Source organism: Macaca fascicularis, chromosome 1 (genome assembly GCF_037993035.2).
Source record: "Macaca fascicularis isolate 582-1 chromosome 1, T2T-MFA8v1.1".
Classification (NCBI taxonomy): Eukaryota; Metazoa; Chordata; class Mammalia; order Primates; family Cercopithecidae; genus Macaca; species Macaca fascicularis.
Window position 1 is genome coordinate 216,235,426 of NC_088375.1, and position 70,930 is coordinate 216,306,355.

Genomic DNA, 70,930 nt, shown 5'->3' on the forward strand with positions numbered 1-70,930 from the left:
CTGTCTCTAAAAAACAGAAACAATAAATCACACTCTGGGAAAGGCGCTATTCGTTGTTATGACCCACTCATAAACCCCTAGGTATTTGGCAGGGCAGGCATCTGTGGCCTTGGAGGCCCCTAGAATGCTATCCCAGGAAGATACTCCAAGGACCCAGACCCAAGGAGGCCAGTGTGGCTGTGGTTTGTGGCACGTGGTGCAGGAGAGACCAGGCTGGAGAGACCGGGAAAGGGAGGATGAGTGAGCTGGGGCCAGGCTGGAGAGGCCTCAAATGCCAGAACAAGGAGCTCAGACTTGATCCAGCTGGTGACGGGGAGCCCCCGGCGGGTATTAGAGCAGAGGAGTGATGAACTGAGAGCTGTGGTATGGGGTTTTCAACAGTCAGTGTGGGGCAGATGGAGAGGTGCAGAAAGGGGGTGATGAGGGTCTGCGGGGGGTGTGGTGTGGAAAGTGGGAGGGTGTAGAGAGAATCCATGAGGCAGCGGCGGGTCAGCGCTGGGGTTTGGGCCAGCAGACATGGAGGCAGACACGGGCAGTGCAAAAAAGGGCTCCCCACTATACAGATGAGGAAACTGAGATCCAGAGAGAGGAGAGTCAGGCCCAGAACCCGCACCTCCAAACACCCCTTGCAGGGTGCTTCCTTTTATTGTATGAGTCCCCACCTCCCATCCACTGGTTTACACAGGCCCAGAGAGGGGCAGGGACAGGCCCCGATCACACAGCCAATTCTGTCTCTTCCTGTAGCACCAGGAGACCTCCCCCTGTCTGCTTACAGGCCCACGGGATGAGCCTGCCCCAGGAGAGGTCAGGGGCAGGGGAGTAGGTGCCACTTCGGCTCTGCAGTGGCTAAAGACATCCAACATCCTTCAGGGTAACTTCAAGACGCTTTGGGACACAAAGGGGCACTTTCAGCTGGTCACGGAGCCCACGGTGCCCCCTGCGGCTGCTGATTTCGTTGTAAAAAGAAACAACCTCGCACTTTGGCAAACTCCCCTTTCTCCAAGCCTGCTCCGCACCCCCCAGTTTTATTTAACTTAATTGCTACACCAAATCCATGAGGCTGGAATTGTTATCCTTGTTTCACTGGGGAAGAAACAGAGCCTCAGAGAGGTTAAGGAACTTGCACGTGCTCATCCAGCAAATAGCCCATGTCAAATCCAGGTGGGTCCAAGTCACGTGGTTTCAAGGTTCCCCAAGTAGAGTGGACACTCACAGCAGGATCCGGTTAACAATGTAAGGCTGGTAGCCAGTGCCCAGTGACGATGCAGACAGGAGGCTTGTTGCTGCTCAGAGCAGGGGAGTTTCCCTTGAACTGGTGGGCACGAATGGTTCCTAGGAGGAGGAGAAGCTCAGACTGGGCCCTGAAGGAGGAGCAGGGCTTAGCTGGGGTGGGGCAGGGAAGAGCATGTTTTTATTTTTATTTTTTGAGATGGAGTCTCACTCTGTAGCCCAAGCTGGAGTGCAGTGGCACGATCTCGGCTCACTGCAACCTCTGCTTCCTAGGCTCAAACGATTCTCACGCCTCAGCCTCTCAAGTAGCTGGGATTACAGGCGCGTTTGCCACCACACCCAGGTAATTTTTTTGTATTTTTAGTAGAGACGGGGTTTCACCACATTGCCCAGGGTGGTCTCGAACTCTTGAGCTCAGGCGATCTGCCTGTCTCGGCCTCCCAAAGTGCTGGGAGTACAGGCGTAACACACCGCGCCCAGCCGAACACGGGGTTTTCAATCACCTTTTTGTACCTTGAAGCCTCTGCCCATCAGAACCCCGGAGCCAAGCAGCCGGGTATGTGCCTGTGACAGACCCATTCTAGGCGCATGGTGTGTGGCAGGTTCCCTAAGCCTCGGCCACATGTTGTTAGGACTGGAAAGGAACAAAATAGCACTAATTGGACAAAGGGTCTCTGATTCCAGTGGGTCCCTAATTCACTGGAGCCACCTCCCTGCCTCTGACTCCTTGAGAGTATTCACCTATGAATTTAGGAATTTTCAACTTTCTGTTCTGCCCACAACCCTGCCCTTTGGTGTGGGGCCCAAGGGATGGGGGACCCAGAGCGGGTGTTGCTAGGCTGACTGATGGCAGCCTTCAGAGGGAGTGAGACCACCCCTCCCTCACTCCTTCCCCGAACCTCTTCGCCACTGTTATGTTTTTTTTTTTTTTTTTCCAGACAATGTCTTGCTCCATTGTCCAGGTTGGAGTGCAGTGGAGCAATCTCGGCTCATTGCAAGCTCATCCTCCGGGGTACACGCCATTCTCCCGCCTCAGCCTCCCGAGTAGCTGGGACGACAGGCACCTGTCATCACTCCCGGCTAATTTTGTTTGTATTTTTAGTAGAGACAGGGTTTCACCGTGTTAGTCAGGATGGTCTCGGTCTCCTGACCTTGTGATCTGCCTGCCTTAGCCTCCCAAAGTGCTGGGATTACAGATGTGAGCCACTGCACCTGGCCACCATTACTGTTTTTTTTCTATCAAAAGCATTAACTTTGTGATGTCATGTGGTGTGGCGATGAAGGACCAGCCCCGGAGTCAGGCCATGTGGTTTGAATCTCAGCTCTGCTAGTCAGGTAGCCCGGGCTGGATTTCTTAATTTCTCAGTGCCTCCATTTCTTCATCTTTGAAATGGGGTTAGTAATAGTCCCCTTATATGAGATGCAACCATTATATGAGATGATGAACCACAAACACCGGCATGATGCCTGATTCTTACTGACAATGGCGACCACTTGCTGAACACCTATACATCACTACACGCCTGGCCTGACTTGGCTGGGCTCTAGAGCTTGGGCTCTTTTGGCCACAGTACTCTGTCTCCTGAGAGCACCTATGTCCTTTACTCCTGAAATATTTGAAATGTCAGGAAGACGAGACTTGTCCTTGGACAAGTGACAGAAGGCCAGGGCATGGCCAAGTTATCAGGATGCTCTCTCTCCTTCCAAATAGGGTTCCCCTAGACCACCTAGCCCCACTATGCTCTAAGAAAGAATCATTGTAATTCCAGCCTCCTTTCCTCCCCCTGGGCCCCTAAACATCTCCACCTGCTCCAGGTGCCCCACAGTCCGTGGCACGACCATCGCTATGTAAATGTCTGTGCAAATACCCTGGTGTCAAGCCACCAATTCTCCAGTGAGGCAGGACTACCTCCTGAGACCATCACTTCCCAGCCATGCGGCCCAGGGCAACGACCATCTGCTCCCTGTTCTTCCTGCTACGGGTCCTGGCTGAGCCGGCTAAAAATTCGGACTTCTACCTGCCTGGGGATTACCTCCTGGGTGGCCTCTTCACCCTCCATGCCAACATGAAGGGCATTGTTCACCTTGACTACCTGCAGGTGCCCATGTGCAAGGAGTGAGTCTCCAGTGTGGGGCTGGAAATGGCAATGGGGATGGGGTGGGAGGCCAGGTCTGGTCCTGTGGGTCCTTGGGAGCTAGGCCAGGACCAAGGGCTTAGAGCACTCCTCCCCATTCACTGCCAACCCCCTTATTCTATATCCATGCTCCTAGCCCTCAGGGAGGCCTCATACAACACGGGTTACCAAAATCTTTGACAATTGTGCTCTGAAACACTGAGACTTGGGTCATCTCAGTGTCATTTATTTTTTTTTAAATAGAGTTACAGAATGTTCAAATCTAGAGGGCTCTTAGAGGCGATCAAGACTGTTCTCACCCACTTTGGCAACTGGGGGACTCCCAATGGGTCCATGTAAAAGCCCATTTGAAATCCTTTGGGAGGCAGAATGTGATTTTTCTGTATCAAGTTCTCAGACTGCATCTTCCAAGGGCTGTGGCTGGGTGGGCAGGGGTGCTTTGGGGCCTAGAGGGGAGTTCCTCTTCCCCTACCTTCTCCATGAGCCCCTTGGGATGATGGCATCACTTGGAGATTGTGGCAGCTGGGTGCATCTGCATGTAAGCACAAAGGCTGGGACATAGAACCAGCCTGGGACTATAAAACAGTGACCTCTTGCAGAGAGGGTGAAGGTATTGTGGGAGACAAGGAGAAAGGTAGGACAGTGCAAAAGATGATTAAGGGTTGACTATAAGAAATGCATTATTGGCCGGGCGCGGTGGCTCACGCCTGTAATCCCAGCACTTTGGGAGGCCGAGGCGGGCGGATCACAAGGTCAGGAGATCGAGACCACAGTGAAACCTCGTCTCTACTAAAAATACAAAAAATTAGCCGGGCGCGGTTGTGGGCGCCTGTAGTCCCAGCTACTCGGGAGGCTGAGGCAGGAGAATGGCGTGAACCCGGGAGGCGGAGCTTGCAGTGAGCCGAGATCGCGCCACTGCACTCCAGCCTGGGCTGGGCGACAGAGCGAGACTCCGTCTCAAAAAAAAAAAAAAAAAAAAAAAAAAAAAAAAAAAAAAAAAAAAGAAATGCATTATTTATGAAATTGGGAAAGATTATATGCTGACTTGAGAATGGTGAAGGTGATGGCACCAGGCACAATGCTGGATTTTCTAATGCTTGTGACCATGGTGGGGAGTATAATGAAGGTGATGGTGATGAAAGTAATGGTGATGATGCTGACAATGTTGATAACAGTAATACTGGTGATGATGACAATGAGAAAAAGTATGATGGTGATGGTGATGATGATGGTGGTAACGGTGGTGATGATGGTGACAGTAGTGATGATGGCAGTGGTGGTAATAGTGTTGGTAATGATGGTACTGGCAGTGATAATGGTGATGATGATGATGGTTTTAATGATAGTGTTGGTGATGATGGTGATGGTAGTGATGATGGCGTTGGTGGTGTTGATAATAGTGATGCTGATGATGGTGCTGATGGTGGTGATGGTGTTAGTGATGGTGTTGGTGATTATGGCAGTGGTAGTGATGATGGTGATGGTGGTGTTGATGATAGTTTTGCTGATGATGGTGCTGATGGTGGTGATGGTGTTAGTGATGGTGTTGGTGATTATGGCAGTGGTAGTGATGATGGTGATGGTGGTGTTGATGATAGTGTTGGTGATGATGGTGCTGATGGTGTTAGTGATGGTGTTGGTGATGATGGTGATGGTAGTGATACTGGTGATGGTGTTAGTGATGGTATTGGTGATGATGGTGATGGTAGTGATGATGGTGATGGTGGTGATCGTAGTGATGCTGAAGATGGTGCTGATGGTGATGATGGTGTTAGTGATGGTGTTAGTGATGGTAGTGCTGATGGTGATAGGGTGGTAATAATGGTGATGCTGATAATGATGGTGCTGATGATGATGATGGTGATGATGGTGTTACTGATGGTGTTGGTGGTGGTAGTGATGGTGGTGGTGATGTTGGTGGTGATGGTGGAAATGGTGGTGGTGATGGCGATGATGATGTTGACAGTGGTGATAGTGGTGGTGATGGTGGTGGTGCTGATAGTGATGGTGATGGTGTTGATGGTGATGATGGTGGTGATGATTGTCACAAGGTTGTGGTGACAGTGATGGCCCTGGTGGTGATATTGGTAATACGGATAGTGGGTGATGATGGTGATAGTGGTCATGGTGTTAGTGATGGTGCTGGTGATGATGGCGATGATAGTGATGCTGGTGATGGTGTTAGTGATGGTGTTGGTCGATGATGGTGATGGTGGTGATCGTAGTGATGCTGATGATGGTGCTGATGGTGGTGATGGTGTTAGTGATGGTGTTGGTGATGGTAGTGATGATAGTGATGAGGGTGGTGGTGATGGTGATGCTGATAATGATGGTGCTGTGATGGTGACGGTGGTGAGGGTGTTACTGATGGCGCTGGTGATGGTAGTGGTGATGGTGATGGTGATGTGAAAATGGTGGTGGTGATGGTGGTGATGATGATGATGGTGGTGATAGTGATGGTGCTGATAGTGATGGTGGTCGTGGTGATGGTGATGATGGTGGTGATGATGGTCACAAGGTTGTGGTGACAGTGATGGCCCTGGTAATGATATTGGTAATACGGGTAGTGGGTGATGATGGTGATGGTGGTGATGGTGATGATGGAAGTTTTAGTGGATAATGGTGGTCACATTAGTGGACGTCAGTAGAGTGGCAATGGAGGTTATAGGGATGGTATTCATTATGGCCACATGGATAATAGTGTCAGTGGTGGCCATATGGGCAATGGTGATCCTAGAGATGTGGTATGGTGACAATGACATGGTGAAAATGCCGGAGTCTTCTGGAGTGGTTCCTTCTCAGTCAATGCCTTGGCTTTCCTGTGGCAGGGAGGAGGAGCAGACTGGTTCTCTTATCCCTCCCTTCTTCACTCTGGATCTGCTTCCATCTCATACTGCTGTGGCCCCTCCAGGTATGAAACGAAGGTGATAGGCTACAACCTCATGCAGGCCATGCGCTTTGCGGTGGAGGAGATCAACAATGACAGCAGCCTGCTGCCTGATGTGCTGCTAGGCTACGAGATGGTGGATGTGTGCTACGTCTCCAACAACGTCCAGCCGGTGCTCTACTTCCTGGCACAGGAAGATGACCTCCTTCCCATCCAAGAGAACTACAGTAACTACGTGCCCCGTGTGGTGGCTGTCATTGGCCCTGACAACTCCGACGCTGTCATGACTGTGGCCAACTTCCTCTCCCTCTTTCTCCTTCCACAGGTGAGGCTCCTGGGCCCTGGGGAGTGGGGCAGAGGAGTGGCTGTCTATAGGCCTCAGAGGCCACTTCTTCCAACAATCATGGGAGGTGATGATAGGACCAGAAGCAGGGTCAGGGCATTAGCCCAAATCTTGAGAAGACAGCCCAGCTTATGGAGTAAGGGCTCAGGCTTTGGAAGTGGGCAGATCTGGTTGTGCAACTTGGCACCGAGTCTTGGCCACAGTGAAGCCTTTGGCAAATCTCTTAACTCTTCTAGGCCTCAATTTCCTCACCTGTAAAGTGGGATGATAAGCGTTCCATCCCAGGACTATCTGAAGATTAGTGGTTCAACCTGTGTAAATTTCTAGCACACAGTAGGTGGTAAATAATGTTGTTTTATAAAGCATCTTACACAGGAATAAAAACTTGGAGTGCTTAGTGTTATTCTGTACAGCTGCCTAGCACAAGGTCTGCCTCACAGTAGGTACTCACGAAAGAGTGATTTGTATTACGACTATTATTATAACTATTATCATAATCATGATTGAAAGTGCCAAGTGCAGTACTGGTACAGGCTACATGTTCATTAAAGATCAGCTAGCAAAAAGCGTGGCACACAGTTAGGTAGTCACGAATATTGTGATTGTTACTGTTTAATGTTAGTACTTTTACATGAAGCATCTAGCTGAGGACTGAATTCATTCTTTCATTCATGTAACAGATATTTATTGAGCACCTACTATGTGCCAGGTACTGTTGTAGGTGCTGGGGTACAGCTGGCAACAACATAGAAATCATTGCCTTCATGGAGCTTCTCTTCTAGTGGGGAGAGACAGAAAATAAGTGCAAACAATAGGTGATGCAGGATGTTAGAGGTGAGAAGTGCAATGAATAAAATAAAAATGTGGGGGCTCTGGCACATCAGTGGAAAGGAGGGGTTGGTAGAGGGAGATTGCAATTTTCAACAGGGTGGTCAGGTGGGTCTCACTGACAATTGGGCAAAGACTTGAGGGAGGTGAAGGAATGAGGGAGCCATGAGGGACCTAGGATAAGAACATTCCAGGACGAGGGGTTAGCAAGTGCCAAGGCTAGGAGGTGCCTGGTGTGTTCGTGGAGCTAGATGAGCACAACTGGAGCCAGGGGGAGAGGAGAAGGAGATGAAATCAGACAGGTGTGCAGATAAATGATTGAGCACTTAGGGGCTCTTCAAGGACTCTGGCTTTTCCTGGGTGACGTTAGGAGCTATTGAGTTCTGAGAAGAGGAGTAAAGTGACCGGACGTGTGTGTGAGCAGGGTCACCGGGCTGCCATGTTAAGCTTAGGCTGCAGGGGAAAGGTGGGTGGGTAATGTTGCAGTGCAGGCCGGGGATGATGGTGGCTGGACAGGAGGGAGCGGGGAGCTGGTAGGCACTGGATGGATATATTTTAAAGGTAGAGCCAAGAGGATTTGCTGATGGATCCAGTGTGACCTGTGTGCGAAAGAAGAGTCAAGGACAACTCCAGAGTTTTTGGCCTGAGTCACTGGAACGATGGATTCATCATCAATCAAGATGGGGGAGGGTGTGGATGGAACAGGCTCAGAGGAGAACAAAGGTTCAGTTTCGATTTGTGAAGTTTGAGATGTCAGACAGGCAGTTGTGGTATGCATCTGAAGTTCAGGAGAGAAGTCCAGGCCAGGGCTATCTGCTGGGAGTTGTTGGTGTGGAAATGGGATATAAAGCCGTGAGGCTGGATGGGACCACCAAGGGAGGGGGAGAGCAGCTGGAGAAGAGGCAGGGACTGAAGCCTGAGCCCAGGGTCCTTTAAGATTAAGATGTCATAGAGAAGAGAAGGAACCAGGAAAGGAGATGGAACACTCTGTGACTTGGGAGGAAAACCATGGAGCCCTGGAGGCAGAAGGAAGAAACGTGGTTAGTTGCTGAGCCTGATGGTGATAAGGGGGAGGAGGAAAGTGCTGTGCCCAGTAAGAGTTTCTAGGTGATGGGGATGATGGCTATGTCATTTACCTAGCCCAGGATGTGGTTCTCACTAAAAGCCAGTGTGCTGATGACTATGAGGATGATGGTGTATGTGGCTTGGCCCAGAGCATGGTACATAGTAGGTGCTCAATAATCATGATGAGGCTGAGGTAAGGCACCTGGCCCTAGGGCCCGGCAAACAGTAGGTACTTATTGCATGGGGCTACCTGGGGACCACGATGCTTGACGATGGTGTAAACCACCTACCCTTGGGGTGGCTTGCACTAGGTGCTTCCCAAATGATGATGGTGGATACAGCCCTGGGGTGGGGGCAGAGCACCCAGTGGGGCACTCGCTCATGCCACGGCCCCTCCCCTCGCAGATCACCTATAGTGCCATCAGCGATGAGCTGCGAGACAAGGTGCGCTTCCCGGCCTTGCTGCGCACCGCACCCAGCGCCGACCACCACATCGAGGCCATGGTGCAGCTGATGCTGCACTTCCGCTGGAACTGGATCATCGTGCTGGTGAGTGGCGACACCTATGGCCGTGACAATGGCCAGCTGCTTGGCGATCGCCTGGCCCGGGGCGACATCTGCATCGCCTTCCAGGAGACACTGCCCACAGTGCAGCCCAACCAGAACATGACGTCAGAGGAGCGCCAGCGCCTGGTGACCATTGTGGACAAGCTGCAGCAGAGCACGGCACGCGTCGTGGTCGTGTTCTCACCCGACCTGACCCTGTACAACTTCTTCAATGAGGTGCTGCGCCAGAACTTCACGGGTGCCGTGTGGATCGCCTCCGAGTCCTGGGCCATTGACCCGGTCCTGCACAACCTCACGGAGCTGCGCCACATGGGCACCTTCCTGGGCATCACCATCCAGAGCGTGCCCATCCCTGGCTTCAGTGAGTTCCGCGTGCGAGACCCACAGGCTGGGCCGCCACCCCTCAGCAGGACCAGCCAGAGGTCTACCTGCAACCAGGAGTGTGACAGCTGCCTGAATGGCACCTTGTCCTTCAACAACGTTCTCAGGCTCTCTGGGGAGCGTGTCGTCTACAGCGTGTACTCTGCGGTCTACGCTGTGGCCCACGCCCTGCACAGCCTCCTCGGCTGTGACCACGGCACCTGCACCAAGAGGGAGGTCTATCCCTGGCAGGTGAGGGGGTGGCTGCCATAGAGACTGCAGGGCACCTCCATCCTCCTCTCTTGGGGTTCTGGGCAAATGGGTGTGAAAGGGCACGGGTATCCCATTCTTCCAGACACATAGCACTAGTCCTTCCTGATGCCAAAACAAAATTGCTTTTTAAATTAATTTAATGCTCACCATTCAAGATAGTAGTCTGTTCTTGGAGATTCAGGTGGAATTCACCAGAAGGAAATCCCACAGGCAGTGGGAACCACAGCCCCGCCGCCCTACCTCCCCCCGACCCAGTCTCTCCAGGGTTGAGAGCCTGGGACGAGCTTGTGTTTTCCTGTGGACCCTCTAAGGCCTTGCATTGCTTTTATGGATCTTCTTATTACCCTAGTTCTCTATCACCCTGGTTCAGACATAGACTTTAAATCTGTTCTTCTGGCTTAACACACACATCCACATCCACAGGCACACACAGAAACCCCCCCACCACGAAGCCTTCTGGGATATAGAAGGTTTCACTGAGGATCAGAGGAGCAGAGGGGATTTACATTAGAGATGCACACTTTATACTTTGCTATTGGAGATCTCTGTTCTTAAACGGTTCCTTGGCTTTTTCATAGTTTGGGGCCAGCCTCCCAGCCTGTTGCTTAGTCACTTCCCTAAACCCTGCCCATCTTCCCTCTTCGTTCTCCCCTTTCGCCACTTGCTAGATCCCTCTCCCATCTTCAAATAAGTGTTCACTTCTTTAACAGAACAAATTAGTTTGCTCTGAAGAAATGAGAAAGTTGCTCTTTCTCATTCTATTTAATTGTACCTCTCTATCCCATAATCTCAGATCCTAACCTTGCAACCATAAACACTTTTCTTTTAAAAGATTACACTTATTCTTTAAAAGGAATTCTGGTGCCAGCTGGTAAAAATACTGCCTATTGCTATATGTCCTGTTACATTAATAATATACATAATTATCATGGGTGCTTTACTGCTCTTTGAGTGCCTACTAGGCGCTGAATGCCTAGTATACATCACATCTAACTCATGACCCTCCTGTGAGGATAATCTACAGGTAGAAAAACTGAGGGACAGGAAGTCAAAGTGACTAGCCCGTGATCGCTCAGTGGTAAGTGGTGGACCCTGGTTTTGAACCCAGGTCTGGCCTATTCTGCTGTGGTTTTCCCACTTCACCTTCCAGGCATCCTCCCAGCTGCAACTGGCAGGAGCTATGATGAAAGACAGGTGACAGCAGAGACCAAAGGGCACCAATCATAGCAACCAGGATGTCCCATCCCTTTTGTTGAGCACCTACTATGTGCCAGGCCTGGGGGACCACCAACCCAGGAGGAGATGAGGACCGTTAAGAAGATCTGTCTGCCAAGCGCAGCAGGAAGTCAAAATTGCAGCTGTGCACGGGGCAGGGGCATCATCATGGTGGGAGAGGATCAGGGAAGGCAGGGCTGAAGTAGGGAGTGAACAGACACTGGACCTTCCAGGAGGAGACTGGGAGAGTGGTGGCCTGGCCACGTGGTCAGGCTCGAGTGGCAAAGACTGAGAGGTGACCCAAACTGCAGGTGATACTGGAGGACATCCAGTGCCAGGTGAAGGAGAGGGGGGTTTTGTCCAGAGGCAGCAGGAGTTCATAGAGCATTCCAAGCCCTGAGATGACGTTCTTGAGACAGCCCAACAAGCCAATTTAGAGCTGGGGTGGGGGATGATGCAGTCAAGTAGCAGGGAGCCCAGCCCACCCTATGTAGGCTTCACCCAGGGTCTCCACTGGCATAAACAGAGTCCTTGTGTGAATTAGAAAATGATACCCTTTTGTGCAGACACGTTAGACCACGATGCTCTTTGGCTTCGGATGGACGCAGATCTGTGGCAAGCGCATGACTTGGTGACCTGAGTCGGCTGGACTCCAGCTGTTCCTCCCAGTTGTCCTAACTGGACCCATTCTTGCAGGGCACAACCTGCAAAATGGTATGTGGTGTCCTTACTACCTCCCACCCTCCTTGCCAGGTCACACCACGACACTCTGTTTATTTTTGTTGTAACAGGTATCCCAAGTTGTGATTGTGTTGATATCCTTTGTTTGTTTATTGGCTATTCCCCACACCTCCCAAACAGAGGCCAGTGAGAGCAGGGACCCTGTCAATCCTTTCCAACGCCATATCCCAAGTTGCTGGCACTGGTCTGGCTTGGCGTTGCTTCTCAGTGAATATTGAATGGATGAATGAATGAATGAATGAATGGGTACTTATGTGCTGGACACTGTGTTCACCTCTTTACGTGAATTCTCAGTCATGCCCAGACAGACACTGTTGAGCAGATACTGTGACTACGTGGGTGCTCTCCCATACACAGGTGAAACTGAGGTTTAAAGAGGTGACAGGCACCCAGCTAGGGAGTGGCCAGGGGTGGTGATGAAATAGTGCTGGAGTAGTGGGGATGGGCACCACTGTGAGAGGTGAGGCAGAGAGAGAGGCCTCAGGGGCGATGAGAAGAGTTGGAGATGACACTGGGTGGATATGCTGCCCGTGGTGATGGTGGTGGTGGGGTCAGATCAGTGGGAGTCTGGGTAAATCCAGGCTGGCAAATTTGTGGCCATCCAGCAAAAATGCTCAGTAGACTAGCAGGGTGTGGTGGCTCACACCTGTAATCCCAGCACTTTGGGAGGCCAAGGCAAATGAATCATGAGGTCAGGAGTTCGAGACCAGCCTGGCCAACTTGGTGAAACCCCGTCTCTACTAAAAATACAAAAAATTAGCTGGGCATAGTGGAGGGCACCTATAATCCCAACTGCTCAGGAGGCTGAGGCAGGAGAATTGCTTGAACCCAGAAGACGGACATTGTAGTGAGCTGAGATAGCACCTGTGCACTCTAGCCTGGGCGAGAGAGTGAGACTCCGTCTTAAAAAAAAAAAAAAAAAATTCAGCCAGTCATTGAATCATAGAGGGTCAGGGTTGCGAGGTCTTCTCAGGTTCTGGTCCAATCCTTTTATTTCACAAATGGGGCCCTTGACAGTGGTCTGGCTCTTCCCCACACACCTCTCTCCACCCCTCTCCACCCCTCGGGCATCTCGGATATGGCCCACCTGTTCGTACGTTGTGAGGCAGGTGGCGGTGAGCTGGGCAGAGCTTAGCAATCAAACCTGGAATGGAATCCCAGCGCTGCCACTACTAGCTGTGCAAACCTGGGCACATTTAATATCTCTGAGCCTTGGTTTTCTCATCTGTTAAATGGAAGGAATCATATGTACCCTGTTGAGTTATTGAGGGCATTTGCAATCATGATGCAAATTACCTGGGGCAGCTAAGAGGCTGAATGTACTCCTCTTCTTCTTCTCTGACACCAAGTGCTGGCCTCAGGAGAGAGTGCGGGGCTGGAGAGGTGGACTTGAGTCTGCCTTAAATGTACAGCTTATGCTGGGGTAGGGGTGGGGCTAGATGGGGAAGGGAAGACAGGGTTCAGCCTGATGAGGGAACCCCAAGGTGCCCAAGCCCCTGCCAATAATAGTCTAGGCTCCCACCCACTCAGGACAATTACAAGGCCAGTGCTTTCTGACCCCTTGGGGGTGATATCTTGGATCCCTCCAGTCCCAGGTGCTCAACCCTGCTTGGGCAGGTCACTACAGAGGTGCAACATGGACACCCAGGACCTGACTCCCAGGGGCCTCCGCCATCCTGATCCTCATCCTCAGGCGGACCACCTAGTTGGAGCCTCCTTCTTCTTGGTGCGAAGGACCATTGCCCTTGGGCCTAGCAACCTGTGCACATTCCAAAGAGTCCTTCTGAATCAGGACCTCTCCCGCCGGGCAGGGAAGAGCGAAGGCCAGGACCGGACTCCCTTGGCTACCTGTCTGTGTGTCTGTCAGTCCCTGAGGCCAGGTCAGCCCTAAAGGTGTAGCCGAATGGACACTCCCATTTATGGAAGGAAAATCTAGGAGCGAGGTCCATGGGATATTTGAGCTGAAGTCCTTTCAGCGTTAGCCCAGCAAGGTTCAGAAACTTGCTCAGAGTCACACAGCAAATTGCGGACAGAGCTGGGACTGGACTTTAGGTTGGAGGATGCCCACCTCAAAGTGTGCTCTAGTTTGTCCCAGATGCTGCCTACTGAGAGCGATGGGGGGCTGGGGAGAGACTGAAATGAGAGCTGATGCTAAGGTCTGGGGAGACAGGAAGGACCCAGGGATCAGGGGAGATCCCAACTGACCTTTGCAGGTGACAGAGACAGTGGACTCTGTGCCTCATCTCATGTATTGGGTTCCAGAGGGATGACTGAGGTAACTTCCAGGGAAAAGGAATTCTATTAGCACCTTGGTAGAAGTGATTCCTGTCTCAGGCTCTGCTCTAAGTCCCTAACATAGATGAACCTATTTTTTTTTTATAGTTTTTATTGCTCCTACTTTGCAGAAGAAGAAACAGGTTCAGAGAGGTTAAGCAACAGGCCCAAGGTCTCACAGCAAGAGGCAGAGCTGAGGCCTGAACCCAGATATATCTGATTCCAGAGCAGAGCTCTCAGCCACTGACTCCTAAACTGCCACCTTTTTGGAGATTTATTGCCTCCATATTACCGAGTTGGAAATCAAGGCTAGTGGAATGGTAGAATCTTTCCCAGGCCCAGGAAAAATTCTGGCTCGGTTCTGATGCTAGCTCCACTTCCCTTCCCTCTGACCCTGCCAGCTGCTTAAGGAGATCTGGAAGGTCAACTTCACTCTCCTGGACCACGAAATCTCCTTCGACCCTCAAGGGGACATGGCTCTGCACTTGGAGATTGTCCAGTGGCAATGGGGCCTGAGCCAGAATCCCTTCCAGAGCGTCGCCTCCTACTACCCCCTACAGCGACAGCTGAAGAAAATCCAAGACATCTCCTGGCACACCATCAACAACACGGTCAGCCAGGGGGCCTCGTGGGTGGGCAGGCCGGGGGTGGGGCCTGGTGGGTGGGCGGGGCCGGGGGCGGGGCCTGGTGGGTGGGCAGGCCTGGGGCGGGGCCTGGGGCTCATGCTGGAGTTGCTAGGGCTGTTTTCATTATGGACAGAGACTAGAGATTCTTTATCAATTGCTGGGAGATTCTTTATCGATTGCTGTGGGGGATGTCTGTTTGTGGGTGTATAGTCTGGGGTCCTTTCATTCCCCCATTCATTGGGAACTGTGTCTGTTTAGGGCTTTCTAATTTCCCAGGAAGAGGGGCTCAGGGGCCTCTACAAAGTAAACATTCACTGAACATGTGTGTGCCTGGCTTGGTGCTAAGGATTTCAATTCTCACATCAAGCCTGGGGCAGTGGTCCCCAACCTTTTTGGCATCAGGGACCGGTTTTGTGGAAGACAATTTTTCCATAGACTGGGAGGAGGATAGTTTCTGGATGATTCAAATGCATTACGCCTGTGTGCTTTGTCTCTATTATTATTGTTATATATAATTGTGATATATAATGAAATAATTGTACAACTCACCATAATGTAGTATTAATGGGAGCCCTGAGCTTCTTTTCCTGCAACTAGACAATCCCATCTAGGGGTGATGGGAGACAGTGACAGATCATCAGGCATTAGATTTTCATAAGGAGCACACAACCTGGATCCCTCACATGCACAGTTCACAATAGGATTTGTGCTCCTGTGAGAATCTAATGCAGAGGTTGATCTGACAGGAGGTGGAGCTCAGGCAGTAATGTGAGCGATGGGGAGCAGTTGTAAATACAGATGAAGCTCTGCTCTTGCTCACCTACTGCTCACCTCCTACTGCATGGCCAGGTTCCTAACAGGCCACGGACTGGTACTGGCCTGTGTCCCAGGGATTAGGGACCTCTGCTTTATCAATAACTGCTAGGATCTCTATTCGTGGGTATACAATCTGGGGTCCTGTCCTTCCCCCATTGATTGGGAACTATGCATGTTCAGGGCCTTCCAGCTCCCCAGGAAGAGGGGTTCAGAGACCTCTGCAAATTAAGCACTCACTGGACATGTGTGTGCCAGGCCTGGTGCTAAGGACTTCAATTCTCATATCAACCCTAGGGCATAAATGCTACCATTCTCTCCATTTTATAGGTTAGGAAACTGAAGGCACCGAGAGGTTGTGTGACCTGTCTGAGACCACACAGTTAGTCCGTGGTGGAGGTTCTCTGTATACAGCATACAGCTAGTCTGTGGTGGCGGTTCTCTATATACAGCATTCAGGCTAAAGCCTGTGATATGGCTTGGCTCTGTGTCCCCACCCAAATCTCATCTTGTAGCTCCCATAATCCCCACATGTTGTGAGAGGGACCCAGTGGGAGATAATTGAATCATGGGGGTGAGTCTTTCCTGTGCTGTTCTCCTGATAGCAGATAAGTCTTACAAGATCTGATGGTTTTAAAAATGGGAGTTTCCCTGCACAAGCTCTCTCTGACTGCTGCCATCCATGTAAGACATGACTTGCTTCTCCTTGCTTTCTGCCATGATTGTGAGGCCTCCCCAGCCCTATGGAACTGTAAGTCCATTAAACCTCTTTCTTTTGTAAATTGTCAGGTCTTGGGTATGTCCTTATAAGCAGCTTGAAAGTGGATTAATACAGCCTATCATTGGATACTCTTGTTTTAGTATGGTAGCTGTGCCTTCAACTGAGTCTGACATCTGTCAATCTAAAGATCCATTATTTTACCCTCTTTAGAGAATAGACCATCAGAATTCTGCTGGAGTAGGAAGGGATAGAGACCTACCTTGTGGAGTTGGGGAGGGGATCTAGGGATCGAAAAGCTTCTGGAAGAGCCTTCATCACTATCCTTTGCTAATACCCTGCACCCTCTTCCCCCCAATCCCCGACAGCACACTCTATCCCCAGTTGCAGAGGTACCTGAGGCTGTGCATTTCTGAGTGCCTTGAGGATTTTTGTGGAGTATATTAGGGTGGTGTCTGTGTTAGTTTCCTGGGGCTGCCATAACAAAGTATCACAGACTGGGGTGGGTGGGGAGCTTAAACAGATGAAATTTATTGTCTCACAGTTCTGGAGGCTGGAAGTCCAAGATCAAGGTGTCAGCAGGGTTGGCTCCTTCTGAGAGCTGTGTGGTAGAATATGTTCTAGGCCTCTCCCCCAGCTCCTGGTGGTTTGCTGGCACTTATTGATGTTCCTTGACTGTAGATGCACCACCTGTATTAGTCCGCTCTTGAATTGTTACAAAGAAATGCTAGAAACTGGGTAATTAGAAAAGAGGTTGAATGGGCATACGGTTCTGCAGGCTGTACAGGAAGCATGATGCTGGCATCTGCTCAGCTTGTGGGGAGGCCTTAGGAAACTTACAGTCATGGTGGGAGGCAAAGGGGGAGCCAGCTTTTCACATGGCTGGAGCAGCAAGAGAGAGTGAAGGAGGAGGTATCACACACATTTAAACGACCACATCTCACAAGAACTTACTCACAGTCAGGAGGAGAGTGCCAAGAGGATAGTACTAAACAATTCTTGAGAACTCTATCCCCATGATCCAATCACCTCCCAATCACCTCCCACCAGGACTCACCTCCAACATTGGGGATTACAACTGGACATGATATTTGGGTGCAGACACAGATCCAAACCATATCACCACCCCATCTCTGCTTTCACCTTCAGGTAGTGTTCTCCATGTGTCTGTCTCATAAAAGGGTGTTTCTCATTAGTTAGTCATTAGTTAGTCATTAGTTAGTCATTAGTTATGACTTCATCTTAACTAATTATATGACTATGTTCCTGCAATGACCCTATTTTTGAATAAGGTCACATTCTGGGGTCCTGGGGACTAGGTCTTCAAGCAGGATATAGTTTAGCCCATAACACTGTCTTAACTTGGGTTTCTCCCAGAAAGCAGAGCCTGAGATAAGGGCTTATGTGCAAAATATTTATTCCAGGACATGATACATGGACAGGAACAGGAGTGGGAGACTGGGAAGAGTTCCACAGGGAAGAGGGAAAGTTGGTGCAAGAGAACAACCTCAAGCCAGACACTACTCTGAGCAACTGGAGGTCAATCTTACTGGGACCTCCCGAAGAGCTACCTTAGCATTGTCTCCCAGAGATGGGTGGTAGTAATCCACTAGCTCCCATTGCCTGGTGGTCGGGGGTTGCTCTGTGGGGTGTTAGCTCCAGAGGTCTCCCATGGGCATTTCATACGGCAGCCTTAGGGCAGAACACAAGACAGAGCTGTGTAGCCAAGGCCAGGTGCTGACAAATGGCATTTGCTTGAAATTGGTGACTGCAGCAATGGCTGGAGTAAACAGTGGGTAGAGAAAATATGAGGCAGGCCACAGAGAGGTCCATTTCTTGTTCCACTCAGTGGCTTTCCATGAGCCTGGGGAGTCACAGACTTTTTAGACTTTTTAGAGCAGCAGCCAGCTCAGTCTCTAACAGAGAGCTGTTTGGTAGACTTAGCCACAGCCCAAGGTTGTCACTGATATTCATCTCTCTCTTCCACCGACCATTCTGGATTTCTTCACTCCCAGCCAGCATTTGGCTGCTCTCAGTCACTTGCCTGGGTGGTGATCCAGACCTACCTCCCCAAGGTTTCTGGGCCCTTAGTTGCCTTGCCTTTCTGCGCTGTGCCTGCTGCAGATCCCCACCAGCAGGTGCACTGGGATTGAAGCACCCAGGGTTGCCAGACCTACTCCTTGGGTGCCGGACCTACTCCTTCCTACTCCACTCGTGTAGCAACCACCTCAGCTTTACCCACAAATCCAGGTCAGTTACCTCTTCCTTTCTTGACCTTCTCATTCACTGGCATGAGGACCCCAAAATGACCACATGGTAATCATAGAGCCCTATAGTGTCTGCTGGTGGAAGTATTCCCCCTTTGGGGACCAGAATCTCTATTCCAGCAAAGTCTAAGATTGTAGAGAGGAGAAGCACCAATGCTGCAATGGGCCCATGAGAATAATGGTGCATGTAACCAAACTTTCTGGTTGCTGGATACACATATTCTAGCTGTTGGGGCCACAACATATACACAAGCCATTCATTCAAAACTTCATCTTAAAGGGCAGTGTCCCCACCTTGCAGGGCATTCTGAAGATGGTACCTTAGCTGAGCTTTTAGTATGCCATCTCATCCCCTGGTTAGATAGGATACTTCTGGGTAATGTGGTATATGTTAGGATCAGTGGAGCCTCTGATCACGTGCCCATGTCACACCCCTTTACCATGAAGTTGACTCCTGATCTGAGGTGATATGGTATCCTGCATCAGTAAATCATTTGCTCTGGAAGCCCTCAGAAGGTGATGCTGCACTGAAATCAGGGAAGGAAAATTCTTATGAGGTTGAAACACTGCTTCTTCCAGAGAGAAAAGGATCTGATGTAATAGATCTTTCAGCAGTTGGTTGGCTGGTCTCTTTGAAGAATTGTGCCAAGTCAAGGGCTCAACATGGGTCTCTGATGCTGGAATGTTAGGTGTTCTGCAATGGCAGTAACTAGGTCAGCCATGATGAGAGGAAGCTCAAGTGAGAGGAAGCTCAAACTGTTGGGTTCATACCTGTAGCCTCCATCCCTGACATCATGGCTACTCTGTGCAGGCCCTGGGGTGGCTGAGGACAGAAGCCAGCTGACCTCTGTTGGACAAGTCCTCCTCTTCCTCCTCCTCTTCCTCCTCCTCCTTCTCCTTCTCCCTCTCCTTCTCCCCCTCCTCTTCCTCCTCCTCCTTCTCCTTCTGCTGCTGCTTCTTTTTTTTTTTTTTCTGAGACAATCTTGTTCTGTTGCCCAGGCTGGAGTGCAGTGGTGCAATCTTGGCTCACTGCAACCTCCGCCCCCAGGGATCAAGTGATTCTCCTGCCTCAGCCTCTCAAGTAGCTGGGATTATAGAAGTGCACCACCACACCTGACTAATTTTTGTGTTTTTAGTTGAGACATGGTTTCGCCATGTTGGCCAGGTTGGTCTGGAACTCCTGACCTCAATTGATCTTCTGATCTCGGCCTCCCAAATTGCTGAGATTACAAACATGAGCCACGGTGCCTGGCTGGGACAAGTCAACCTTTCAATCTGGTTTCTATTACTCTGTGTTTGCTCTCTGGTTTGCATTAACATGAGACACAGAGATCTTCATGCTTTGTGCTCACTCTCATGGATCCATTCATATACCTTTCCCCAAGCAACCTTGTCTCCATTCTTCCACTCTTGCTCCTTCCAGGCCCCTGAACAACCAGCCAAGCTATTCCATAAGTCCAGGATCTCAGGAATATCCATCCTTCCGGACATCTCTCCATCCACACAAAGCAAACAACCAAGTGTTCTGCTTGCACATCTCTACAAACAGGCAGTATCTCCCATCATTACTGTCCTTCAGGATTCACCCTGAAGAAAGCTTTGTATCCCTGAAAAAAGCTTAGTATGGCAGCAGTCCACTGTCAGCTCACATTAACATATCAAACCAACCTACTTGTGAATCATTCCTGAATGTTCTCCTCTATTTATTTGTCATAAAGAATCTCTCCATAAGGTCTTATGTGTGATTTGAGGGAGAGGCATTTGTTATAAGAGAAATAGATACAGGAGTCACGATAATTGATTTAAGAAATTTACTTGGACCCACTGGCGCTTCTTGGATACCATTTCCCTTATATGAAGACTTGCTTTTATTCCTGCCTCTCTACAAGACTCTGTGAATCTGATAGTCACTTGATGTCCTGGGGTCAGGTACTCAGTTTCCATAATGGCCCAGCAGGACTCCAAGAGTTGATTTTCAAGTAGTGAGTAGCATGTTGTGTAGAAGGCATGGCATTGTTGCATCTCTCTCTTAGGGCTTACCAATTCTTATAAGCATAGATAACTCAAACATCATCACATCTCCTCGATCGTGTGGCCCCAGTGGCAGGATCTTTTACACAGAAGCCAGGGCCTTCTTCAGAGTCATTCTCTGGACCTGTTACCTTCTGCCTTGAAACTGAAACCCTTCTGAATCACCCGATAAATGGGTTGGAGCAGTATTTTCAGGAGCAATTTATGTTGTCCCCCAAATCTAAAGAGGTTCACAAAGTGCCATACTTTCATGGTAGCAGGAGTAGGGTGGATGACTTGTCTATATCTTAGAATGGATGTCCTGGCATTCTCTGTACCGTTAGCCTCCTAAAAACATCACCAATGTGACAGCACCCCCAACCCCAAGTTTTGAATCTTTGTAAGGTTTATCTCCAACCCTCTGGCATTCATAGGTCTTACTTGGATATAAAAGTCCTTGCTACTTTCTACTAACCAGGTCCAATTACCATGGTGTCATGAATATCATAGACCGGCATGATATTCTGCAGAATGTCAAGATGAACAACTTTCCTGTGGACTACGTTGAGATCGAGAGTGAAAGAGTAAACTCTGTGATAAGATAGTGAATGCTAGTGATTTGATAAGATAGTGAGTGTTAATGATGTAACATCTTTCTTCTTTTTAAACACAGATGTTTATAATAATAAATTTCCCTCTTAAGTATTGTTTTCACTGTACCCCATTAATTTTGGTACATTTTTAAAATTTTTTATTTTTATGATAAAAGACATATAACATTTACCAATTTATTTTTAAGCATACATTTCAGTGATGTTAAGTATATTAACGTTTTTGTGCAACAGATCTCTAGAACTTTTTCATTGTGCAAATTTCTAACTATTCCCATTGAGCAACTCCGCATTTCTCCCTTCCTCCAGCCTCTGGCAACCATCCTTCTACTTTCTATTACTATGAGTTTGACTACCTTAGATACCTCCTATAAGTAGAATCATATAGTATTTGTCTTTTTGTGGGGTTATGTTGCGTTTTTATTTTCATTAATTTCAAGGCATTTTCTAATTTCCCTTGTGAATACTACTTTGATCTATTGTTATTTAAGGGTATGTTGTTTCATTTCCACGTATCTATGAATTCCCCAAATTTCCTTCTGTTATTGATTTCTATTTCATTAGATTGTTGTTGGAGAACATACCTGTTATTATTGTAGTCCTTTCAAGTTTATTAAAACTATGTTTACTATTTGCTATAAATAAATAGCAATCGTGTCAGAGGCCAAAATTTTCTCCAATGTCTCCCATTTTATCTTTGGTTTTCCCTAGATATTCCTTCTTTTTTTTTTTTTTTTTTCTTTTTTTTTTTTTTGAGACGGAGTCTCGCTGTGTCTCCCAGGCTGGAGTACAGTGGCGCGATCTCGGCTCACTGCAAGCTCCGCCTCCCGGGTTTACGCCATTCTCCCGCCTCAGCCTCCCGAGTAGCTGGGACTACAGGCGCCCGCCACCTCGCCCAGCTAGTTTTTTTTTTTTTTTTTTTTGTATTTTTTAGTAGAGATGGGGTGTCACCGTGTTAGCCAGGATGGTCTCGATCTCCTGACCTTGTCATCCGCCCGTCTCGGCCTCCCAAAGTGCTGGGATTACAGGCTTGAGCCACCACGCCCGGCTGATATTCCTTCTTAAATGCAGTCTCAGCCTTGCAGTTATTTCGGCTGTATCCCTTGATTGACGTGGTGGTGAGATAGAGGGGAAGTGTTCTGTAATCCTGTGATTAGGTCTCAATCTTTCAATAAGCCTGTGCCCCAGAACTGTGACCTTCATAAGTGCTTCTCACCCCACCCCCTTAGGTAAGACAAGAAGGCTAGAGAGGGCTGGAGTTGGGATTTTCTCTTTTCCCATGTCAGTTAAGTTCTGGTAAAATTCACATCAGTTGGGTTCTGGTAAAATAGTTTCCCTTGAGGAAAGGCATTTGTTAAGCAGAACAGAATGCTCTGAGCATATTTCAAAATGGCTCCTTTCCTGCTAGAAGCATGAGGGTTTTTTTTTTTCCCTACAGTTTCTACCCCAAAAACATAGGGGGCTCCTAGACTTCCTCCCCTGAACATCCTGCTGGTTGGAGAGGGGAGGAGGCCCCCAGAATGTGGGAAAAGAGGACTCAGGGTCTCTTGCCCTCCCCCCTCCAGATCCCTGTGTCCATGTGTTCCAAGAGGTGCCAGTCGGGGCAAAAGAAGAAGCCCGTGGGCATCCACATCTGCTGCTTCGAGTGCATCGACTGCCTTCCCGGCACCTTCCTCAACCAGACTGAAGGTATGATTCGCGGGCCGAGCACTCCTGCCCTGCCCCTGCCCCGCCCGTGGAGTCTCTAGGGCTTGTCTCCTTTGGCAGGGTCTCTGGAGTCTCCCCCAGGGGGTGTGAATGTCCAAAGCCCAGGGACCTGATCTGATTCCTCTTGTATCCCCCCAATACCTGGTGTAGAGCAAAATCCTCCGTACAGGCTGCTTCAGAGAGGGAGGGAGAAGGGAAGCGCCAACACTCCCCCAAGCCGGACTGCAGCTCATCCTACTCCACACACACATAGCCCGGGGCCCAGGGAGCCAGGCTGGGGAACACCCACTGGATGAATGAATGAATGAATGAATGAATGAATAGTGTTTGCAATAGGAGGAAAGTTTCTGGAAGACAGGGAAGACACTCTCTCATTTATCCCTCTGGCTTCCCAAGTGCCTAGCATAGCTCAAAGCATAGCCTGGTTGCTCAGTGGGTGCTTGTGGAATGACTTCCTTGATGAGAAGAATGATCATTTCTCCCCGTAGAACATAAAATCTAGGAATGTGCAGACAACGTCACCTCGGTCCACATTAGTGTTTAGCACAGTTCAGAGTTGGAGCTCAATTTTTTTTCATGGCTTCATGTAAATTACATGGATGAAGACATTTACCAATACAAGTATTTTATATGTACCTAGCAGACCACAGGACACAGAGGAGGTGGTGAACGAGTTTGTGGAATGATTTCATTGGCCTTCCTCCCACAGTCAGTCAAAAGCAGGGAGGTGAGGGCTGGGTTTTATCCATCTCTCTGTGGCCTTCCACCCCAGGTCCCTATCACAATGGATGCTGCTCAAAAACACATGTATTGAATGCATTCTTTGAGTAAATAGTTGAATGCCTCTCACACCAGAGGGTGAGGTCTTGGAAGGGAGGAACTATAGTTGGTAGGCTCTGGGTCAAGGAGACCTGGGTTCAAATCCTGCCTCTCTAACTTGCTGACTTCGGGCAAGTTACTTAACCTGGCTGAGCCTTGGTTTCCTCATCTGTGAAATGCAGTTGCTGTGAGGATTTGATGAGCCAATGCACATAAGAGACTTGAGGAGTATTGGCTGTGAATGCAAGGGTTGCCCTTGCTGCTCTCTCTCCATCCCTGGGGCCTGGCCCTGTGCAGGGCTGGGAGGATGCAGGTGCTTGGGAGACGGGCTTGGCTAATGGGAGTCGCTGTGGGCTTTTGCAGATGAATATGAATGCCAGGCCTGCCCGAGTAACGAGTGGTCCCACCAGAGTGAGGCTTCCTGCTTCAAGCGGCGGCTGGCCTTCCTGGAATGGCATGAGGCACCCACCATCGTTGTGGCCATGCTGGCCGCCCTGGGCTTCCTCAGCACCCTGGCCATCCTGGTGATATTCTGGAGGCACTTCCAGACGCCCATGGTTCGCTCAGCTGGGGGCCCCATGTGCTTCCTGATGCTGACGCTGCTGCTGGTGGCATACATGGTGGTCCCGGTGTACGTGGGGCCGCCCAAGGTCTCCACCTGCTTCTGCCGCCAGGCCCTCTTTCCCCTCTGCTTCACCATCTGCATCTCTTGTATCGCCGTGCGCTCTTTCCAGATCGTCTGTGTCTTCAAGATGGCCAGCCGCTTCCCGCGCGCCTACAGCTACTGGGTCCGCTACCAGGGGCCCTACGTCTCCATGGCGTTTATCACGGTACTCAAAATGGTCACTGTGGTGATTGGCATGCTGGCCACAGGCCTCAATCCCACCACCCGTATTGACCCCGATGACCCCAAGATCATGATCGTCTCCTGCAACCCCAACTACCGCAACAGCCTGTTCTTCAACACCGGCCTGGACCTGCTGCTCTCAGTGGTGGGTTTCAGTTTCGCCTACATGGGCAAGGAACTGCCCACCAACTACAACGAGGCCAAGTTCATCACCCTCAGCATGACCTTCTATTTCACCTCATCTGTCTCCCTCTGCACCTTCATGTCTGCCTACAACGGGGTGCTGGTCACCATCATGGACCTCTTGGTCACTGTGCTCAACCTCCTGGCCATCAGCCTGGGCTACTTTGGCCCCAAGTGCTACATGATCCTCTTCTACCCGGAGCGCAACACGCCCGCCTACTTCAACAGCATGATCCAGGGCTACACCATGAGGAGGGACTAGTGCCACCCGGTGGTGTCTGGGAGGGAGGGAGGGCCACGGCGTTGGGAGGTGGAGGCCAGAGGTCTTCCCTGGCTGGTTCAACTCCAGAAAGAAGCAGGGAAGGCATCCCCGACTATTCCCACCTTGCCCTGGTTAATAATTTAGCATTCCTTGGAGGTCCTTTGCATCTGGGCCATTTTTACCCACTTAGTGATGGGTGTCTTAAAACATCCACACTTCATTGCTTTCCCTTGACCTATTTTACACGCCAGGCACTGCCATCTTCTAGGAAAAAAAACCACCCAAGGTGACCTATTGGTCTCCAAGGACAAAGTCTCATTTAGTAGCCTATAGCTGCCATCTGGCGGTCGCAGTGGGCACCTGCGGGTTGCAGCTCATTCCCTCACTCATGTTCAAGGCAAAGGGAGGCCTTGGGTGCGCTGGGCTGGGTGCCCTGGGCTGGGTGGGCTGGGCTGGTCCAGGGTTGGTGTGGGCGGGTGGGGCCTGCGGGTCAGCACGTGAGCTCGGATAGTGCAGCCATGGCTCCATTTGGTAGCTGTCTCACATGTCCATTTCCTTTCCTTATTCCCGAAGCGCTTGGGCCCAGGTCCCTGGGTTATCTCTAAGGGATGGCCAGGCATAGCGTGCTTCCCAAATGCTTGTGAATAAACCTCACTTGGGTGAAATGAATGCACTTCCTTCCTGTTTTCTGACGTCCCCTGAGAAAGAACATATGGAATCAGGAGACCTCAGTCTCAATCCCAGTAGTGCCACTTCCAAACTGTGTGACGTTGGGCCATTGTGTTGACTATGAGAGGACAACAGTTAACATTTATTGCCAAGTCCCTGGTTAAGAACTTTACTACTTTACCCATGTTTTCCTCACAAAACTCTATTGGTTGTGTGCAATTATGCTCCTTATTTTACAGATGGTGGGGTGAGGGCAGGGGCAGGGGCAGGAAGAACTCAAAGAGGTTATGGAGCTTACCCAGAGTCATAAAGCTTGTCTGAGCACCCCCCCTTCCCCTCCCCAGAGCCCATTCCTGGAGCCACTGTCCTCTACAGAGTAACATCCAGGCAGCCCTGCCGGGGAGGCTTTCCCCACCACAGTGCACAGGGGAAAGGCTCAGGCTTCCTGGACAAGGACCTTGCTATGGCAGGGGCTTCAGATTTTAAGCAGGTGGCTGGTGGGTGCAGTGGCCAGGAAAGCCTTTGAGAGAAGCTGGCATTTGGAAAGAGCCTTGAAGGACAGAGAAGTGTTGGAAGGCAGGACGTTTGGGTGTGTGGGGGAGGGAAGGTGGGGACAGCAGGAGGAAAGGGGGGATGGAAGGAAGCCCAGGCAGTTTCAGGGGGAGCGTGTGGCTGAGAGTGGCCGGGCTGTGAGAACCCAGCTTCAAAGGACAGCTAGGGCCAGATGTGGGGTGCCCGGCCCCAGGTGTCTGGATCTTGTCTTCTCTGGGTGGCTACTGTCAGAATCCTGTGCACATGCTGGTTTACCCCTCTCCTGGATCACCTGGGATGCCATCTTGGCCCTTTCTGGCCACTGTGACCAGCCTCCTCTGCGGCTGGGTCCTCTTCCCACAGTCTCCAGGGCTGGCCTGGCCTAGTGGGCTGGAGGCTGTTGGGCGCAGACCCCAAGGATAGACGGTCGGGGTCTTTCCAAAATGTCCCTTCTCTGTCCCGTCCACTCACTTCCCAGGGGAGCCCAGAGGCTGGGCCGAGGCCCATCCCAGCCCCGATAGGCCTCCCCTTTCGGGGAGCCACTCTGCATGATCCATCCCTGGGTGCAGCTGTGTCCCATCCCCCTTGCCCTGGGGACCAGATTGTCAGAGGCTCAGGGAGTTTTAAGCTGTTAATTCTCTTTTCTTGCATGCTTCTGATGCCTTGGTTTAATTTTTTTTTTTTTAAGAGATAATCACTGAATTTCTTGGTTCTGCCTTGCGGACCACCATGAGAGAAGAGAATGCTGGAATCCCACTGACCTCAGAGGGCCTCTACTCCACACCTCCTAAAGCAGCCCAGAGGCTGGGATCTTGAGCCTTTAATGTTCCCCATCCAGTGATGGGAGCCTCACCAGGACAACTGTAGTTATCAAAAAATTATTTTTCAATTGAATCAAAACCCTACTCCCTGGGATTCCAGTTTATGGACACTAGTTTTATCCTTTGGGACCATGAATTAAATCTAATTCTTAGCCTAAGCATGGTAGCTCACGCCTGTAATCTCAGCACTTTGGGAGGCCAACGTGGGAAGATTGCTTGAGGCCAGGAGTTGGAGATCAACCTGGGCAATGTAGCAAGACCCCTTCTCTACAAAAGTAAAAATTAGCTGGGCATGGTAGTGAATGCCTGTAGTCCCAGCTACTCAAGAAGCTGAGGTAGGAGGATCTCTTGAGTGCACGAGTTCAAGGCTACAGTGAGCAGTGATTGTGCCACTGCATTGCAGCCTGGGAGACAGAGCAAGATCTTGTCTCTCCCTTCCCCCCCCCCCCAAATCGAATTCCTCTTTCTCATGATGCATTTTACACACAATAACAAAAAGAATTGCCTTTCAAGGAGCACCTGCTGTGTGCCAGGTACTTTTTACACATTATCTCCAGTCCCCACAATGACCATGCCCCATGGGTACCAGTGATGTTGGTGGACACAGGCTGATGCCTCCCACACCCCTTCCCTCTGCCCTACCCAGCAGCCCCTATATGGTTCCAGGGAAGATGAGGCTATCTCCTGGCCCCAATGGGTGCAGCCGGTGACCTAGGCCAAGCCAATCAGCACTGTTCTTCCCAGTCTGCAGTGATTGGCTCAGAGGTGGGCACATGACTTTTGGTTGGTCCAATCAGAGAGACTCTCAGAACTTTTGCTAGAACCAAGCTTGTTTGTAAAGGAACTTGCAAGGCTCCAGACCGAAGAGCTGGGGGCAGTTCTTGTGGGATCACGAGGCGAGTCAGCCTCAGGGGAAAGCTGAACCTTACAGAAGGCAAAGAAGAAGGATAGAAAAACTCAGCCCTTGAAACTCTTTGTGAGCTATTGGATCTCACCTGACCGCAGCCCTGCCTCTGAAACCTTCCATTTCATGAGTCAGTTAATATTCCTTATTGCTTAAGTTAGCTTGAGTTGGATTTTCTGTCCTCTGCAACCCAAAGCATCCCTGTACTACTGTAAAGGAAACTGAAGCTCAGAGACGCTGATTAACTTGCCCAGGGTCACCCAGCTGTTAAGTGAGCGAGCTAGGATTTGGGCTCAAGGGGGAATTTGGGAGGGGTTACAACAATTGGGTTTTCCTCACGTCATCTCTTCTTTGGTCTGAAGGTCCCCAGGTGCTCTTAGGACCTGATTTAGGCCATCATCCTGGTCCTCTCCTTTAGACACACTCTGATGTGCAAGCTTCTCTCTTCGACCACTTTTCGAGCTTTCCTCTTGTTGGTCCCTGTCATCCTTCCCAGATCCACAGTCTCTGGCCACCTGAGTGATGTCCCCTAAACCAGTCACAGTCAGGAGCCCTCCTGCCTCAGGAACCTCTTGTGGCTCCCCAGCACCTGGACTGTCAGTCCTCATTAACATTTTTGGTACATTATTGGAAACTGTGACTTTCGACAAAAAGACAAGGCATATAGTGAACCAATATTTTGTTCTCATCCATATTATAGCATATTATAATGAAACAGGTTATTTGAGGACCTGCTGTAAGTCCTTTCACTTAAAGTCGCAGTTTCGAAAACCCTATCCACGACAGCATTAAGTGAGGACTTCCTGGACAGTCACGCCTGACCTCCTATGTGTGTGGAAAGCCTCACAAAGTCTGAATCCTGCTCGTCTTCCCAGCCTCATCTCCTGCTTAACTCTTTTCCTTGACACTTACCACTGTCTAATGCATTATATGGTTCACTTCTTTGTCTTTATCTCTCCCAATATACTGCAAACTCCATGAAGGCAGCGAATTTTGTGCATTTTGTTTGCAGATGTGTCTCAAGAACCTAGAAAAGCACTTGGCACAGAATGGTGCTCAGTAGGTGCTGTTTGAGAGAAAGAAAGAAAGAAAGAAAGAAAGAAAGAAAGAAAGAAAGAAAGAAAGAAAGAAAGAAAGAAAGAAAGAAAGAAAGATAAAGAGTGAATGAATGAGTGAAACAGAACTTTAATGGATCGTGAGGTCAGAAGCCAGGAGAACTTGCAGCAGCCCAGGAAGTAGGGAAGGTAATGGACAGAGTGAGTCTGTGAGGAGAGGGTGTTGGAGGCCAACACCTCATTCACTCATTCATTCATTTACCCACTCATTCACTTATTCATTCACTTAGCACATGGCTATTGAGCAATACTAAGGGTCAGGCCCTGTGTGGCACCGAGGGTCTGCAACCAAGAGCATAGTCCCTGTTCCCAAGCAGCTCACATTCTAGTGGGGGACTCAGGACACCAGGCAGATGCTCACAACACCATGCGGTCGTCTGTGATGGGGTGGCTCATGGTGCCACAGAGACACCCAGAAAAGCTTCTTGCCTTGGGAGTTGGAGGAAGGCTCCCTGAGCATTCAGGCATCAAGTAGAGACCTGAAGAATGAATCACTGTGAGCCAAGCAATGGAGATGTCACCAGGGGTGCACCAGAGGAGCGGCCTGGCCAAGGACCCAGGGCAGGGAGACTGGGAAGGTCAGAAAAAGAGTGGGGGCTAGTGGAGCTGGAGCTGGAGAGAAAGTGGGTGAGCTGGGAGAGAGGAAGACAGGGAGACAGGGACAGGCGGGCAGGGGCAAATAGAGGGAAAGAGAGTGGGGAGACAGGAGAGAGGGAGGAAGGGAGTTGGAGGTGGAGGCAGAAAAGGGAGAGAAGGGTATAGAAGGGAAGAGGGAGAGAAGAGGGAAAAAAGAGAGGGGAGGGGGGAGAGAGAGAGGAGACAGGAGGAGACAGGTGAGAGGGAAGAAGGGAAGGAGGACAAAGGAGAGTGAGAAAAGGGAAGGAGATTGCATTAATCTGTTTTCATGTGGCAATGAGGACATACCTGAGACTGGGTAATTTATAAAGAAAAGAGGTTTAATAGACTCACAGTTCCACAAGTGAGGAGAGGCCTCACAATCATGGTGGAAGGTGAAGGAGGAGCAAAGGCACGTCTTACATGGTGGCAGGCAAGAGATCCTGTGCAGGGAAACTACCCTTTATAAAACCATCATATCTTGTGAGACTGATTCACTATCTTGAGAACAGCATGGGGAAAACCTGCCCCCATGATTCACTTACCTCTCACTGGGTCCTTCCCATGGCACTTGCGGATTATGAAGGCTATAATTCAAGATGAGATTTGGGTGGGGACACAACCAAACCATATCAGAGAGAAGGGGAGAAACTGAGAGGAAAGAAGAGAAGAAGGGAGGAAGTGGGGTGGGGGAGGGGAGAGAGAGAGAGAAACCATTGGGCTGTGCAGTTCTGGTTGGGGGCCCTCACCCCTCTGTGCTGCCCTTCCCTTCTGTGCGATGGGGTATGATGCCAGCATTGCCCTCTCAGGGCTGCTGGGAAGCTTGAAGCACGAATGCCTGGCATGTGCACAGGTTTTTTCCACCTGTTAGCTGTGCTGATTCTAAGAAATTTGAACTTTCTCCTAGGATAGAACCTTGAAGGAGTTTTGGACAAAGAAGATGGCAATGTGGGGAATGGGCTCAAGGTGTCTGAGGGAGGAGGCATGGAGACTCCTTGGAGTCTGCCACTGGGCCCAGGTGAGTGAGGATGGTGGCCTGGCACTGGCCAGTGGTGGCTGTGGTGTTGGGGCCACATCTGTGGTCTTGGTGACTGACTGACCATGGGAGTGAGATGGGGTGGGCAGGTCCTGGTTTGGGCACTGGTTAGCTGAAAAGGCTGTTGGATGACTGTGTTTGTGCCACCCAAGAGTGAGAAGGGACACCCTGAAGTCATTCCCACCATGCCCCTGCCTTGGGGCAGACCTAGGACCCAGCCTAGTGGCCAGTGCTGGTCTGGTTTATAAAGATCTCTATGAGTTTATTCTTGCATGGCTGCAAAGAAATACCTGAGACTGGGTAATTTATAAAGAAAAGAGGTTTAATTGGTTCACAGTTCTACAGGCTGAACAGGAAGCATGGCAGCTTCTGCTTCTGGGGAGCCCTCAGAAAGCTTCCAATCATGGCAGAAGGCAAAGGGGGAGTGAGGTGTCTCATAGGGTGGGAGAGGGACAAGAGCGAGAGCGCGGGGAGGTGCCACACACTTTTGAACGATCAGATCTCATGAGAACTCATTCACTATCAGCACCAAGGGGTTGGCACTAAATCATTCATGAGATATCCACCCCCATGATCCAGTCACCTCCCGCCAGGCCCCACTTCCAACACTGAGGATTACAATTCGACATGCGACTTGGGCAGGGACACAGATCCAAACCATATCCATCTCCCCGGGCAGGCCCATGAACACTGGATGGAGAAAACTGGCAGAAGCTTGTAGACACTCTGAGAATTTGGGGCCACCTGGACAGATGCCCATCCAGGCCCACTCCATAACCAGAAGGAACCACTCCTGCTCATCCTCCGGGACAGGAGATAAGGCCCATTTCTCCTGGGCTTCAAATCTCCCACCTTGGGCTTCCCTAGGGGACCCTCAGACCCGCTGCCATCTGTGGGGCGTCCGGGCTGGGGGAGAGGAGGAGGCCAGGGCACTGCCTTCCCCTGCTACAGGGAAGTGGGAAATGTGAGTTTTCCATACAATAATGGACAGGCCCATCTGCTTCCAGTTAGCAGCTCTGGGTGAGCCTAATTGGCAGATCAAACCATTTGATGTTCCATGTTAGATAAGTAGTTAGAGCAGCCCCAGTGGAGTCTGACACTTTTGGATGGAGCCCAAGCCCTGCATCGTACCACCGCGGGGCCTGGGGTGCTAATGCAAACCAGATACTGGTGCACAGAAGCGGGAGGATATTCACAAGTGTCAAGAAGCTTTGAAGCGTCTGGGCAGATGCGGCCCTGCCTTCTTCCCCTTGTGCCGCTGAGGAGGGGCGTGGGGGCTCCTGAAACTTAATCTTGAACGTTGAGGAGGAGGGAAGAACCCTTGGAGGGTGGCTTCCTGACACCAGCTGTGGGTGGGGACACCCAGCAGCCCTCAGGTTGAGCCATGGCAAAGAGAAGCGGTGGAGAAGTATTGAGCTCAAAGTGGAAAGACCTCGGTTCTTACTTCCCATACGACCTGCTGCGGGTCACGTGGCATGAAATAACTGATGCTACATGGCTTTGGGCACGTTACTTCGTCTCTTAGCGCCTCAGCTTTCCCATCTGTGAAATGGGGGAAAATAATCCTCCCTCACTCAAGGTGGAGAGATTTGGTTTAGATCCCTGATTTGCTACTTACTGTCTTGGACATATTGTTTTTTTTTGTTTGTTTTGTTTTTTTGTTTTTTGAGACAAGGTCTGGTTCTGTTAAGCATGCTGGAGTGCAGTGGTATGATCATGGCTCACTACAGTCTCTACCTCCTGGTTCAAGCAATCCTCCCACCTCAGCCTCCCAAGTAGCTGGGACTATAGGTGCACGACACCTTGGCTGACGAATTTTTTTGTTTTTGGTAGAGATGGGATTTTGCCACATTGCCCAGGCTAGGACCGAATACTTAACCTGTCAGTTAAGGAATTCATCTGTTACTAACCTTATCTGTAAAACAGGGTTAATACTTGGGTTGTCATGAGTATTAAGTGAGATAATACATGTCAAGTCCTCAGAACCGTACCTGGCCCAAGCACACACTGGATAGGTGTTAGCTGTTTTTTTAGTCAGTGTTTGATGGGTTGTGCTGTCGTGACAAACATCCCCTGAATCTCAACGGTTTGCAGGAACAAAGATGGATTTCTCTCTTGTGTTACATGGCTGCTATGGGCTGGCTGTGGCTCTCTTCCTTGTGTCTTCTTTCCTGGGTCTGGGCTGAAGGAGCAGGCCTGTCAGAAAAGTGCTACAGTCACAGCAAAGGGAAGAGAGCCACAACAAAAACTCACCATGACTCTTAAAGCTTCTGCAGGGGGTGGCACATGTACTCATGCTCGCATTTAATTGGCCAAAGCAAGTTACTTGATCTTGAGCCTGGTGTTAATGGGTGAGGGAGTTAAGTCCTCTGGCAGGGAGGCCCCCCGACGTGTGGAGGGTTCCAATGAACACAGGGGCCTGGAGATGGGAGGGTTATTATTCGAATGTTTAGTCAAGAGTTTGATTTGGATTGTGGCACAATGATGAGTTTCTCAAACGTTGTCATTAATCTCTCCACACTTGTTTGTGCTCTTTCTCCCTTCAGGCTCTGGTTTCCCAGGAGCTCAGGGCCCTCCCTGAGCCTGTCTGATCCCTGCTGCTGTAAGGAAAGGCCCACACAGAATAATTCACAAAAGGTGAGTTAGGAGCCCTCAAGAGGAAACCTGGACACCACGCTCGACACACCAGCAACAGTGGGATTCAGGCACCAGCCTGGAAGGAAGAGAATCTTGCCAAGGAGGCCTTTCCAGTACCTGTGAGGGGGGCTGCCTGGATTGCTTACCCCAGACCCTTGACCCAGAGCTGAGCCATCAGCAGAGGCTCACCCTTCGACTGTGCTCTGAGTCATGAGCCGGCCTGCCCAAGCAGACATTCAGGAGTTGCTTCAAGACCTGCCTTTTGGGGGGTTCCTCAAGTGGACTTGTGTGCCTATAGCTCCTCTCCTAGTGACCTGGACACACAGGATCCCAGGGAGGGGACAAGTTTGCTGAACTCTGGGCTCTGGGCTGCGCCACCATCAGTCCCTTCTTCCAGCCCTCAGGGCTGCTGACTGGTTGTGGTGCCAGCAAGTACTTTGAACACAAGTCACAAAGCTCCCGAGACTGGGTGTGCCTCCCACCTTGCCCAGAAAATCTCAAAGCCCAGGGAGGACCTTGTGCATGGCTTTCTTATGATGGCAAACTGAAGGTGTTTTACAAAGATGAAGAACAACCACTGTAATGGCAATGGGTGCCATTTATTGGGCGCTTCCTATGAAACAGATGCAGTGTTTAGCATTTTGCACACATCATCCCATTTAATCTTCATAGCCACCCACTTGGGTATTGCTATTATCCCCATTTTATAGACGAGAAAACTGAAGTGCAGGGGAGTTAAGTAAGTTGTCCTGGGTCATTCATTCAGTCATGGATGGAGTTGAGACTGGGACTCAAGTCTGTCTGACTCTAAAGTGAAAATGGAAGTGGTTCTTCTAGTGGTTAAGGTGGGGATAGCACAGTGGCCTTTGTAGCAATGCTGTGATAACATGTAATATAACAGCAGTACCAATGACAACAGCCACCACTGAGACAGCTCTGAGTTCAGACAACTGGGTGGGGAGGTGTGGAGGAGGGCAAAGCTTGTATGTTAACACATTTCCTTCCTGTCATATGTAGATCTTGTGTTTAATTCTTATGACAACCTTCCAAGGTATACAAAATTACATTATTATGAAGCGACATATTTTCTGAAGAGGAAATTGAAGCCCAAAAATGTACAATGCCTTGTCCAAGATCATAGAGTATATAGGTGGTACAGCCAGGATTGGAACCTGGAGTGGTCACTTGGTGTTGGTGACAGTGGACAAGTGGTCACATGGTTGGCAGGATAGTGATGTAGGTCAGCAGTTCCCAACCTTTTTGGCACCAGAGACCGGTTTCATGGAAGACAATTTGTCCATGGACCAGAGTGGTGGAATAGTTTTGGGATGATTCAAGTGCATTAGATTTATTGTGCACTTTATTTCTGTTATTATTACATTGTAATATGTAGTGAAATAATTATACAACTCACCATAATGTAGAATCAGTGGGAGTCTTGAGCTTGTTTTCCTGCAACTAGACAGTCCCATCTGGGGGTGATGGGAGACAGTGACAGATCATCAGGCATTAGATTTTCATAATGAGCACAAAACCTAAATTCCTCACATGCACAGTTCTTAATAGGGTTCCTGCCCCTATGAGAATCTAATGCTGCTGCTGATCTGACAGGAAGCAGAGCTCAGATGGTAATGAGAGTGATGGGGAGTGACTGTAAATACAAATGAAACCTCCGTCAATGGCTCATTTGCCTCTCACCTCCTGATGTACAGCCTGGTTTCTAACAGGCTACAGACCAATACTGGGGACTGGGGACCCCGATGGAGGTCACAGCTGTCCAACTGGGGTAAAAGAGAGTTGGCTAAAACAGAGATTCCCCCAATGTGTAAGCACACCATAAGTTATTTCTCTGCTATGTAACAGTCTGGAGGTGGCAGGTGTGCAGTTGAGAACTGGTGAGCAACTGCCACCCTCTACACTTAGCATCCATCTCTGGAACCAAGATGTCTGTTCCAGCTCCTGTCATCACATCTGCATCCCAACTAGTGGGAGGGAGAGTTGGAAGAGGGGTACATGTCTATTTCTTTTCAGGCACGACTTGGAAGTGGCAGACATAATTTGCTCTCATATGTCATTTGTCAGAATTTAGCCATTTGGCCACATCTTGCTACAAGGGAAGATGGGAATGTAGTATTTAGTGGGCATCGGGGGTAGACACTGTGATGCTCCACTCCAATATCCTTCAGGACTGAAGGACATCTTTTTTCAGCTACTGGGAGGGCTGCTGACTGACAGTCCTCAACCCTCTCCAGAAATGGCTCTTGGCTGGAGAGAGCTACCCCACCCAAGATTATGCTCCCTACCTGGGGGTAGCCTGCACACAGTGGCTGGATGGCATGGGAGTGTCACAACCTGCACAGTTCTGAAGGGCCACCCAGTCTTCACAGGTCCTTGTGGGGTCAGCCAAGGCCTTATCTCAGACAGTATGAAGCCTGCATCTCCCTTTGCCCAATTCCATTTCTTTTCCTGCCCCTACACATGTGTTGACCCCAAGGGCACTCCTGGCCCATCTGCCTGCTGATCTCCATCTCAGGGTCTGCTTGCAGGGGAAGCCAACCCGCAACAGTATCCCTATGCCCAGATAACCTTGGGAGCTCTGCCACTGAAGGCAGCAGGGGACAGTGCCTGCTCATGGGCAACAGCAGTCCCTGCTTTAGTTGTGGTGGTGGTCACTGGGGGATGTGAGAGAGTCCATAGCTGTGGGGAAGGTGGTGTTGAGGCTGTTGTCATGGTGATGGTGGCCATGGCTGTGCTAGAGAGTGGGATGCTGTGGTGGTGTAATGGGCTAGGTTCACCTGGGCTGGGCTTAAGTGCCTGCTGGATCCCACCCAATCCTGGCCTGCTCTTCACCTCATGAGTGGGCTCCTGTAGGGGCTGTTCTCTTTCCCTCTTTGACATTCCATCCGGACAGCTGCCAGCTGCCTTCTCACTCCTTAGACTCTCTAGTCCCTCCTTCTCCTAGCCATCCTGGTGGCTGCCCTGGATAGACTCCTGCCTGCTGCCTCTACTCCCCAGTCCCGACTCGACCCCATCTCCTGCCCTTCCAGCTCCATGTCCCTGACAACTGACAGCCATTTGGCTCTCCCAGGGGCAGATGCCCAGCCTACACACAGTCTCTCTGGGAAGCTTTCTGGCTTCAGTGTTAGCTACAGGGGGTCCTCTTTGCTTTCCAGTGCAACCCAAACTAGATCTGGCTCAGTGACGATGGTGATGAGGGTGAAGAGGTGCTGATGGTAGTGATGGTGTTGATGGTGATGTTGATGGTGATGGTGTTAGAGATGGTGATGATATTGGTGGTAATGGTGATGGTGATAGAGTGTTGGTATTGGTGTTGGTATTGATGATGGTGTTGCTGTTTGTGTTGGGGTGGTGATAGTGTTGGTGATGGTGATATCATGTTGGTGATGGTGATAGTGGTGTGATAATGATGGTGATAGTGTTGATGGTAGCAGTGGTGTTGATGATCATGATGATAATGATGCTGGTAGTGATGTTGGTAATGGTGATGGTGGTGGTGGTAGAGTGTTGGTATTGGTGTTGGTAGTGAAGATGGTGTTGCTGTTGTTTGTGTTGGGGTGGTGATAGTGGTGGTGGTTATCATGTTGGTGATGGTGATTGTGGTGTGATAATCATGGTGGTATTGTTGATGATAGTGGTAGCAGTGGTGTTGGTGATGGTGATGATAATGATGGTGGTAGTGGTGATGTTGGTAATGGTGGTGGTGGTGGTGGTAGAGTGTTGGTATTGGTGTTGGTAGTGATGATGGTGTTGTTTGTGTTGGTGTGGTGATAGTGGTAGTAGTTATGGTGTTGGTGATGGTGATGGTGGTGGTAATGATGGTGGTAGTGTTGATGGTAGTAGTAGTAGTGGTGTTGGTGATGGTGGTGGTGATAATGATGGTGGTAGTGGTGATGTTGGTAATGGTGATGGTGATGGTGGTGGTGGTGATGTTGATAAATATATTAATGCTGACCCTTTCCTTTTTCACTGGATGCCTTCATTAATCCTCCAGTTAGGGGCCAAAAGCTAAGGCCTCTTCTTTTGTCCTTTCTTATGCTGGCAACATACGGTCTCGGCTCCTTGTCAGATCTGGGTCATTAGGGGATTTACCCACATTCTGTCTGGGGCATAGCAGCCTGTGGGATGGAGTGAAGTGGGGATGAAGCCTGGAGACCAAGGCCCCTCACCGTCACCCCTTCTCTAGAAAAGATTAGGCAGACCTGACCGAGCCCCTGTGTCCTTGTCCCCCAGTCCTGAGGGGCAAATTTGGGCTTGTGGTACAAGAGAGAGAGCACTGGACAGGGAGTCAGGAGACTGTGCCTGTGTTCTGACTCCCTGAGTGACAAGTCCCTTTGCTTCTTGGTGTCTCAATTTCCCCACTTGCATAATGAAGGGGCTGGACAAGGGCTGAGGATTTAAGCTGTTTCTCACAGTGGCACAAGCACTTTGCACCTCTTCCACCCTTACAGCCTTAGCCTGAGTCTCCAGCTCATCACCCGTGGGTACTAGGCAGCTCCTCAGTAGCCCCCTGCTTCTGTCCTTGACCCTCTAAAATCTATGAACCACTGATATGGTTTGGATCTGTGTCCCCACCCAAATCTTATGTCGAATTGTAATCTCCAGTGTTGGAGGAAGGGTCTGGTGGGAGATGGTTTGGTCATGGGAGTGGAGTTCTCATGAGTGATTTAGCACCATCTCCCCTTGGTACTGCATAGTGAGTGAGTTCTCACAAGATGTGGTTGTTTAAAAGTGTGTAGCACCTCCCCCATCTCTCTCTTTTGCTCCTAGTCCAGCCATGTAAGACAAGCCTGTTTCCCCTTCGCCTTCCGCCTTCCATCATGATTGTAAGTTTCCTGAGGCCTCCCCAGAAACTGAGCAGAAGCCGCTATACTTCCTATACAGCCTGCAGAACTGTAAGCCAATTAAACCTCTTTTCTTTGTAAATTAGCCAGTCTTAGGCATTTCTTTATAGCTGTGTGAGAAAAAACTAATACAAAACTTAATCTGCAAAGCAAAAGTATTAAACGGATGAATACAACCACACAACATTCAAAGTGCCGTTTAAAACCCAAGTCTGATTTTGCTACATCTCTGCTCAAAATGGCTCCTTATTTCATCTGAGTAAAAACCAGAGTCGTCACAGGCCCTACCTGATCTCCCTGTAACCTCTTTGATGTCACCTACTTTCCCCTCTGTTCCAGTGGCACTGGCCTCCTTGCTGTTTCTCAGACACATGAACCATGGGCCTGCCTCAGGGCCTTTGCACAGGCCATTTCCTCTGCTAGAAGCGCACTCACATGGCTGGCTCCTCCACCTCCTTCAGGCCTCTTCTCAGCCATTCCCTTCTCAGTGACACCTTCCTGAGGCCCCCTCTGCATATCATCACCCCCAATCCCTAATCTGCAGCCCATCTGGCAGGATACATGCTTGCTAACTCATTGCTAACTCATTGTGTTTATCTGTCCCCTGTGCCCCTGCCAATAGAGGGCAGTTTTGTCTGTTTTATTCTCTGCTGTACCTTCGGGACTTGGGACAGAGCTTGGCATTTTGTAGGTGCTCAATAAATACTTGTTGAATGAACTTCTGTGTGTTTTTGTACCCCTGTTGCAGTCGGGTACTGATACTGCTGGACAAATTGAAGGACACAAACTCTTCCTGTCCTGTATTTAGTGGTGAGGAGCAGTGGAGAGGGCCTTGGACTTGAAGCTGGTGTCCCAGGATGTATCCTGCTGTAGCCACTTGGGGTGCTGTGATGTTGAGTAAGCTACTGCCCCTCTCTGGGCTTATCCTAGCTGTAAATGAGATAAGAATAATCCATCCCTGTAGGGAGATGTCTCCAGGCTACTTAATACACAGTAGCTACTATGATCCTGTGTCTTAGCTCCAGATGCTATAACAAAATATAAACTGAGTGGGTTATAAACAACAGACTTTTATTTCTCACAGTTCTGGAGGCTGGAAGTCTGAGTTCAGGGTGCCAGCATAGTTGGGTCCTGGTGAGGGCCCTCCTCTGGTTGCAGATTGCTGACTTGTTATATCCTAACATGGTGGAAAGAGGGTGAGAGAACACTGTGGGGTCCCTTTTAGAAGGGCACAAATCCCAGCCGAGTATGGTGGCTCACACCTGTAATCCCAGTGCTTTGGGAAGCCAAGGCGGGCAGATCACCTGAGGTCGGAAGTCTGAGACCAGCCTGACCAACATGGAGAAACCCCGTCTCTACTAAAAATACAAAATTATCCGGGTGTGGTAGCACATGTCTGTAATCCCAGCTACTCGAGAGGCTGAAGAAGAATTGCTTGAACCCAGGAGGTGGAAGTTGCGGTGAGCCGAGATTGCGCCATTGCACTCCAGCCTGGGCAACGAGAGCAAAACTCTGTCTCAAAAAAAAAAAAGAAAAAAAGAAAAAAAAGCCAGGCACAGTGGCTCATGCCTGTAATCCCAGCACTTCGGGAGGCCGAGGTGGGCAGATCATAAGGTCAGGAGATGGAGACCATTATGGCTAACATGGAGAAACCCCATCTCTACTAAATATACAAAAAATTAGCTGGGCGTGGTGGCAGGCACCTGTAGTCCCAGCTACTCGGGAGACTGAGGCAGGAGAATGGTATGAACCTGGGAGACAGAGCTTGTGGTGAGCCAAGATCGCACCACTGCACTCCAGAATGGGTGACAGAGAAAGACTCCGTCCAAAAAAAAAAAAAAAAGGGGGAGAGCATTAATTCCTTTTGCGAGGGCTCCTTTCTTATGACCTTATCACCCCCCAAAGGCCCTGCTTCTCAATACCATCACATTAGGGATTAGTATTTCAACAGATGCATTTTGGGGGTACATAAACATTCAGTCCATAGCATCATGACTACTATTATTGTGAATTCTTAACCCCACAGTCCAGGATATCTATGCATTAACAAACGGGAGGCAGGAATAGGGGTTGACCTAGGGTTGAACTTAGGAAACTGGTAGAGTCCTCAGGTCTCCTCTGCCTCGACTCCCTAGACCCTCTTGATCTCAGAGGGGGGCTTCTCAGACTCTTTAAGGGCCTATCTCAGCCACTTCTGCCAGGGATGTGAAAAGAGGGCCCCTCCGCTCCTGGAAAGAGTAATTCTTAACCCAAGGGAAGGAAGGAGCCAGCCACGCGGGAGGGCAAGAGCTCTGGATTGGGAACCAGAAGACCTGGATCAATTCTTAGCCAGGCTGTTGGCTCCAGGGACCTTGGGCCCATCACCCCTCCTCCCTGGGCCTCAGTTTCTCCATCTGGACCAGGTCATCTCTAAGCTAAGGCTGCTTCCCACCTGCATTCAGTCCAGCACAGCAGGACCTCAGCATCGCCCCATCCACCTGTGGCCTGGCCTTCCTCATCCCTCATCCCGTTTGCCATTACTTGCTTGGGCCTCCCTATCTCCATCCACAGCCCTTCTCACAGGGAGTCAGGTACGTGTATCTCGGCGTGGCTGAGAAAAGGATTCCTGCAGCGGGCCTTCCTGTCCAGGGCAAGGCCTGGTATGGGCAGGGGACCTGCATCTCCCACCACTTCGCCCCAGCCTGCCTGGCTCCCAGGCAGCTCCCCTAAATCGGTGCCCTGCCTGTCAAAACATGGAACACAGCCAAGATGTGAACCAAGATGAGGAACTGGAGAACAAGAACTCTATTTATGAAATCGCTATGATCCTTTTCCCTGGGCTACCCAATGGACCCCGTCACTCCCTGCCTCTGGGCCTGTTGCCCCATCTGTGCAAGGAGAGTGGTTCCTAACTTGGACACAAATCTTCCCGATGGTTCTGATGACTAGCCTCATTCTAGATCACGGGACTGGGGATGTCCCTGTGGCCCAGCTTGTTGTCAGGATAGTGGCCCCAGCCCAGGTCCTTCTGGAAAGCTGGTCTGAGAGCCAGATGTGCGCTCTCTGCAGGGCACTTCCAGAAGCTGACAGCAGATGGTGCTGTTGGCCCCATTCCTGTGCAAAGGGAGGCTGAGCCGCTGCCAGGGACCCCGTGCTTGGAAGTGCTGGGCAGGGCTTGAGGTCCCCTGTCTTCCAGGCCCAAGGTTGGACACTTGGGTAGACACACACGCACACACACACACACACACACACACACACACACACAACGCGGAGACACAGAGGTGCACGCGTGCAGGCTGTTCCCGTCTATCCAGAGTGTGGTGCCAAATGCCAGACCCGACGGTTAACTCACCCTGTGTGTGCTTCTGTGTCACCTCCACGGTGGTCTGCCAGGCTGCAGGTGTGGGAGAGAGGCAAGGGCCAAAAGCAGGGCCGTTTGAGTGGGTGAGCGCGGGCACACAGGTGCTAGTGTCTGTGGTCCGTGTGTACGCAGTGCCCATGGAGACCCGTGTGTGCACATGGGTGTGCGAGGGGGAGCATGTAAGCACCCCAACGCTGTGTCCCTCTGGGTGACTACTCAACTGTGTGTGGGGAGATGTGTGCGTCTGTGGCTGTGCATACAGGCATCTGTGCTTGCATGCACACATGTGTTTGGTACATGCGTGTGCTTGTGTGGTAATCACAACCTCTTGGCTGGTCTGATGGGACAGGAAGTAGGAGAAATGATGGATGGTTTAAGTAGTAGGGAGGGTGTGAGTAGACAGGCTGGAAAGATCAACCAACCTCTTTGTTAGGAGGGTGAGGGCTGAAGCAGGTGGACCCAGTGCCCAGAGACTCCGGCCCAAATCAGGGAGGGGCGTGCCAGTCCTCACAAGCTGGGGGGAGATGGCACTGCCACTCTCATCACAGGTTAAGTGAGTATCCTCAGCATCAGGCACGTGCTGGACCCTTTCCATTCACACACAATCTCATCTAACACCCTTTGACGTCTCCACTGTACAGAGGAGGAAACTGAGGCTGGGGGAGGTAGAGGAACTTGCCTGTGGTCAGTCAGCGAGGAGGTGGCGGAGTTGGGTCTCGAACCGAAGTCCAGCCCCAAGCCCTGTCACCAAATCACCTTAGGCTCAAGCCAGCCTGGCAGGAGGGAGGGACATGGTGCTGGTGAGCAAAAGTGGGGAGAAGCAGGGGAGAGGGGCAAGGATGAGAGGAGGAAAGGGAGCCTGTGACTCCTGGAGCAGTGGGAAAATCCTGGCCTGGGAGACAAGTGCTCCCACAGAGCATTGGCTTCTGCCCTTAGCTGTGAGGTCAGTCCTTCAGAGCCTCAGCTTCCCTATCTGCCAGGCAAGGGGCTCAGCCCAGGCATGCTATGCCCTGACGGCATGCAAGAGACCTTTATGGGCACTGCCCCTTCCCCATTAAACAAATGTTTATTGGGCATCTACTGTGTGACACAGGGGAGTGCCCTGGGGAACAGGACATGCCAGCTCTTCACCCTCATTAAGCCCAAACTCCCACAATAAAGGGAAGCGGGGAAGCGGCCAAGACCGAAGTAAGTGAGGTAAGTGCTGTGAAGAATGACCGGGGAGACTGGACAGACAGGGGCTGGGGTCACTTGTGGCCAGGGAGGGAGGCTGTGGGGGAGGGGCTGCAGCAGCAGGGTCTGGGGAGAGCATCTTCCAGACAGAGGGATGGGGAGGGGGCAGGAGCTGGATGGGGCTGGGGCTCTCAGGATTTCATTCTCAGGGCAACAGGACGTCACCCAGAGAATTGAAGCAGGAGAGGACCCGATCTGGTTCGTGCTTGAAAGATCACCAGATGCAATATGGAGGATGCTTTATGAGGACCAGTGATTCTGCAGAAGGGGACCAGCATGTGGCAGGGATTCTATAAAAAAGCCACCCTGAGTCAGTGCGTTTAGGGCACAGGGGGCCTGGGAAGCTGTGATTTGAACTCTGTACCTTTGAGCAAGCTCTCTCCCTGGTTTCTCCCTTCCCCTTGGCCCCACCCTAAACCAGGCTCTTTCCCTGGCTTGTTTTCTTATGCCTGCGGTGATTTTATTTATTTATTTATTTATTTATTTATTTATTTATTTATTTATTTATTTTTGAGATGGAGTCTCACTGTGTCGCCTGGGCTGGAGTGCAGTGGCGCGATCTCGGCTCACTGCAAGCTCCTCCTCCCGGGTTCACGCCATTCTCCTGCCTCAGCCTCCCGAGTAGCTGGGACTACAGGTGCCCGCCACCACGCCCAGCTAATTTTTTTTTTTTTTGTATTTTTTTTTTTTTTAGTAGAGATGGGGTTTCACCGTGTTAGCCAGGATGGTCTCGATCTCCTGACCTGGTGATCCACCCACCTCGGCCTCCCAAAGTGCTGGGATTACAGGCTTGAGCCACCGCGCCCGGCCCCGGGTGATTTATTTTTATTTTTATTTTTTATTTTTTTTACCACTGTGAAGCTTGGGAACGAGGTCTCCAGGTGTAGACCTTTTATCCCAGCTCAGGGCTGGAATTCTAGCTGGTCTCTCATTGGCAGGATGACTTCAGTCAAGTTGCTTCTCTGAGAGCCTCAGTTTCCCCATCTGTAAAATGAGGGTAATGATGCTTCTTAGAGCACCGATGGTAGCAATGGTAGCGATGAGGATGAAACGGGATGGAGCATGCGAGGGCTCCCTGCAGTGCCTGGCACATCGTCAGAGCTGTTGTGATCATGTTGATCACTAAGTGAGCCATATGTCCTGGCCCAAGTCACTTAAGTCTCTTAACTGCAGTTTTCTCCCTGTAGAATCCCTGAGACCTGGGAAAGCCTGTGACGCATAGTAGGCACTCAGGATGCTTGTGCTGGGGAGTTGCTCCAGCCGACCCAGCCTTCTTTGGCCGGTAGGCAGGAACCAGTCCGTTCTGCAGAGGTGGCTTTGGGGGCAGGGGTATGGCCAGGAGGGGGTCAGGTTCACCTGAGGTCCTGTTGTCTCCTCCTCCACCTTCCTCAGCTCCCCCTCCACCTGCCCTCCCTCTAGCCCTCCCTCCACCCTACACTGTGCCCCAGGGAGTGGGCATTTGGAAGTCTCCCAGCGCCCCTTCCCTTCTCTGATTTGCACGTTTAGAATGTATCTGCAGATGCATCTCTCTAGCACAGGGCTCAGCCTTCCTCTCTCCCTCCCTCCCTGCCTGCGTCTCTGGGAGCTGAGCTCTCTGCATGCACAAGAACCCAGAGAAGCATGTCCACCCGGCCCCTCCTTGCCAGAACCTTCTGAAACGCCCTGTTCCTATCCCTGCTGCCTCAGCCCTGCCAGGACAACGATTCCATTTTGGGGGCATTGGGATTTCTTTTTGCACACCTCCATCTTTGTCTGCACCTGTGGCGGCTGTCTAGCTCAGTGGCTGTGGGGTGGTACTCTCAGATCACAGGCCTGACATTTCAGTGCTTGTGTCTCTGTGCCAGGCAGGCACCAGCCCGAGCAATCGATTCTCTCTGCATAATCGCTCAGCACCGTCCATAACATTTCATCAGCCCCCATCGGCCCTCTGGGCTCCTTCCTCTGGGCCACACGCTGGGTTGCCCATGCCCTCTCTTCCAGGGCTGGGTGCTGTTTTTCAAAATCCCCGAGAGAGCTGCCCCCTGCCCCCCGCTGCCATCCCTGTTGCACTCCCCATGAGACTGGCAGGGCTGCCTCAGTTTCTGGTCACCTCCTCATTCCGTGTCTCCTGGCGTCAGCCACATGAGGTTCCCTCTGGTTCCTCTAAGAGCAGAAGTCTTTCCCAGCTCTGGGCTTTTGTACATGCTGTGTCTGCCACCAGAACGCCTTCCTAGTAGCCCCAGCATATTCTCCTCTTTGCCTAGCTCACTTCCACTTAGCACTGGGGTATCAGCTTAGCTGGTGCTTCCTCCAGGAAGTCCTCCTGGATTTCTCAGACTAGGCTAAGTTGTTCCACTTCACCCCTTTTTACAATCAACTCATCTCTTTGGCACCCTGTCCCTCCTGTAGTGATTTATTTGACATCTGTCCTCCTCATTCGATTTGACTAGGCCCTCTCTGTTTCCCTTACTTCTGTAGTCGTTGGGCTCATTACAGTGATGCCCAATAAATGCTTAGTGAATTGAATGGCTTATTGGATGAAGGTTTGCTGAGTACAGCCACTCAAAGGCCTGACCTTTTGGCCATGACAATGTCCCTTCCCACAATCGTGAGGAAGAGAATGGGTCTGCCCCAGGCCTTCCTTGGTATAATGAGGGTAGTGAGGCTGGGAGAGGAAGGAATGGTGGTGATGAGGGGAGGGGAAATAGGTTCTCTGAGGCCAGGGCCAGGCCTGCTCCTCTGTCTCTCTTCTGTCTCTGATGTGTGGTGGTGCGTGGGCCCCTCGGCTGAGCAGAATGTAAAGAATGCTCATGTGGCTGGTGGGGTGGGTGGAGCTGATGGTGGCGAGGTTAACGGTGACAGCTCTTGGCAGTGGTGGTGACTGTGTTGACGATGGCGGTAATGATAATACTCATGCTGATGTTGGTTGCTTATTTGGCAGTGGAAACAATGGCAATTTTGCCGTGGCTTTGGGGTGATGGTACAAAGCATGTTTGAGAAAATGGACTTTGGAGTTAGGCAAACCTGGGTTCCTCTCCTGCCCATATCTCTTTAGGCATCCAAGAAACCCTTCAGTGTCTCAGTTTCCCCATCTGTAAAGTGGGTACAATAAGAGTACCTACTCCATTGGGGCATGGCCGGGACTAGGTCGGTTGTGGGGATTAAACGAGAAGATGCCTGGAAAGCTCTTACCACAGTGCTTGGCCCGTGTGAGGTTTTGAGTGACCTTGTGCAGAATGGCATCATTAGGATGAGAGCTTGGTGATCCCCAGGGCAGCTACCATTGCTGGGGATGATGGTGGTGACATTTGGGAGGAAGGGGATGAAGATGTGGGTGCTTTTCCTGATGCAGGGGTAGTTGACAGGGTGAACTGGTGCTGATGATGTTGATGATGGTGATGGTGACAGAGAAGCTTAAGACTGATTAATTCAATTGTCGCTTAAGCAAGCAGCATGTGTTTTGTGTCAGCAAATTTGGGGGAAAATAAATATGACCCTTGATTTTCAGGAGTCATGAATAAAACAGAAAATTCACACACATACGGTAGGAATAAAACAAGGTGGCACGTGATCTGAAGTCAAGTGGACGCTTTCCATCAGAGGAGAAGGGGAAAGGCACCCGAGGGAGGTGGTTCTGAGGCCGGGTGTTCCAGGAGGCAGGAAAGGGGTAAGTGCAGGGATGGTGCTTCTTGCAAGCTCAGGGAAGAGTGAGAGGTGGGAGTCAGGGCTGGGGATGGGGGACCGGCGGGAGAGGTAGAGGAACCTTGGTGTTTAGTCTCAAGCTCTGGTTCTAGTCCCAGCTCCATCTCTGACCTTCTCTATGACTCTGAGCTTTCTCTGTCCCTAGAAATAGGCCCTGGTTTCCCCAGGGCCTTGATTGAGCGTCCATTTTACAGATGGGCACACTGAGTGCATTTGAATCCTCATTTTAGCAAGCAGGTGGTGACCTTGCAGAAGGCATCTTCGGAGGTAATCAAGCTGGCATGTGTCACATCAGGGTTGAGATCCATTTCTGAGGAATCGCCCAGGGATGTCTGAACATCCCTCCTTTCCTCTCATTTGCATGTTTAAAATGTATCTGCAGATGCATCTCTGGCTGCCAGCCTCCCTTCTCCCACAGCCAGCAGCTCTGGGAGCTTAGTTATCTGCATGTACCAAAGTCTAGAAAAGCACATTCCATGCCAGTGCCTCCCCTTCTGATGCTGGCATCCCAGATGTGGATCATGACCAGAGAGGGCAGCACCTTGCCCGATGCCACACAGCCAGAGGAGGCAGAACAGCAGCTCAAGGGACAGAGGTGAAAGCCACGGTGTGACCCCCATGTTGTCCCGGGCTCTCCCTTCACTGGGTTGACCACAGGGGTGGGGAGCAGTGGAGGACAGGGGGAATAGGGACAAAGGAAACTAACCCTTATCTAGTGGACACAGTGTCATTAAGCCTGTGGACTTTGGAGCCAGAAAGGCCTGGATTTGAATCCCAGCTCTACCACTTAGTGCTGTGTGACCTCAGGCAGTCTACTCAGCCTCTCTGTGCCTCGGTTTCCTCTGCCATAAAATGGAGATGATAATTATAGAACCTTCCTACTCGGAGGCTTCTTGTGAAGATTAAGTGAGTTTGTATGTAGGCCCTAGGGCATAGCTGCCCTGTGGAAAACCTATCTGTTATTATGTGCCCTGAACTTTGTATATGCAAATTTGCTTCGTTGAATCCTGTCCCCTCTTGAAGTAGGAATTATCCCTGCTTTGCAGATGAAGAAATTGAGAAGGGAGGTAGGAAGCTTGTCCAGCCAGGATTCATGCCCAGGCCTGGCTGGCTTTGTGCCCGCTGAGTCGCCTTGGCAGGGGAGAGTGAGGGAGGGGTCTGGAGGGCTGATGGGGGGCTGGTGGGCTGGGGAGGGGAGTGGGAAGCAGCCAGCCTGACATAAGGCCCTCAAGAATGTGGTCCGCTTCCTCCCGGGCCCCTGGGACCTGGTTATCCTGGATGTGGGGAGACAGCTGTGGCGGGTGTGGGGGGAGCCTCTGGGACCCTGGGCCCCCCTTCTCTGCTTTTCCTGCAGGGGTGGGAGCTGTGGGTCAATTAACCCTGGCAGGGCTGGAGTTGTGAGGTGGGGAAGCGAGAGGAGAAAGGCAAGCAGAGGCGACTTGGGGTTGGGGAGGGGAGTAGGTGGGGTCTGAAAGAGCCTGTGGGTGAGCCTGCCCTTGGTAGTCAATCTCCAGGTGTGGCCAGCTGGCCCTCTCTAGGAGGCGCTGGGAGACTAAACTTCTGAGCATGACAGAGTGGGAGGAGAAAAGCAGGCTTTTCTTTTTTAAAGATGGAGTCTTGCTCTGTCCCCCAGGCTGGAGTGCAATGGCGTGATCGATCTCGGCTCACTGCAACCTCCGCCTCCCACGTTGAAGCCATCCTCCTGCCTCAGCCTCCTGAGTAGCTGGATTACAGGCGCCCGCCACCACACCTGGCTAATTTTGCTATTTTTAGTAGAGACGGGATTTCACCATGTTGACCAGGCTGGTCTTGAACTCCTGACCTCAGATGATCCGCCCGCCTCAGCCTCCCAAAGTGCTGAGATTACAGGCATGAGCCATTGTGCCTGGCCAGGGAACTGACTTTTAACTGGGTCACAGCTGGAGGGGCCACTGGGAGCCTCTAGCCCCACTCTCTTGCTTTATAGAAGGGGAAACTGAGGCCCAGAGAAGGACGGGCATCAAGTGGCTCAAAGTCACCCAAGAATGAGTGGCTGAGTTAGGAAGAGGCCCAAGGTTCCTGGCCCCAAAGCTGGAACCTCCTCTATTGCCCAAGCTGCTCCTCATCCTCCCCTGGTCTCGGGGAAGGAGTTTAACTGGACAGTGGACACAGACTCCATTGGCTTAGCTTACACAGCGCGCCACATGTCCACTCACCAGCCGGGAACTCCAACCTTGAAATAGTAATAATGAGGATACTAATAACATTTCATAGCTTTTTGATTTTATAAACAGTTAATAGCTTTGGTAGGTTTCTATGTTTTAGTATTTCAGAGATTACCAAGCCCTTCACATCCACGATCTCATGTGATCCTAACCGCACATTCTGTGTATGTTGTGAATCCATTGTACAGATGTGGACACTGAGCCTCAGAGGATTGAGGTGATTCGCTTAGTCACACAGCAAATAATAATAGTAGCAAATCTTCCTAGACACTTTCTGAATGCAGGCTTGGAATTGTGAACTCTTGACCGACCAGTGGCTCTTGCTAGCAATACAGGAGTCATCCTTAATTCCTCCCATCCTCCAACACGTCTCCCAAATCTTGGCTCTATCTCCACAGGTGCCATGTTGAAACTGGCTGCCATCTTGTTTGTTTGTTTGTTTTTGAGACAGTGTCTCTTTCTGTCACCCAGGCTGGAGTGCAGTGGCGCTATCACGGCTCAATGCAGCCTTGACCTCCTGGGCTCAAGCAATCCTCCCACCTCAGCGTCCTAAGTAACTGGTACCACAGGCGTGCGCCACCATGACTGGCTGACTTTTGTATTTTTTGTAGAGACAGGGTTTCGCCATATTGTCCAGGCTGGTCTTGAACTCCTGGACTCAAGGGATCCTCCCACCTCGGCCTCCCAAAGTGCCGGGATTACAGGCGTGAGCCACCGTGCCCGGCTGGCTGCAGTCTTTTCTTGCTCAGATACCTACAACCTCTTTGCTTGTTTCTGCCTCCATCCTTGCTCCCACCCCACCCCAGGCCATTCATTCTTCACAAAGCAGCCAGGGACACTTGCACTAGTGGGAATCAGATCATGTCACTCACCTCCTGGTGGCTTCCACCAGTTTTAGAAGAAACTGTAGGCTTTTCAGTCAGCCCATACGCAGCCCTGCCTCCCTCTGCTCTGATCTCATCTCCCACAGCTCTCATCATTACTCTTGTCACCCTCTTGTTGTGTCAGACACAAATGTCCTCCTTCCTTTTTCTTGAACCCGCTGAGCTTGTTCCCACCCCAGGGCCTTTGCACGTGCTCTTTCTTCTGCTTGGATTGCTCTTCCTCACATCTATGCATGGCTGTCTCCCTGTCCATTCAGCCTGGCCTTTGCTGACATTGATCTCCAATTACATCCCTGGGCTGGACTGTCTTCGTAGTGCTTAGCGACATCTGAAATCATCTCAGATCTTTGCTTTTGAGTTTATGATCCATCTCCCTGACCTAAAATATAAACATTCTGAGGGCAAAGACTTCATCTGTTCTGTTTATGCTGTAATCCCAGTCCCTAGTACAACGTCAGCACATTGCAGGTACTCCATAAGCTAGTGATTGATCAAGTTAGCCTTGAGCTCCAAGGTGACATTTCCTCTCTAGCCACCTGCCTGGCTGTCTGACACTCCCAGGCTGGGACCCCACCCCTGCTGTTGTCAGTGAGCCAAGGACACTTTGGGCCCAATTCCTGAAACACTGAGACTCATGTTTCTTCCTGCAATATTCAAAGCATGAACTTCTTGCTACATGCCAGGTGGCCCACTAGGCCCAGGGGAAAAAAAGGTGCAAAAAAATAAGATTCTGCCTTTAGGGTGCTTAAAATGCAGAGGATAAGAGAAGAGATATTGACAATGGTCTAATGCAAGCCAGGCAGCACCTACTATGTGGTAGGTGCTTTGCAAACATCATCCCACCCAGTCCTCATTGAATTAATAGCTGTTGGAGAGAGGATGAGATTAATTATAAAAAAAAAAAATTTACAGATGGGAAAGTTGAGGAATGCAAGGATAGTGCATTGCCTAAGGGTACCCAGCTGGCACATGGCAGAGCTGGATTCAAATCCAGGTCTGTCTGGCTCCAAAATCTATGCCTAAGAGAAAGCAGGAGGTCACCTGTGATTGGGATGGGGGAGGACAAAATTGAGGACCAGGGGAAATGGAGTGGGGAGAGAATTTCTGACAGGGGGTCTGGTGTGAGCTGGGGACAGGGATAGGAAAGAGCAGCTGGCTATGGGATCAGGGATTGGCTTAGTTTTCCTGGGGACATGGGATGACAGGAGAAGAGAGAAAAATGAGGGAGGAAGGTGGGCTGGGTTAGACCATGGTGGGCCCAGAAAGCCAGACCCTTGGCATTTGTCTCACTGTTATGGTGACAGTGTCGGCAATGAAGAGAAAGTGTGGGGTTGAATCTGGGCCCTAGGACATTTCCCAGGAAGTCAGTCCAGAGGGAGAGAGACTGGGGGAGGAAGCGTCTCTAAGCTCAGCCCCATGCCAATTGTCAAGGCTTGTGGAGGAAAGGAGAGGTCAACTAGAAAATCATGTGAATTGGAGAGAATTTGAGACTTCAGTTTGCAAGGCTGTGAGGCGGTAACCCCATTGCCTTGAACAAGAAGCAGTAGGACCTCCGAGTTTTTGGAGTCACTGGACTTGGGTTTGAGTTCCAATTCTGCCATTTCCAGGCTGTGAATATGATCTTTGTGTGCCAGTTCACTTTCTGAGTCTGGTTTCTTTGTTGATAGAATAGGAATTCCCATTGTTATAAGGACTAAAGGACTTAATATATGTGACATACCCAGAATAATGTTCGACACAGGGTGTTTGCTCAGGCAGGGACTATGGGGAACTCTGCCGCCTGAACATTTATTTGAAGAGAGGCTAGAAATGCGAATTTTAATTCAAATCTCCCACAGCTATGGTGCAAAAACCCTTCACTCTTCAAATAAAATGGCCTTGGGCCCAGAGCCCGCCAGTGTGGAAACTTGTCTACAGAACACCTGGTTGAAGAGATCTGGGATTTTCTGAGGTTGCGGCAGGGGGAGATGGATCAGTCCAGGGTATTCGAGGCAGTGCATTGTTAGCTGACAAGTTAATGAGGAAGAAAAGCTCTGTTGACCTGGTCAAGTTCACAGTCAGAGCAAATCACTGGCATTAGGTTGGGATGCAGGAAGCAGCAAGGTCTGGGAGCAAGGAAGCCAACGATCTGGCCTTGGCTCTGGACAAGCCTGCTCTGTGACCTTGGGCCAGCCCCTCTCCATCTCTGAGCCTCTGTGACATGAGTGAATAAATTCTTTCAACAGTTCTGCCTTTCCAAGCTCTGGGGACAGGGGCCTGGGTCTCTCATCCCCAGCATAAAGTTGGGAAGGCCTCAGGGGAGAGAGCCCCCCTCACCCTTCTTGGATCCTGGGAACAGTGTGGGGTCTAATCTGCTGTTGACATTCCGCTGGGTCCCCAGGCTGCATGCGGAGCTTGGGTTTCTCCCGGCCTGTGAGATCCTCCGCCCCTCACAGCAGGCGGGCGCTGGGATAGAGCACTTGCTCCATGTCACTCTGGGGTGGATTAAGGACCCTGGGGCCTGGGGATTGGGGGTACTGAGAAGACGGGGAGATGAGGGGCAGGACTGAGGGCCAGCTGCTGGGTCAGGGCTCCTCTTCCTGCAAAGACCATTCAAGGAGGCTGTGCTCAGATGAGCAGGCTGGGCCAGGGTGAATAGGCAAGGAAAAGTCTGTGGGATCTCACTATTATTATTCTCATTTAACAGAGGAGAAAAACTGAGCCCCAGGGAGGGGAGATGACTCACCCAAGCTCACATCGTTGTTAGAGGATGGTGAGACTGGAATCCAGGTAGCTGGACCCTCAAGCCTGCACATTAAACTCACCTGCTGGGTATGGGTGTCCACGGCGGCTGGGGGCAGAAAGAGGAACCTGAAATGGTTTCTGAGGTTTCTCTCTGAGCCATGCCTGGAGCTCAGGCACCTGGAGCTAAGGCCCTTGGGCTGGCTGGGACACCTGCCCCTCTCCCCTTTTCTGATCTCCCCTCTGCCTTCTTCTTTCTTCCCTTTTCTTCATGCCACCTGTGTGCTCCGTGCTAAATGAACAAGAAGAGGTCTCAGAGACAAACTGGCACCACCTCTGTCCCCAGGACACTCATGATTAACTGGGAGGACAAAGATGGGGATCCCTATTATGAAAGTGGTCAGTCTTCAGTTGAGGCCAAAACTAAGGGCCTGGGGCTTGCAGAAGGAGGGGAATGCTTCCAAGAATGCCTCCTCAGTTTCCCCATCATGGTGGGGGTTAAATGAGATATTCTATAGGAAGCACCAAATGCAGCCTGGCATACCAGCTTCATTCATTCATTCATTCATTCACACAGAGTGCCAGTCTCCCAGAATCCAAAATCATAATGGGCAACTATAATTACTCAATTACTCAACGCCAGGCTCAATGTTAAGCACTCTGGATTCATTGCCTCATTTGTTCCACACCAGAATGCCAAGTGGTAGATGCTATTACCTGCCCATTTTACCGATGAGGCGTGGAAGGGTTAAGCAACATGCTCAAGGTCACGTAGTTCCTAAGTGGCAGAGTTGGGATTCAAACTCAGATCAGCCTGGAGACAGAGCCTAAGCGCCCCAGCTGGTACTTCACTCTTGGTCTGGTCCTCAATCCTGGACACCGTGGGTGGGCACGAAGTCTCAGTCTCAGAACCGCGCTTTTCTGGGCCTGCTAGATGGAAAACTTCATGAGGCCAGGAGGAGCTGTCTCTGGACTATCTCTGGCCAAGGCTCACCTCTGGAACCCCTTTGCCTGAAATAATCTAGTAGGTATTTTGGAAATGAATGAATGGATGAATGAATGAATGAACAGCCACCCAGGCAAGTCTCCTGAGATTTCTGGAGGGGACTCTGTGGGCCACTGTCAGGGCTGGAGGTGGGTCCAGGCACCTCTGCCTTGTGGTGTGGCCTCGGAGGGTGATCTGACTGCCTCTCTTGCCTGCCTCTCTACTCCTGCCTCCTCCAGGGTTTAGAGGGCCCATGGAGATGGGGCAGTGGCAGGTTCTGGAAGTCCCCAGATAGAATATCAGTGGCTGAGCCCTTGAAAATCTGATCTCACCCAAGCCCATCTCCCCAAGGTTTCCCCCAGACCATCAATCAGCAGCGAGACATGATTGTATTTTATAGCCAGACCAGGGTGGGGGTGGCATGAAACCCAAGCCCCGACTCCGCCTGGGGTCCTGCCTGCTTAGGGGGATCAAGCAGACCCGGGCAGAGCCTTAACCCTTTGTGGTCCTGTTCCTACCAGCTGTGGGCACAGCTCCTCTCCTCCAACCCTGCCAAACTAGGTCCCTCAGGGGTGACAGAGGGACTTACACGGAGGCAAAAAGGTCTTCTGGAGTCTTGACTGCTCCCAGGGACCTGCAGGAAGGCCCGTGGATTAGAGGATGGTTTTGGCCCCACCTGAAAATCTGTGTTCTGGCTCAAGGTCTCTCTGCTTTGTGGCTGTGTGACCTCAGGCAAGTTGCTTCCCCTCTCTGGGCTTGCTCCTCATGTCCCAGCAGCCCCCTTGCTGATCTCACTGTGGCTGTCCCGGTGTCTTCAATGTGGGCGAAACTGGCCTCGGGCTCCACCATCTTCACACCAGAGTCCTTCCTCCGGGAAGAGCTTCTCCACAGAGACTCTTAATCCCTGTTTCCGTTTTGGAACCTGAGGCCCAGATAGGAGTTTCCATTACCCGAGATCATACAGCAGATTGCTGCAAATTAGGCTGGAGCTGCCGATCCCAGGGCTAACACGCTCCTCCCTTCTCCTTTCCTCCCTCCTGCCACTGGAAGGGGATCTGTGGGCCATTCCAGGGTCTTGGGTTGCTTTCAGGGCTAAGGTGATCAGATGGATGTCCAGTCTCCCCTGTGAGTGGAGCTGGGGGGACTCGGGCCAGGGAATAGAAGCTCAGAGTTGGCTTGAAGCCACTGCTCCCAGCTCATGACCTTCCAGGGGCATCCTAGGGAAGATGTCACGTGGTCTTCGGGGGAACCAAGGCTGGTGGGAGAAACCATGGGGTGAAGGAATTTGTTTACCTCCAGGAAGGAGGACTGGGGAGGCAGGGGTGACACCTATACCTTTGGGGTGAGTCAGTCCTTGGGCAGAATGGATGACCTTGGAGCCTCAGTGTTGTCATTTCTCAAATGAGAAGGATAACACCGACTTGACTAACGATCTTGAGGCTTGACTACAGTGGTGACCACTCCCAGTTGCTTCACGATCTATGGAACCTGAGTTATCATCAGGGCTGCCCCAGGAGGGGCTGAGCACCCTGTCGCTGAGGGGTATTCAAGTAGACCCAGTATTGTGAGGCTGCAGAGGGCCTCTGGGGGAAGAAGTTGAAAGCCCCTTTCAGAGTGATGGGGTGGGGGTGGGGGTGGGGAGGAGCAATCACGGGGGAGGTGCTGTCTTGGGTCTCCAGTTACCGGCTCCTGGAATCACAGAGGTCATTTTAGGGGTGAGGGAGGGCGTTCCAGGAGCAGCTTCCTTGGGCGGATTAGGCTCTGGGGACGCGGGTGTCACACCAACAGCTGGAGGTGCCGGGTTGATGGATGGCTGTTAGGAAATCAATTTTGTGAAGCCCGGTCAGTGGGGTGGGCAGGCAGGCAGGCCTTGGGGAACCTTGGGTCTAGGATGGGGAGGGGCTCTGTGTCCAGCAGGTGGCAGGCGACCCCTCCCCCAGCACTAGAAGTCCTGTCAATTCCCCTACCCCCTGCCTCTTCCCCTGGCTGTGCCTCAGGCTGAGACCCTCCTCTTCCCTCCTCCTGTGCTCCTGGAGGGGAAAAGGACCCAAGTCCGGGTACAGGGGTACCCGGACTTCTAACTGGCTGTGTGACCCCTTCGGGTCTCAGTTTCCCCATGTGTAAGTAGAAGAAGTTAGTCTAAATGTCTCTCATTTCCCAGGAAATAGTGAGCCAGGCTGGCTCCTGCTCATGCTTTAGGTCTCAGTTTAAACATCACCTCTTGGCCGGGCATGGTGGTGGGTGCCCGTGATCCCAGCACTTTGAGAGGCTGAGGCTGGAGGATCGCTTGAGCCCAGGAGCTCAAGACTGCAGTGAGCTATGATTGTGTCACTGCACCTGAGCTTGGGCAACAGAGTGAGACCCTGTCTCTAAAAAAAAACACAAAAGCATCACCTCCTTAGAGAGCCTGCCCCTCTCCTCCACCCACCCTCCATCCTTCCTCCACTTCTTTCCCTCAGCACTGTCCCCAGTGGCTTCATCTTTTCCCATCTCTCCCTCTAGAAGGTAAGCTCCCTGAGGGAAGCCATGGCTCCTTGCTCCCTGTTGTATTCCAGGGCCTACACATAGGCACATAGTAGGGCCTACCTCTGGCCCATAGTAGGTTCTCAATAAATAATTGCTGAATGAATAATTGGTGGACCCTCTGCTGGACACTCTGGAGGCTCCAGGAAGCAGTAAGATAAGTCCTGGTCTCAAGGAGCTCTAACAGTCTAATGGGGCTGGTGGACATGCTCCCAGATTACTCGAATTCTGAAGCAATGAGCAAAAGGCCAGGCACGGGTTGGACAGATGGCCTGAAGCACAGAGTGGGGTGAAGGGCAAGAACTGATTGGGGAGGGGATTGGGGAGGGGTTGGGGTGAGTCTGTGCCTCTCGGCCGCTGGTTTCACATTGGAGTGTGGGCATCACAGTGGCCACAGGAAGACCAGCCCTGGAAGCTGAGCTCGGGTTAATGGTCCCTCCTCATTAGCTGTCCCAGGGGCTCCTGGCTTTGGCTCAGAGCCTTTAGCATTGCTTAGGTTCTGTATGCTTTGGATTGGAGAATCCCACCCACAGGCAGCTAGAGGAGGCAGGGTAGCATATTGGGTGCAAGTCACTGCTGCTCTCTCCTGGATGACCCTGGGGCAGGCCTTAGCCTCCCTTTCACACCTGCTGTATGGAAGGAGGTCAGCATCTCCACTCAACGCAGACACTGCTGTGCTAAACACACGGCCTCACTGTGCCTGGCACATCGTAAGCCCTCAGTCTCCTCTCCATAATCAAAGGAACCTTCATACTCATATCCCAGCAGGGAAAATCGAGCCCCCAGAGGGGAAGTCCTGAATATTTAGTTAAGGGCCTAAGTTGTCCGCAGAGTCAGGGAAGAAGCCTATCAGTGGTTTTCACCTTTTCCCCACTCGGCCTAATTTCTCTGCTTTGGATGAGACTTTTCAGAAACTCCACTGGAATCCTGCCTCTGCTCCTGATAAATCTTGATTTGTAGAAAAGAGAACTGGGAGGGCATTGTCCAATCAATCTGGCAGATGAGTGACTAAGGCCCAGATAGCTCCCTGGCGCAAGGTCAACTGAGCTTGCTAGAGGCAGGGCAGGTCAAAGATGGAACCAGGATCCGCTCTGGGAGCTGCTGGTGTCTCCTGGCCGTGCCTCTGGATATGGGGTCGGGGGTAGCACTGTAGATGATCTTTCCTCCTCCTCCTTCTCACTCTCCTTTTTCTTCCTTAAAAAGAAAACAAAACAATGGATCCCCCATGACTTGAAGAATGGCCCAAATCCTGTGTCTGGCCCCAGAACGTTTTATGACTCTTTCCAGCCAGGGATGTGAAACTCTGGCGACATGAGCTCCCCTTTCCTTGGCCCTGGCCCGGGAAGGCTCATCCATCTTCCCAGCTGGCGGCTGCATGTGGGAAAGGCCCCGCTGGCAGGGGCGACACCTGTCGCTCTCACTCTCCCTAAGCTCAGCACCGAGGATCCTTCCAGTCCCTCGTGGAGGGGGTGATAGGGGTGGGAGGGGGCCTGGGGAACCTCTGTCACAGTCACAGACCCGGAGCATTGCTGACATTGTCAGGGTGACAGGGCTGTGATAAGAGTGGGGGTCCCTAAAAGCCTGGGCTTTCCCACTGCTCTAGTATGCTGGTTTCTCTTCCAGAAGAGGTGGCAGGCCCTGGGGGCCCCCAGAGAGGAGAGGAGCCAGCCCTGGCCCTGCTAGGGCTTGAACTCCAAAAGCAAGACGGAGTCAGCAGGCAGTTACAGTGCAAAGGTGGCACGGGCAGTGAGGGGAAGGGCAAGCTAGGCTGCAGGAACAGCATCTGTGAAAGCCCAGAGGCTTGGCAGGGCAGGGCATGTTGGGAAACTCACAGGGTATGAGATCGGCGCGGGGAGCTGGATTAGAGACAGGGCATGCTTGTGGACTAATTTTGACAGTGATCTCAGGTGGCTGTGGGTTCACATGCAGGAGCAGGACACCTAAAAACCTCTCTGCTCTCAGAGTGAAGGAGGGATTGAGGTAAACAACAAGGCAGAGAACAATAGGTGAGGTCAGGGATGCGTTCCCACGGAAGGCAGAGGGGAGACTGAGAACAAGCCTGAGAGTCAAATCCTCTTGGGCTGCACCCAACCCGGTACTCCTGGCAGTGTCCCTTGTGAAGGTACCTCCCTTCTCTGGGCCTCAGTTTCCCCACCTTTGTAATGAGGGAGTTGGACAGACAAAGTGTGGTGGACCTCTGACCAGCCCGAGTTACTACGCAGCTCTGCCATTAATCAGTGATGGAGACATGCCCCTCCCTCAGTTTCTCTATTTGTAAAATGCCAAAATCACAGGCACGTGGGAGCACCCACCTGCCATTTGTAAGGTGCCTAGCGCAGGGCCTGGCACACACAGAGGAGCAGTGACTGAGAATTTCTTTGTTTTAGCCCATCCCAGGTTAAAGTCACCCATTCCTGTTATTCCTGTAATTGGAGTCTTGCTGGGTATACAAGAGCACTTGGTGCTAAAGGAAAATGGTGGCCAAGGGAGCCCTGGGTGGGGCCGTGGAGGCACCACTCAGATTTCAGAGATCCAGGAACCCACAGAGCACGGAGGAATTTTCCCAGGCTGGGGGCGGCAGGCAGCTGGAAGCCATCCGTCCCAGGGAAGGGAAGGATCAGGGATCTTGCCAAGGTCTTTCCCTGGGAACCAGAACTCGGGAGGGAGGCAGGATTCTCCCATCCAGCCTGGAAAGACGAAACCCTTCTGCCCGGGCAGCTGCTTACGGGGATGCCAAAAACTAACCGGCCTGGCCCCTGGGCTCCCCTGGGGCTGTGATAGTTGGGGGTGGCATTTGGATCCCAAAGAGCTCTGGGAGCCAGGAGGGCCCTGCCTGGAAGCAGCCACCCTCGGTGCCTGAGTAGCCTTTAGCATAGACTTGCCCTGGGAGGGGACTTGAGGACGTTGCCCCCAGGGTGCTGGGGTTTTCCCTGGGTATCCAGAGTGCCATAGCCCAGGAGACAGGGAGGTGGGGGCCCCGTGGCACAGCAACAGCTCCACTTTGGACCCTGGTGGACTCCAAGTTCAAGTTCATTTCAGGGTCAGTATTATCTGCTCTGCAAGGTTGTTGCGAAGATTACAGATAATATCTGAGAAGCACCAGCACATAGTAGGTGCTCAGTAGAGGCTAATTATATTACTGGAGGAGGTGTAGACAAATGATTAAGAGCACAGGCAGAGCCTGGCTGCCTGGGTTCAAATCCCACCTCTGCCACTTCCCGGCTTGGTTAATTCATGAACATTTCTGAACCTCAGTTTTCTCATGTGCTGCACTTTGGACTTGCCTGGCAACACAGTGAGTCCTCAGTAAACACAAGCTGTTATGGCCATGATTGTTGCTACTAACATTGAATGAATGAATGCAGGCTTTTAGCCCGGTCGGCAGAATGAGAGTACTCTTTTTTTTTCCTTGCCAACCTTGATAACAATAAGAACTGCCCCTTACTCCGTGCCTTCTGTGCCCTGGGTACCCTGCCTGAAGACTTACATATGCAATCTCAGGGTCTGTCTGCCGCTCAGGATAGAATAATGTACTGTCTCGTTTTGCAGGAGGGGATAGAAAGACCCTGAGATATGGAGAGACTCACCCAAGGTGTCACAGCTTGTGAGTGACATGGAGAAAATTTCAACCCAACTTCACAGAGCAAGAGGAGCAGACTGAAGGAGGATGTCCAGGCAACGGAGACAGACACAGATACAGTGGGAAGAGCGCTGGACTGGGAGTCAGGAGTCGTCCAGCACTGTTGTCCTAATACACAGTGGCTAACCTTTGTGAGCCTCTGTATTCTCCTATGTAGCTGGAGATAATAAGAGACGACACTGAATGGGGTTGGGATGAGCCTTCATCGAAATCATGTGTGTAGAGTGCTTGGCACAGTTCCTGGTACGAAGTGAGTGCTGGTGGCAGTGGGGTGTCGGGAAGAGGGTTTGTGTTGTTGTTATTCATGGTATTACTGGGTTTGCTACTAATGTAGAAGGTGTTACTGGTGGGTTAAGGTAGTAGTAGCAGCTGTTGTTGGAATAATTGTTGCTGCTGTTGTTGATGGCGGTGATATGGTATTGGTGACGGTGCTGGGGTGTTGATGTAATTGGTAGTAGTGTTAGTATTGGTCATGTTTTTGCTATTGGTGTTGGGGTTGTTGATGGTGGCGTTGACACTGACAGTGTTGCTGTTAATGTCGCTGTTGGTAGTGCTGTTAGAGAGGGATCGTGTTGCTGGTATTGATCATGTTGAAGTTATTGGTGTTGGTGTTGAGGTTGTTGTTATTGGGAATGGTGGTGGTGATGGTGATAGTAGTGTTAATGTTTTACTGGTGATGTAGGTGTCATGTTGTTATTCGCGTTGGGTGTATTGTCACTACTAGTAATGTTGAAGTTATTGGTGTTGGTGTTGAGGGTGTTCTTTTTATTGTTATTGGAGGTGGTCATGTTATGGAGTTGATGGAGGTGGTGTTGCTATTAATGTTATTGCTAATGGTGGTGTTGGTGGTGGTGCTAACATGATTACAGGTGGTGTTAGTGTTGTTGATGGTGTTGGTGCTAACATTATTACTGGTTTCGGTGATGGTGGTGGTGGTGTTAACATGATTACAGGTGGTATTTGTGTTGGTGATGGTGTTGGTGCTAATGTTGTTAGTAGGTTTGGTGTTGGTGTTGGTGGTGCTAACATGATTACTGGTGGTATTAGTGTTGGTGGTGGTGTTGGCACTAATGTTATTACTGGCTTTGCTTTTGGTGGTGGTGGTGGTGCTACCATGATTACTGGTAGTGTTAATATTGGTGTTGGTGCTAACATTATTATCGGTTTTGGTGGTGTTGGCATTGGTATTAATGTTACTGCTGATGGTGGTGGTGGTGGTGGTGCTAACATGGTTACTAGTGGTGTCAGTGTTGGTGATGGTGTTGGTGCTAACATTATTACTAGTTTTGATGGTGGTGGTATTGGTATTGGTGCCAACATTATTGCTGGTGGCGGTGTTTGTACTAATGTTATTACTGGTTTTGGTGGTGGCAGTGGTGCTAACATTGTTACTGGTTTTGGTGGTAGTGGTGGTTTTGGTGGTGGTGGTGGTTTTGGTGTTGACATTGTTACTAGTGGTGTTGGTGGTGGTGGTGTTTGTACTAATGTTATTACTGGTTTTGGTGGTGGTGGTTTTGGTGTTGACATTGTTACTGGTGGTGGTGGTGGTGGTGGTGGTGGTGGTGTTTGTACTAATGTTATTACTGGTTTTGGTGGTGGTGGTTTTGGTGTTGACATTGTTACTAGTGGTGTTGGTGGTGGTGGTGGTGTTTGTACTAATGTTATTACTGGTTTTGGTGGTGGTGGTGGTGCTGTTGATGCTGACATTGTTACTGATGTTGTTGTTGGTGGTGGTTTGAGGGATGCTGTTGTGTTCTGCGTGTAGCACCCGCCGAGCCATGCTGAAACAATGCCATGGCCAGCATCCTTTCAGCTGTCTAGCCAGACTTGCCTGAAGGCATCTGTACCTGCGGCCATGCCTGTATGCTTTCTTTGGCATCTGGCTTTCTTTGCCGTTCCTTGTTTTTCTTTTGAAAAACCCAGCATGGACTGCAAAGGGTATGGCCACCGTTCAGTGGGGTTAGGGAGGGGATCCGGGTGTCCGGTAAGGCTGCTAAGTGAGGTCTTTGAGTTGAGTGAGAGATTACCCTAGGTTGGAGGCAACCTAGGATGCGGGTGAGACCTGGGGAAGGTGAGGCCCACAGAGCCTTCCCCACGGGGGCTTTTCCTTCCCTCCAGCTCCCCTCTCCCTCCTCCCCGCAACTCTCTTTCTGTCCACCCTTGTTGTTCTCTGATCCACTTATTCAGCAGACTCACTGGGGGCCCTTGGTACCAGGCCTTGAGAGGGCCTCTGAGGTACAGAGATAAATACGGCACTATTTTAGGCCACAAGTGACTGCGAGCACCTTGAGCACAGGGAGCTGGCCTACCTTGTTCATCACAGCATTCCCAGCACCTGTTGAATGAATGAATGAATGAATGAGTGCACAGATGTAGCCATGCCACCCCTGTCTCCGGGAGCTCACACACTGGTGGGACCATCAGTGGTTGCAGTGGCATGGAGCCCAAGGGAGGGAGGGATCAACTCTGCCTAAGGGATCCAGAAAGCTTTCCTCAATAGGTGGCGCCTGACCTGGACATGACAAAGACCCAAGCGGGAGGAGGGAAGAAGGAAAGGCTGTGCATCTGCAGAAACCAGCCTTTACGTGGGGCCAGCTGACCTCACTTCTCCCCCTCCTTACTTCCTGAGACTTGGTGGGGGGTGCTGGTCAGTGAGGAGCCTCTTGGGCATGAGGCCCTGGTGAGCTGCCTCCTTGGGTTGGGTTGGGGTGGAGCTTGGTCAAAGCCTTGCTGGAGGGTGCTAGTATGGGCCCAAGTGCAGCTTGGGGATGGCCTAGAATCCTCATGGAGTCCAGAAGGGTCCTTAGAAACTGGCCGCCCTAGTGGTTCCCAACTGGGTTCTTGAGGCCTTGGGATTCCACTGAGGTACCTCTGCAAATGAGAAGGGACTGAAGGCCCCAGCCCCAGGCATAGCAGCACCTTTATTCCATCTTCCCCTTCCATGGCTTTTTGTTAGAGGATCAAAATCCTTACTGTGGCTGGCAGGGACCATGGCCCAGCCCTCCCGGGCCTTTTGGTCCTCCCCATATACCAGCTTCCCACTCCTAGCCATGCTGTTCCCTGAGTCTGGGACATCCAGTGGATTCCTATGTATCCAGGCCTTTGCTTCCTCAGGGCAGCCCTCCTGAGCCCCCAGAAGGACCCTGCACTATCCTCCCATCCCCTGGCACCCCGGTCTGCCCCTGGCACCCTTTCACTTCCCGTCTCACATTCCGTATTGAAACCATTTGTTCTCTGCCTTCCCACCCACAGTCAGCTCCAGGGGGCAGGAAGGAGGCCTGTCTCCTTTGCTGCTCTGTTCCCAGGGGCCAGCCCAGGGCCCGCAACAGGAGGTGCTCAGTGAATTATTGAAATAAACTGTCTCTTCCAGCCCTTGTGGATTGTAGATGGACTGAGGTCCAAAGTGGGATGTGACGGTCCCAGGGTCATGCAGCAGGTCAGCAGCAGAGGCAGCCTGTGTGTCCTCTGTCTCAGGCTCCTCCCACTGATCCCTGTGACCTCTCCAGGGCTCTTCTCTCACCTTCCCTGGGTGAATCCTCTCCTGTTCTGTCCCCTCCTCCCTGTCTTAATCCTCGCACTTCCTCTGAACACTCTCTGAAACATCTGCAAGCTGGGATGGGCATGGGAAGCTGGCAGTGGCTTTGGCTCCCACTGGAACACAGGAAGTACCCCACCCTCAGCTCTGAACACTTGGCCTAGACCCTTCTTCTCTAAGCCCCAGCCTGGGAAAGGCTCCCCTGGCCCCAGTGTGGCATTCCTGGCCCAACTTTGCCAAGGGCCTCAGCTGGTGAAGGCCAGGAAATGGCGGGCAGGGGGTGCTGGCATCCAGACCCTCATGGATGAGGTCAGGGTATTTTCAAGAAGCGGCTTCCTGTCCCAGCTGCTCCCCCATCTCACTTGTGATGGGGGGGCCCCAATTGCAAGAGGCGGTCAGGGGAGAGAGGGCTTGGTGAGGAGTGGCTGGCGGCCAGGGTGGGATGAACGGTGACACCAGAGAGGCCAGACCACTTCTGGGAAACACCCTTGAAAATCGATTCTTGGTGCGGAAAACCAGCAGGCAAAGCGGGGTCTAGCAGGGTCTTTCGGGGTCTTGTGGGCTGTGGCATGTTCCCCTCTTTCCTCTGGGGCTGCCATGCCCAGGGAGGCTCGGTTCCACCCGGTTCTGCCAGGTTCCCAAGGAACCACTGCCCGTCTGGATGTACAAGGCTGCCGCCAGCTAAGCAGGGACAAGAACAACAACAATAACAGCCGTGATGTTTACTTAGCAATTCCTACTTCACTGTGCTCCAGGAGGGACTTGGGGCAGTGTTCAGTTTTGCCAACGATCAAATGCTCTCACATAGTAGGCACACAGCAAATATCAGTGGAATATTACCATCTTATTTCTTTGGGTCTTCACAACAACCTTGACAAGCGGGAAGTATTACTAATTCCCATTTTGCAGATGAGGAATCTGAGGCTCCCAGGTTAAGAGTTTTGTGCCAGGGCTCCTAGTGTGTGTGAGCAGCCCTGGGGCTTTGACTGCAGACCCCACCGTCTACAGTGGGCAAGTGGGGGTGCGTGTGGCAGAAGGCCCTAGAGGCGGCTCCCGTCCTGGGCAGCCAGGAGAGTGCTGAGGAGACAGAAATCGTAGACTGTGGTGCCACAGGCTCCAGAACAAACAGGCAACCCACCAAGGAACACTTTCTAGTGTTTGCTTATTTTTTCTTCTGATTATTACAGTAAGGCATGCTTGTTTGAGGAAATACAGAGAAGTAGAAAGAAGAAAATAAACACACCACCCAATGGCAAATGAGACTAAACCAGAGTTGAGGGGCAGGTGGTGGGGGTTGAAAGCAGGACACTTTGGGCTTACAGTTCTCTTCTGCCCCTGGGACAGTGACTCCAATTTCCTGAGACTCAGTTTCCTTTTTTGTAAGATGGGAATAAGAATCCCTTTCAACATCATGGGAGGATTGTCTGAATAAGATGAGCTGATGCTTATAAAGAGCCTTTCATAGTGTTATTGTGGAAGAGTGGCCTCCACCTTCCCCACTACCATCGTCCCATCATTAGAGCCATGCTGTATAGACTTTTGAATCCCGCTTAAAAAAAAATCTTTATTTTGAAATCACTATGGATTCACAGGGATTCACAAAGAGTACAGAGGGGTTCCATGTACCCTTCATCCAGTTTCCCCCAATAGTAACATCTTACATAGCTCTAGTTTGATATCAAAGCCAGGCAGTTGACATTGGGACAATGTGTTGTATAGTTCCCTGCTTTTTCTCTTTTTTCTTTTCTTTTCTTTTTTTTTTTTGAGACAGAGTCTTGTTCCGTTGCTCAGGCCAGAGTGCAGTAAGGTGATCTTGGCCCATGGCAACTTCTGCCTCCCAGGTTCAGGTGATTCTCCTGTCTCAGCCTCCCAAGTAGCTCTGACTACACGCGTGTGCTGCAACACCTGGCTAATTTTTGTATTTTTAGTAGAGATGGGATTTCGCCATGTTGGCCAGGCTGGTCTCGAACTCCTGACATCAAGTGATCTGCCCGCCTTGGCCTCCCAAAGTGCTGGGATTACAGGCATGAGCCACTGGGCCTGGGCAGTTCCCTGCCATTTTATCACATGTGTAGATTTGTGTAACCACCACCACACCCCAGATACAGAACACAAAGACCCCTGTGCTACCCCATTATAACCATGATCCCCTTCCTCCCGCAACCATCTCTAACCTCTGGCAGTCCCTAATCTGTTGATCTACCATTTCATCATTTCAAGAGCGTTATAGAATTGAACTCATACAGAATGTGACTTTGAGTTGGCTTTTTTTTTTTTTCTACCCAGCAAGACCTTTTTTTTTTTTTTTTTTTTTTGAGACAGGATCTTGCTCTGTTACCCAGGCTGGAGTGCAGTAATGCGATCTCGGCTCACTGTAGCCTCACCCTCCCGGGCTCAAGCAATCCTTCTACCTCAGCCTCCAGTGTAGCTGGGACTACAGGCACATACCACCATGCCTGGCTAATTTTTGTAGGTTCTTTTTTTGTTTTTGTTTTTGTACAGGTGGGGTTTTGCCATGTTGCCCAGGCTGGTTTCAGACACCTGAACTCAAGGGCTCCACCGGCCTTGGCCTCCCAAAGTGCTGGCATTATAGGAGTGAGCCATTACACCCAGCCCCAGCATGACTCTTTAGAGATTCACCCAGGTGTTGTATATATCAGGAGTTGATTCCTTTTCATTGCTGAGTGTTATTCCATGGGATGGATGAGCCATGGTGTGCCTAACCATGTACCCACTAAAGGGCATTTTGGTTGTTTCCAACTTTTGGCCATTATAAATACAGCTGCTACGAATGTGTGCGCACAGGTTTTGTGCAGACATGAACTTTCCTGTCTCTGGGATAAATGCTCAGGAGCACTACTGCTGTGTTGCGTGGTATGTGTATGTTTGGTTTTTAAAGGAACTGCTAAATTTGGTGGCAAATGGCAAGAGATGAGGCAGCAGAGACAGAGGCTGAGGGACAGGACATGGGGCGATTTGTGCTAGAAACATAGCTCCAGCCACAGGGGGCCTGGGTGATTGGGGGAAAGAGGCAGGGAGATCATGGAGACCCCCGAGCATCCAGGGAATGTGGGAATCATAGCCAGATGGAACCTCGGAATCCCTAAGCTGGTGGAGCCCCCAAAATTCCCTCCCTTTGCAGTCATGGAAGTGAGCCCTGCAGAAGGCAAGTGACCAGCCCAAGGTCACACGGAATGATGGTGGCAGATCCAGAATAAGGGTAAAGAAGGGGGAGACTGAGTGAGCTCCTGGCCCTGTGATGGATGTCAGAGGCACCACTCAGGGAACCCTCCCCGCTGCCCCTAGCTTCCACCACCCATCCCTCACCCCGCCACAGTCTTCCCGCAGAGTTTGGACTGTCACATTGCTGAGACCCCGGATGCTGACTCTCTCCCAAGCTTACTCCTGCCTAGGCCTCTCCGGAGACCACCTTCTTGGGCAACAGCCAGGCTTCCCAGCTAAAATCTGATGCAACTAATGGAAGCTGATGGCCAAAAGGTCTCTCTGTGAATCGGGGCCTAATCAGAGGCGGCTGCAGCCACAGCTGGGCTGTGGGAAGGGTGCGGCCCACAGTGCTGGTCCCCGTGGCATCCCTTCTGCCATGGCCACAGAAGAAGAGGACCAAGTTCCAGGCTGTGGGGTCTTCATGGACCCCCATTTGTTCATTCCACAAGATTTACTGAAGACAACCACATGCCAGGTGCTGGCAACACAGCTGTGACCTAGACTGATGTGAGGCAGATGGCCGTGGCGCTGGCTTCATGGGGCTGGCAGCCTGAATGCGGCGGGAGGTGGGGATCAGGTAGACAGGGCCCTCTCACTTGGAAAGCAAGGCAGGGAGGGGGATGGACGCTTCCCTGGAGAGAGTGTGCCTGGGCTTGAGACGATGGAATTAGGGAAGGATGAGAAGGAGGAGGCCAAGCAAAGATCTGGGGGAGAGCATTCCAGGCAGGGGGAGCAGCAAATGCAAAAGCAGAACTTTGAACCAGAAGTCCTGGGTTCAAAGCCTGAGGCTGCCACGATGTGCTGAGGGACCTCGGGTCAGCGCCCTTTCATGTCAGGTCGCCTGTTGGAGTTAGACTTGCTCATGCTTCCAAGCCTTAGTTTAGTTTAGTTTTGTTTTATTTTATTTTATTTTATTTTATCTTATCTTATCTTATTTATTTTACTTTAAGTTCCGGCATACATGTGCAGAATGTGCAGGTTTGTTACGTAGGTGTACACGTGCCGTGGTGGTTTGCTCACCTATCATCAACCTGTCATCTAGGTTTTAAGCCCTGCATGCATTAGGTATTTGTCCTAATCCAAGCCTTAGTTTTGGATAAGGGAAGACTGGGAAAGCCACATGGGGCGTGGAAGGGGAGCTGAGATTTCAGAGGTGTGAAAAGTCCACCGGAAGCCTGCTGGTCTGTGCTGCTGGTCTGTGCTGCTGGTCTGTGCTGCTGGTCTGTGCTGCCGGCAGACAGCAGGCTCAAGGTTTCTGTGCTCTGGCTAATTGAATTAACTCTTAGCACTTGAGCTGCCAATGCCCCCAGCTCTAGGTTTCTCACATTCAGCCAACTACGACAGTAATTTAGGAAAGGGTATTACCGTATTCATTTCTCCAAGGTGGCTGGAGAGAATCATCCTGCAGGTGGTGCCCCTGAGGAGGTAGACCAGATGGCTCCAGGAAGGGCTGGGCCTCTGATGGGAATCGGGGAGATTAAGAACAGGCAGGTGGAAAAACTGCCGTGAGACCCAGAGCTCCCCTCCTGTCCTCACTCTGGGGAACCCCCAGAATGATGGGGAGAATCCGCCCCTGTTTCGGGGAGCTACCGGATTGGGGAGGCATAGCAATTGCCCTGATAGAGTTTCCTGTCTGATTCTTAAAACCAAACCAAAAGACAGAAACACATACCAGGAAAGGTAAAAATAAAATGGGACCTGGTTGCTGTGGACTGCGAGAGAGCATTGCAGAGTCGTTTGTCTTGCGTGAACTCTGGGGCAGGCGGAGAGATGCCTGGTTGGGCCAAGGTGCTCATGGATGGGTGGTGAGAGACGCCGGAGCAGTGGGTTAGGAGAGTCAGCCTGCCTGGCTGTGTGGCCTTGGGCCTGCTATTTCACCTCTTGTGTTTCAGTTTCTTTCATCTATAAAACAGGAGGGTGTGGAGTTTAAATTAACTCATATCTTCTGAAGAGCGTGGAACAGTGCCTGGTATATAGTAAGTGCTTGACAAATAGATATTATTTGGGTTATGTCTGCTCTCCCCACTTTGCAGCGAGAAGATAGGCTCAGGGAGAAGCAGTAATTTGCCTGCAGCCCCTCAGCTTGCCGGTGGCTGTACCGGGACTTGAACCCAGACACCCTGACTCTGCACCGGGTCATCTGTTCTCTGCACTGTGTTCCCACTATGCCCGCGTTAATGACCCTCCAAGAGCCTCACAGTCGCTCTGTGAAGCCATCCAGGGAGGGACCAGTGCCCCGTTCTACAGATGAGAAACTGAGGTCCAGAGAACACTGACTATCTACAGCCTGGAACCACATCTTGTTCCCTGTAGCATCTCCAGCCCTTGACCCATAGGCTGTGATCAGACAACACTTGTTAAGTCGAAGATGAAAAGAGGAAGGAATCGGGGGTGAGGGTCGGGGGTAAATAGGGAACTTAGGATGATTTAATGGCCTCTAGACTGGGGCTGACGATCCAACCCATTTCTTTTGCATCCCAGGCTAGCCTCTCTCTCCCTGTGCCACACAGCCCATCCTAGATTCAGACGTCTGACTTGGGCTTCTACCCCAGGCCCCTCCTCTGGGCTGGAGTGTCTCGTTTGCAGCCTGTACCCCTAAGCTGGGGAGCTATATGAGGAGGGGGTGGGGCATGGAGCCTCTGAGCCTGGGTGCTGAGGCTTCATGTTCGGGGCCTTGGGAAACCTCACACCTGGCTGGGGAAGATGACAAGCACGGCAGAACAGTGTCTGTGACATCCTGTGAATTAATCTGAGCATCCTGGGCCCCGGGCAGTACAAGCGGTGGCAGCAGGGGGAATCCTGTCTCCAGCCTTGATTAAATCAGAACACGCTGCCAGTCCATACCCATTAGCACAGTCAGAGAGGGCAGCTAAGGTGGAGAAGACATGACTGATGAGGGGAGGGGGCACCAGGGTGTGGGGTGCAGGGCCAGGCAGAGGCTTGGGCAGCCCAGACAGGGCAGGAGCCTAAGAAGGGCTCACTGGACTTGGCCCCACATATGGGGAACAGAGCTCCCCATCTCCAACCACCCTCACCTGGTGATGCAAGCTGCTCCTGGGGGTCTTGGGTGAGTACCAGCTGAGCAAGTTCATGTGGTCCCTGCAGACCCCAGGGGTACTTATTATTCTGTATGCGTAGAGGAGACTTCTCAAACTGGGTGTTGTTGGATGAGTAGGAGTTTTCTTGGCTCACTGGCCTTATCTCTTATTTTCTCCCCTTCCCATGGTTGGCTAATTCACACCTCTGTGCCTTTGCACATGCCATTCTCTCTGGCTTCTTCCTTCCCCTACTGTGCCACCTGGCAAACTCCTACATCTTGTGAAAATAAAGAAGACCGACCCAATGAGAAAAGCAAAGGCTATTTATTCTGAGCTTGCTGTAGCAAGGGAGTCAGCCTCCATCACTTGTGTTTTGGCAGAGATTCAAAGAGAGGAGCGGCGGGGGGAAAAGAGAAGCCTCGGGTGTGGCCCGATGGGAGGCCATGGCCATGGGGAGGCTGGAGGTGGCTAACTAGAAGGAGAGCATCCCGTGTGATTGGTTAGGGGTGCACATTTGGCTTTGTCTAGTTGTAAGTTGGATGCAGGAACAAAACTTAGGGAAGCTGTCAGTTATTAATCAGGGCTTGACCATTTTGGGTCTATCGTTATAGAAGTTATTGTTTAGCTTTCTGGATCGTCCCTAGAGATAGCATGTCTGACTTCCAGCAGGCTGGCTTCCTGGGTAATTTTTTCCTTTTGCAGATGAGGGAGTTTGTCCTGAGCCATGAGGCTTAACCTGTCAGCTTCCTCATCTGTAAACTGGAAGATAATAATAGCACTGTCATGAAGGTTAGTTGCTTGGAAAACTGCTACTGTTATTATTAGCACTATTATTGCCACCAGCCCAGCAAGCATCTGGATGGTCAGTGATCATTTGTTTATGAATATCTTTCCTCTTTAGACTTGGGGTGGGGGATGCTGGGAGAGAAATATCAGCTCCAGGTCCCCCCACTCCCCATCAACCACCTACCTGGATTCAAGTGCAGCCCTGGTACTGCACAGATATTCTTACCTGTCAGCCTGACCCCCACTAAACTGGAAGCTCCTTGAGGGCAAAAGTGATTTCTTATTTATCATGGTTATCCTTTTATGAGACAGGGTCTGGCTCTGTTGCCCAGGCTGGAGTTCAGTGGTGTGACCATAGTTCACTGTAACCTCCAACTCCTGGGCTCAAGTGATCCTCCTGCCTCTGCCTCCTAAGTTGCTGGGACTACAGGTATATGCACAACCATGAGTGGCTAATTTTGTTTTGTTTTGTAGAGACAGAGTCTCACTTATGTTCCCCAGGCTGTTCTTGAACTCCAGGCCTCAAGTGATCCTCCCACCTCGGCCTTCCAAGTGCTGGGGTTAAAGGCGTAAACCACTGTACCTGGCCTCCTCTCAGGTCTTAGTGCTTAGCTCAAGATCTGCCCAGGAATGGCAGCCAAGAGGTTAACTGATAAGTGAATAAATAAGTAAGTGAATGAATGAATGCACAGTGTGGTCTCAGATTATCTTTTCCTTCCTTTTCCCACTCACAGGCATGAGCAGACCTCCCCTCCTTCCTTGGTTCTAACAGGAAGCCTCTGTGTGTGTGTGTGTGTTTGTGTGTGTGCGTTTGGGGGTGGATAGCTGGGACCCATGCCCCTTGGGGGAGGTTTATACTGAAGGAAAGTTGGAGAAATGGGAAGAGGAGGATGGAGAGGAGAACAAGGGCTCCATTAAAGGCAGCCTTTGCCAACTGGAACTCCCCAGTGGCAGGTCAGGCTTCCCCTAGAGGGGATAAGTTCCCTGTCACCAGAGGTGTAAAACCAGGATCAGAGGTGCTACAGAGCCTTTGTTTCATTCATTCACTGTTTTTGTTTTTGTTTTTTTTGAGGCAAGGTCTCTCTCTGTTGCCCAGGCTGGAGTTCAGTGGTGCTATCTCGGCTCACCACAACCTTCTCCTCCCGGGTTCAAGTGATCCTCCTA

The 70,930-nt window shown here is 51.1% G+C and overlaps 1 protein-coding gene across 1 annotated transcript; it reads left to right on the forward strand.

Moving 5' to 3' along the window:
- The first annotated feature begins 1,863 nt into the window (after positions 1–1,863).
- On the forward strand, positions 1,864–25,446 carry TAS1R2 (taste 1 receptor member 2). Its single transcript, XM_015441858.3, has 6 exons — positions 1,864–3,346; positions 6,277–6,577; positions 8,894–9,667; positions 14,320–14,529; positions 22,529–22,652; positions 23,853–25,446. The coding sequence occupies exons 1-6, from the start codon at positions 3,165–3,167 to the stop codon at positions 24,779–24,781; spliced, it is 2,520 nt and encodes an 839-aa protein (XP_015297344.3). The 5' UTR covers positions 1,864–3,164; the 3' UTR covers positions 24,782–25,446.
- Positions 25,447–70,930: the final 45,484 nt, after the last annotated feature.

Bases quoted from the DNA above. Each gene is read 5' to 3' on its own strand.
- TAS1R2 (XM_015441858.3), top strand. From the start codon at position 3,165: ATGCGGCCCAGGGCAACGACCATCTGCTCCCTGTTCTTCCTGCTACGG. The intron at 6,578-8,893 runs GTGAGGCTCCTG...CTCCCCTCGCAG, and splicing joins CCCTCTTTCTCCTTCCACAG to ATCACCTATAGTGCCATCAG. The intron at 22,653-23,852 runs GTATGATTCGCG...GGGCTTTTGCAG, and splicing joins CTTCCTCAACCAGACTGAAG to ATGAATATGAATGCCAGGCC.